At 42.0% G+C, this 72,089-nt stretch overlaps 1 protein-coding gene across 1 annotated transcript; it reads left to right on the forward strand.

The window, feature by feature from the left end:
- Positions 1-3,477: 3,477 nt before the first annotated feature.
- GC (GC vitamin D binding protein) lies at positions 3,478-38,025 on the forward strand. Its single transcript, XM_060779407.2, has 13 exons — positions 3,478-3,644; positions 17,067-17,136; positions 19,152-19,284; positions 21,164-21,375; positions 22,059-22,191; positions 22,510-22,604; positions 24,127-24,256; positions 27,262-27,464; positions 28,395-28,527; positions 31,294-31,391; positions 35,103-35,235; positions 36,821-36,918; positions 37,921-38,025. The coding sequence occupies exons 1-12, from the start codon at positions 3,581-3,583 to the stop codon at positions 36,872-36,874; spliced, it is 1,458 nt and encodes a 485-aa protein (XP_060635390.2). The 5' UTR covers positions 3,478-3,580; the 3' UTR covers positions 36,875-36,918; positions 37,921-38,025.
- The last annotated feature ends 34,064 nt before the right edge of the window (positions 38,026-72,089 follow it).

Raw genomic sequence — 72,089 nt, forward strand, 5'->3', positions numbered from 1 at the left:
TCATGCCCCATTTACACTGTTTGAAAGTCATTGGTATAGAGTCACATAATGCAGTTCACTGCCACTAACTTGGATTATATGAGTCCACACTGAGTCCAAACTGCATCATATGGAAGTGTGGATGGGGCCTCACTTCTTCTTTAGAACATCCCTGTCTCAACCAACCATCAAACCCACTATTCTTCATGAATGGAAGAATAATTGGGGTGTAAACAAGGGGCTCTCCTAAAGTGAATTTCATGTATTCCCATCCAATGAGGTAGGCTAAGGGTGTATCTACACCAGTGGTTCCCAGCCTGTGGGCTGCGGCCCACTGGTGGAATGCAAGACCTAAAATATGGTCCACAGCTCTAGATTATTAAATACTAGCTGTACCCACCACACGTTGCTGTGGCCAACCTTCCCTCCCTCTGTGATGGCACAAGTGGTGCCACCTATATGTAGAACTGTAAGTTGCAAGATTTGAACTGTTGTATCATGCCTGATTTTGCCTTTTTAGCCTGTAAATGTATAGTTGGATTGATTGGTTATTTATAGCTGTCAATCAATGTTGTTTGCACCAGTTATATTGCTTCCTCAGCTCAATTGTTTGGCTCCACCTCTTCCTAGAGAGCAGGGCAGTGTTTCCTTTTCCATTCCACCATTGAACTTTCTATTAGATGGACATGAGAAAGAGACTTGGCTCTGAAGCCCTTGATTAAGTTACCGCTCAGCACAAATTCTGAGGTTCTTACCCTTGAGACTTATGCTTCATGTTTAGACCAACCCGGACAACGCTGAGAAGTCTCAAGCGCCTTCAAACCAGTTCTTTGGCACCAGAGGAAGGCTTTGTGCCTTCAAAATATAGGCCATTGGCATTGGGGTTGTGATTATTCCAATATTCACAACCATTGAGAAAGAGGGAACTTAGAAAAGTTTCTCAGCTGCAAAATTCCTTGGACCCAAGACAACCAGAGACTGTAATGTATATTTCCTTTACCCCTTTGAAACTTCCAGCTTATTGCCTTAAAGGGATAACTCTTTGTGAACAATAAAACCTATTTTGAGTTATCTACAGTGTTTTGGTCCTTGGGAGTTCCAGTTTTCCTAAAGGAGGGCAAGAAGTAATCCCTTGGGGGAAAGATGTCACATCCATGCCTCTTTCACTAAGAGTTATAGCCCCCAGGCGCGATGGCACACCGTTTTTCTCTTCTTTCTCTCCCTCCTTCCCTCCCTCTTTCCTTCCTTCCTTCTCTTTTTTGCTTTCTTTCTCTCCTTCCTGCCTTCTCTTCTTCTTCCCTTCCTCCCACCTTTTCTTTCCCTTTTGCTTTCTCTCCTTTCTTCCTTCTCTACCTATTCTTGGAGTACAACTCCCAGCAGTCCTCCTGATCAATCTATCCATCTACCTACCTTTGTATCTCTATCTAATCTATCTATCTGGAGGATTGCTGGGAGTTGCAGTCTAGGAATAGAAAATTAGAAATATGCAAGGATTGGGATGCTCTCAAAGAAATCCAAGGAGAAGAAAACTTGCAGGTTGGAAGCAGTGCATTTGGATCATCCTCCTCTCCTAAAGGGCCTGGTCTAGGGGATGCTGGGAGCTGTAGTACAAAAGAGAGTGTGAATATGCGATTGTGTGTTTTGTGTGCTGGGGAGTAATTTTTGCGCATGCAGTGTAGTGTCTTTTTGCTTTTTTGACTTTTTAAGTCCCTTCAGCTTTGTTTTTCAGTGTTTTTGTGAGTGACGGTCACTCGTTGGCCTGATAGGTGCATTGTGTCCATATTTCGTGTTAATTCGTCCAGTGGTTTTTGAGTTATGTTAATCCCACAAATGAACATTACATTTTTATTTGTATACATGGTTTTCTATGGGCGAGCAGATGGTGACTACTGGATAGCATATGTTCTGTATTAGAAACTAGACCTGATGTGGTCTATCCAGTGCAATTTTATGAATCGGCACTCCAAATAACCAAACCGAATCTGACCAAAAACGGATTCGTAACCCTTTTGGTACTATGTTGGAGGGTGATCCCTGGTCAAGTGGTCCCTGGTCAAGTGGTCTCTGTTCAAACTGGTCTCTGGTCAAAAAAAGGTTGGGAACTACTGATCTACACTGTAGAATTAATGATATTTAACACACCTTTAACTTCCATGGCTCAATCCTATGTGATCTGGGAGTTGCCATTTTGCAAGGTCTCTCTAGCCTTCTCTGGCAAAGAGTGCTGTTGCCTCACCAAACTACAACCTCTAGGATTCCATAGCATTGAGCCATGGCAGTTAAAGGGGTGTCAAACTGCATTAAGTGGTTGAACCACTAGCATATGCTTCCTCATTATGGAATGTTGCCATAGAATCATAGAATCAAAGAGTTGAAGAGACCTTGTGGGCCATCCAGTCCAACCCCCTGCCAAGAAGCAGGAATATTGCATTCAAATCACCCCTAACAGATGGCCATCCAGCCTCTGTTTAAAAGCTTCCAAAGAAGAAGCCTCCACCACACTCCGGGGCAGAGAGTTCCACTGCTGAACGGCTCTCGCAGTCAGGAAGTTCTTCCTCATGTTCAGATGGAATCTCCTCTCTTGTAGTTTGAAGCCATTGTTCCGTGTCCTAATCTCCATGGAAGCAGTAAACGAGCTTGCTCCCTCCTCCCTGTGGCTTCATCTCACATATTTATACATGGCTATCATATCTCCTCTCAGCCTTCTCTTCTTCAGGCTAAACATGCCATCTTGCCCATGCTCTGAATTTGCTTGTTTTCCACCTTTGAAATGTTGGAAGGTAGGGAACCCCAAAACTAAAATTTGGACTAAAAGATTTACAGCCTCCCTGGCTTTGAATTTCCCAGGTGTTATTGCTGACATCAGGCATGTAGCCAGGGGGGGGGGCTCGGGGGGCTTCAGCCCCCCCCGAAATTCTCATGGTGGTTCACGAAAAGGCCTTACTGGTGCATTATTTAAACTGTTATGTTTATTAATATCATGATTTGATCACCATTCTCAATATATCCCATATGTATGGGAGTATTGGGGTAATGATACAAAAGGTTTGCTAGGCTAGACCCTCTTTCACTCAGACTCAGCCCCCCCGAAACTCAGCCCCCCCCCCCCGAAACCCCCCCTGAAAATTTTTTAGCCCCCCCCGAAACGAAATCCTGGCTACGGGCCTGGCTGACATGAACACCTCTGCTCTTTGCTGATAGGCTATGTTGTACACACAAATTGGAAATATAGAGCGCTGACAGGGTAACATCATACTGGGACCAAAGAGGGGATCTTATGGCATTTTCTATGCTTTGAGGGCTGAGGATATGATTTCCCTGAGCATTCTGAGTTAATATTTAAAACTCAACATGGTTTGGAGTCCATCAACACAAACAGTTGTCTGTTTGCCTGTCACAAGTGTTTCATTTTTATCTCCACCAGGCCAAGGATACCTGCCCCTGGCCCCAGTGCCACAATTAATCAATTATTAATCAGGAAATGTTGTCATATAAGTATTAGGAAGAACCCTTCTGATGCTTTCATGAAGTGGACTGCTACAAGAAAGTCGGGGTTAATTTGATCTTCCCTTCATGCCATTGTGATTCTTGGAGAAGGAAAATGAAGTTTGGGATCATCAGCATTTTTCTGCTGGTGCTAACATGCAGCCATGCGCTAGAGAGAGGTAAGGATTTGAAACCCTTCAAACACACATATGTTGTTGTTGTGAGAAATCAAGAGCCCCCATTGGCACAGTGGGTTAAACTGCTGTAGCGGCAGGACTGAAGACTGACAGGTCACAGATGAGCTCCCTCTACCAGCTCCAGCTTCTCATGCGGATGAGTTTTCCTGCCATGTTCCAGAAGTATTCTCTCCTGACATTTCTCATGCATCTATGACAGGCATTCTCAGAGGTTGGGAGGTCTGTTGGAAACTAGGACAAGTGGGGTTTATATATCTGTGGAATGTCCAGGGTGTGAGAAAGAACTCTTGTCTGTTTGAGGCAGGTGTGAATGTTGCAATTGACCACCTTGATTAGCATTTAATAGCCTTGCAGCATCAAGGTATGGCTTCTTACTGCCTGAGGGAATCCTCTGTTGGGAGGTGGGAGATTGGGAATGTCTCCCACCCTGGACATTTCACTGATATATTATTTATTTATTTACTATATTTATATCATGCCTTTCTCTACCCTGGAGGGGACTCAAAGTGGCTTACAATAATTAATCTATTGCACTGTTTCTTCTCTGAAGGCTGGATCCCAGAGCCATGTTTTCATTCTTTTTCTGAGTGGGGGCATCGCTGGGTAGGGAGTTCCACAGCCAAGGGGCCACTACTGAGAAGGCCCTGTCTCTCATTCCCACCAGCCTTGCCTACGAAGGAGGTGGGACGGAGAGCAGGGCCTCCCCAGACTATCTTAATCTCCAAGATGGTTCATAGGGGGAAATCCATTCCAATGGAACGATTAAGGCTTTATAGGCTAAAGCCAGCACTTTTAGTTGTACTTGGTAACAAACTAGCAGCCAGTAGAGCTGATGCAACAGGGGGATTGTGTGCTGCCTGTATGTCGCTCTGGTGACAACTGGATGCCGCCCGTTGGACTATTTTGAGCTTCCTTCAAAGGCAGCCCCACATAGAGCAAATTTCAGTAATATAAATCCCACTTCTCCTAGTTTCCAACATACCTGACAACCTCTGAGGATGCCTGCCATAGATGCAGGCAAAACATCAGGAGAAAATGCTTCTGGAACATAGTCACACAGCCTGGAAAACTCAAAGCAACCCAGTGATTCCTGCTTTGAAAGCATTCAACAATACATCAAATGAAAAATGTTTCAGATGGCGTTTATTTCCTTTGATCAGACCTAATCTAAATCTTCATAGTCTAAAGACAAACTTTATACAATTATCTCAGTCCTATCTATTAATTCTGATGATATCTTCCTGCAGTCTTTGACCCCTGGGGAAGAGAACATTTTTCCAGCTTTTTCCCCCAACAAAATAATAGGAAATGCTTTGGAAAATTGGGGAGGAATGCTATATAAGTACCATTAGAGATCAAAAGTCATTTTGTTACTTTAGGAATGTCCCAATGCTCCTAGCTTGTTTGCAAGAATAGCATGAGGGCCCTTGTCAAAGGTTTAACTGAATTCAGGGTATGGCCCATCCACAGCATTCACTTCATGTACACCCAGCTTGTTTTTGAGAAATCCATGTTGACTTTTAGTGATCACAGAATTAAACCAACAGCTACTTTACAGACAGCTGGTTTAATGATTTGCTCTGGAATATTTCCTGGCATTGATGTCAAGGTGATCGGGGTTAAATTGTTTGGGTTCTCTTTTTTTCCTCCTATTTGAAGATGGGGGCACTTGCCTTCTTCACGGCTGTTAGGACTGTTTCTGTTCTCGAGAACTTTTCAAGTATTATTGTTAGTAGTTCTCAGTTTACTCCTGCTAGTTCTTTTAACGTCCTTGGATGCAATTGACTTAGATCTGGAGACTTGAATTTGTTTAGAGTGCCCAGGCATTCCTGTGCTACCTCTTTACCTATTCTGTGCTGTATTTCCCCTACTGCATCACTGGCTCCATTTTGCCCAGGTTGAACACTGCTTCTCTTTTGAAAGAAGACCAAAGCAAGGAAGGCATTAAAGTCACCTGAGGCATTGAATGCTTGCCTTTTGGGGTGTTTTAGCTGCCCTGAGTCCCTTCGGAAAGAGAGGGTGGTCTAGAAGCAAAGAGTAATTATTATTATTATTATTATTATTATTATTATTATTATTATTAGAAACATAACAAGATTAGTACAGAGCAAACAAGATCACTATGCTGGCTGTTGTGTTGAATCATGCATTGGATACTTCCCAAGTGTCTAGGACTGTGTGATGTATCAGCGAATAATGCGTGCAGATCCCAGTAAGGTGGCCTTTTGCAGCTGGCAGATGGTAATTTTGTCAATGCCCATTGTGCTTAAGTGCAGACCAAGGTCTTTAGGCACTGCACCCAGTGTGCTGATCACAACTGGGAGCACCTTTACTGGCTTGTGCCAGTATTTTTACAGTTCAACCTTTGAATCCTCTTATCATGTCAGCTTTCCCAGTTGTTTCTCTTCAATCCTATTGTCGCCTGGGATTGCAACATCGACGATCCATTTTTTAGCGTCATTGTGAGGTCAGGAGGATTGTGCTCCAAAACTCATGTCAGTCTGAATTTGGAAGTCCCAGAGTAGTTTGGCATGTTCATTTTCTGTAACTTTTTCAGGCTTGTGATCCCACCAGTTCTTTGTCGTGGCACAAGTTCCAATGAATCTTCTGAGCAACAGTGTTATGCCTCTGCTTGTAGTCTGTCTGCGCAATCTTCTTGCAGCAGCTCAGGATGTGATCTATAGTTTCATCTGCTTCCTTGCAGAGTCTATTATTATTATTATTATTATTATTATTATTATTATTATTATTATTAGACACAACAAGATTAGTACACAGCAAACAAGATCACTATGCTGGCTATTGTATTGGATCACACACTGGACCCTTCCTAAGTGTCTAGGACTCTGTGACGTATCGGCAAATAATGCATGCAGATCTGAGTAGGGTGGCCTTTTGCAGCTGACAGATGGTAATTTTGTCAGCACCAACTGTGTTTAAGTGCAGACCAAGGTCTTTAGGCATTGCACCCAGTGTGGCAATCACCACTGGGACCACCTTTACTGGCTTCTTGTTGTTGTTGTTGTTGCTACTGATTTTATCTGTATCCTGTTGGATGTGGGTAGCTCCATCTTCGCCATGCAGTGGTACTACCACTTCCTCATTTTTCCTTTTGCTATGAACATAACAAAAGAAACCCTCTCTCTAGCAAGTTTGAGCACATTCTGCACTTTAACTTTTTTGACTTTCTTCCTTCACACGCTGGCTATTATTCCACCAAGTGTCCCTGTGAAGGTGACACATGAGAAGAGAGCCTCTCCTGTTCATTGTAGGCTCATTTGGATGCAAGCGATATTGGACTTTATAGGTCATAACTAGTACTTTGAATTGTGCCAGGAAATAAACCAGCAGCCAATGGAGCTGCAAGAACTAAGGATTTGTTTTGGACTACAGCTTCCACCATTCCACCATTGGTCCTATTGGCCTAAGGCTGATGGGAACTATAATGAAAATGTCTGAAGGATACTGTGTTGGCCTAATACTGCATCCATCTCATTTCCACAAGAGTCTGTCTCGTCTAATGGGAATACAACCAGGTAATTTGCCACCTGCCATTCTAGCTGATACAAAAGTGCCAAAAACGTTTCTCAGTTAAGATGAAGATTAAATTTACTTCACTTCAGAGACCTCCATTGTAAGTGCAAAAGGACCTCTCAAGTCACCCGATAAACCCTTTTTTCTGGGTTTGGATAGCTGAAAATGTGCTTTCTCTCACCCACTCACTCACTCGCTTGTGCTCTCATTAAGCCCTAGAGTGTTTCACTGAGCCTAAATGCTACAAATCACATGGAAATTAATGCTTCATTTACTCTGGAGAGAAAGCTGAAGCGATGTTGTGTTTTATTAAACCTCTAATAGGATTTTCTTGATGTTATAAATTGAACGGCTCCCTGGTAAACGTGCAAAAATGTTTCTGCACATGGAGGGGTGTTCCAGATGTTTCTTGGGATGGAGAGTCTGGACAGAGTGTGCAGCAGGCTTAAAGTAGTCCAAAGGACACGTTCCAGCTCCCCCGCCCATTGATAAACACCAGGAAAAAAAACAATTGATTGGTTTTTCTGGCGAATTGGAAGTACAAACCTTGAATAAAATATAGTATGTCTCCTGTACCCACGGAACCTTTACCCATGGTTTCAGTTACCCACATCCAACAGAATATATCCTCTCCAGCTATTCTCTAGGTCAGTGGTTCTCCACCTTCCTAATGCCATGACCCCTTAATACAGTTCCTCATGTTGTGGTGACCCCGCAACCATTAAATTATTTTTGTTGCTACTTCATAATTGTAATTTTGCTACTGTTATGAATTGTAATGTAAATATCTGATATGCAGGATGTATTTTCATTCACTGGGCCAAATTTGGCACAAATAACTGCTACGCCCAAATTTTAATACTGGTGAGATTGGGGGTGGGATTGATTTTGTCATTTGGGAGTTGTAGTTACTGGATTGATACTTAACCTACAATCATAGAGCATTCTGAACCCCACCAAGAACTCCCATGACCAACAGAAAATACTGGAATGGTTTGGTGGGCATTGATCTTGAGTTTTGGAGTTGTAATTCATCTACATCAGTGTTTCTCGACCTTCCTAAGGCCATGACCCCTTAATACAGTTCCTCATGTTGTGGTGGCCCACAACCATAAAATTATTTTTGTTGCTACTTCGTAACTGTAATGTTGCTACTGTTATGAATTACAATGTAAATATCTGATATGCAGGATGTATTTTCATTCTCTGGACCAAATTTGGCACAAATACCTGATACGCCCACATTAGAATACTGGTGGGTTTAGGGGGGGATTGATTGATTTTGTCATTTGAGAGTTGTAGTCACTGGGATTTATAGTTCACCTACACTCAAAGAGCATTCTGAACTCCACCATCGATGGAATTAAACTTGGCACACAGAACTCCCATGACCAACAGAAAATACTGGAAAGATTTGGTGGGTATTAACCTTGAGTTTGGGAGTTGTAGTTCACCTACATCCAGAGAGCACAAACAATGATGGATCTGGACCAAATTTGGCACAGATGCTCAATATGCCCAAATGTGGAGTTTGGGAGAAGTAGACCTTGACATCAGTGGTTCTCAGTGGGTTAAAGCACTGAGCTGCTGAGCTTGTTGATCGAAAGGTCGCAGGTTCGATTCTGGGGAGCGGCGTGAGCTTCCGCTGTCAGCCCTAGCTTCTGCCAACCTAGCAGTTCGAAAGCATGCAAATGTGAGTAGATCAATAGGTACTGCTCCGGCGGGAAGGTAACGGCGCTCCATGCAGTCATGCCGGCCACATGACCTTGGAGGTGTCTACGGACAACGCTGGCTCTTCGGCTTAGAAATGGAGATGAGCACCACACCCCAGAGTCAGACATGACTGGACTTAATGTCAGGGGACTACCTTTACCTTTTTTTTTTTTACCTAGACCTTGACATTTGGGAGTTGTAATTCACTTAAATCAAAGAGCATTCTGAACATCACCAATGATAGAATTGGGACAAACCTCCCACACAGAACCCCCATGACTAACAGAAAATACTATGTTTTCTCATGATCTTTGGTGACCCCTCTGATAACCCCTCACGACCCCTCTGGGGCTCCCGACCCCTAGGTTGAGAACCACTGATCTACATCCAGAGAGCACTGTGGACTCAAACAATGATGGATCTGGATCAAACTTGGCACAAATACTCAATATGCTCAAATGTGAACACTGGTGGAGTTTGGAGAAAATAGACTTGACATTTGGGAGTTGTAGTTGCTGGAATTTATAGTTCATCTACAATCAAAGAGCATTCTGAACAACAACAATAGAATTGACCAAACTTCCCACACAGAATCCCCATGACCAAAAGAAAATACTGTTTTCTGATGGTCTTTGATAACCCCTTTGACACCCCCTTCACAACCCCCCTAGGGGTCCCGACCCTCAGGTTGAGAAACACTGCTTTAGGTTTCCCCAGGCAATTCTATGGTATGCTTTTACTGGATGCCATCAAGTTTCATTAGAGGACCTAGCAAATTTTAGCTGGTCTTGGCCTCTTCAAATGGTGGTCATTATGTTCTCTTATAAAAAAGAAGACGTTAAGGAAGAGTCTGTATTGTAGAATTAATATAGTTTGACACCGCTTTAACTATGAGGCCTCATTGCTAAGGAATAATGGGAGTTTAAGTAAGCTAACACCAAGATTACATTTAAGGAAGCTCACACCAAGATTACATAAATGAGTCCGAGTTTTGGATTCTTTCACAACTGATGACAGCAGAACTGTATTAAGGGTTGTGCTTATTCACCTACAGCATTCTTAAAGGAAAGATGGGGTGAATATAGGAATGTTCAGTAAATACATTTCAGAGAAGACTTCCAGGCAAATTAGATCCCTAGATGGCAGGAGCTGGACTGGATGTCTTCTGTGTACTCTCCCAATTTTAGGATTCTAGTTTTGGTGTTGATACAGCGCAGAAATTTCCATCATGCTTTTATAACACCTCTCACACCAACAATATATATCTCTGTGTAATAACATGCACTCTACACTTGAATAGATCTTGAAATTCAGGGGATTAAGAGGGTTAAGCAAGTCAAGAGATAGCGCTCATCTTGGATTTCCGGACGTTGCTGAACTATTTATTTATCTATTTATTTAAAGTATTTATATTCTTCCCTTCTTATCCCGAAGGGGACTCAGGGCTGCTCACATAACATATACACGGGAAACATTAAATGTCATTAAACAGATAGGACAGACAACAGATAGAAGTATACGTCAGCATTTTTCCAATTTCGGCATCCTAGAGGTTGTGCTTGATTCCAGCCACAGGGAGTGCTGTTGTGCCATCCTCTATGACGAAGAGCCCTTGATCACAGACTTCCTCCTTCCTTTAATCCCTGGCATTTTCTGATATTTCCTTTTTATGGTGCTATAAAATACCTCCCTGCTTAAGTGGTGCCTACCCACAGCTCACAGCCATTTTCAAACTGCTTAGGTGGACAGTGAGCTGGGCTGAAGGTCGGGGGCTCACCCCAACCTGGGCTTTGAACTGCCAATGTTGCAGTTGGTGTGATCTGTTGCTGCTGGTGATTAACCAGCTGTGCAAAAGCCTGGCCCCATCAGACTTACAGTTCTCATCAGACCCTTGGCCAAGAGATATTGACAAGCTGGAATGTGTCCAGAGGAGAGCGACTAAAATGATCAAGGGTCTGGAGAACAAGCCCTATGAGGAGCGGCTTAAGGAGCTGGGCATGTTTAGCCTGAAGAAGAGAAGGCTGAGAGGAGATATGATAGCCATGTATAAATATGTGAGAGGAAGCCACAGGGAGGAGGGAGCAAGCTTGTTTTCTGCTTCCCTGGAGATTAGGACGCGGAACAATGGCTTCAAACTACAAGAGAGGAGATTCCATCTGAACATGAGGAAGAACTTCCTGACTGTGAGAGCCGTTCAGCAGTGGAACTCTCTGCCCCGGAGTGTGGTGGAGGCTCCTTCTTTGGAAGCTTTTAAACAGGGGCTGGATGGCCATCTGTCAGGGGTGATTTGAATGCAATATTCCTGCTTCTTGGCAGGGGGTTGGACTGGATGACCCATGGGGTCTCTTCCAACTCTTTGATTCTATGATTCTATGATTCTATGATGGCTCGATATGATGGGAGATGTAGTCTTAGGTACATGGTCCAAACCAAACTATGTGTCCCTACATGTCCTCATTGTCTACACAGTATTTTAGGCCTGACTTGAAGATGCCAGGGATTGAACTGGGTGTTTCACAGGCAAAACATGAGCCTTGCCCTTAGATATGAGGATCTACACCTGAGAGAGCTACCATAGTCTCTCTCTTAAAATCTTGATTTTCTCTTTGTCCTTTCCTATGGACATTCATTGAAGAAATCCATACTGTTGAAAACATCAGGCTCAAAAGCAGAATACTTTCCTTCCTCCACCCCTCAGCATTGAAGTGCAGAACAGGACACTCCTGAGTACGCTAATATAATCTGCCAATTTAATCTTGATTTTGATTAACACTTCTCACAAGGGATACATTGCATGAAAGCTAATGTAAAGGTCCCCACCCTCCTTCCAGCTTCCCCTTTGCTCCTACTTTGACGACAGAGGTTTCGGAAGTCAAGCCAAGACACTTCTGCCGCTTAATCGATACCACTTTGTCGGATTAGATTATTCATTAACAAGTCCTTTGGTACACATTGTGGCTGCCTAAATCACGACATCTTCTCATGTGGTTTCACAACAGGGGCATATTGTATTATTTTGTAGGAACTGCTCTTCCTAATTTCTGGAATCCAATACTTTCCATTGCAACAGTGTGCAGCACAATACTGCCCTCTGCAGGTACTTCCAGGTACAGCAAGCTTTTATTTGCTGGGGGGAAATTCTAGTCTCTGGTTAACCATACAATTAATCCAAACTGCATGTTGTGGTGATATTTTTAATCAACTGACTAATAAGACTTATGCTTATGCTACTAATAATAATAATAATAATTGCTCACAGCTCGAGGCAAGGCACAACACATCAAAACACATAAAATGCATTCAACAATAAAATACAATTCTATATATTACACTTATTGAAATACAGGAAACAGAGAATAAAATACAATAGCCACAGAACATAAATTTAAAATCCATGGTTTAATATTGATTGTGTCGGCTTCAAAATGACTCACTTGACATTTTGAAGGCCACTGGGCTCTTTGTAGGCAAAGACAAGTGTAAAAAAATAATTTGAGGAAAGAAAAGTGACAATATTGGTTTGCAGCCTGGGGTATAAAATTGGGATATAATCCTCCCCTAGAAAGGATTATTCTCCTCCTTTACACCCTGAGTTTTCAGCATTGCAGAGAGTGACGTGCTGAAAAGTAGTCACATTTAGAACTCTTCTATTTGTGTTGTCAAAGGCTTTCATGGCCAGAATCACTAGGTTGCTGTTAGTTTTCTGGGCTGTATGGCCATGTTCCAGAAGCATTCTCTTCTGACGTTTCACCCACATCTATAGCAGGCATCCTCAGAGATTGTGAGGTCTGGAAACTAGACAAGTGAGGTTTATATATCTGTGGGATGTCCAGAGTGGGAAAAGGACTCTTGTCTGCTTGAGGCAAATGTGAATGTTGCATTTGTCCACCTTGATTAGCATCTAACATGGGGCTCGGGGGCACTGCTTTGCAGTGGCTCCGATCCTTCCTTGAGGGACGGACCCAGAAGGTGTTACTGGGTGACACCTGTTCGACCCCACAACCGTTGTTGTGTGGAGTCCCACAGGGTTCAATTCTGTCCCCGATGTTATTTAACATCTACATGAAGCCGTTGGGAGAGATCATTCGGAGTTTCGGAATGAGATGTTATCTCTACGCAGATGATGTCCAAATCTGTCACTCCTTTCCACCTGTCACCAAGGAGGCTGTCCAGACCTTGAACCGGTGTTTAGCTGCTGTATCGGACTGGATGAGAGCTAACAAATTGAAATTGAATCCAGACAAGACAGAGGTCCTACTGGTCAGTCGTAAGGCCGAACAGGGTATAGGGTTACAGCCTGTGTTAGACGGGGTTACACTCCCCCTGAAGACGCAGGTTCGCAGCTTGGGAGTGATCCTGGACTCATCGCTGAGCCTGGAACCCCAGGTCTCAGCGGTGGCCGGGAGAGCTTTCGCACAATTAAAACTTGTGCGCCAGCTGCGCCCGTACCTTGGGAAGTCAGATCTGGCCACGGTGGTCCACGCTCTTGTCACATCCCGGTTGGATTACTGCAACGCACTCTACGTGGGGTTGCCTTTGAAGACTGCTCGGAAACTACAATTAGTCCAGCGAGAAGCAGCCAGATTGCTCACCGGGGCGTCATACAGGGAGCATACCACCCCCCTGTTATGCCAGCTCCACTGGCTGCCGATCCAATTCCGAGCACAATTCAAAGTGCTGGTTTTAACCTACAAAACCCTATACGATTCCGGCCCAGTGTATTTGTCCGAACAGATCTCCCTCTACATCCCACCTCGGAGTTTAAGATCATCTGGGGAGGCCCTGCTCTCGACCCCGCCTCTATCTCAAGCGAGGCTGACGGGGACGAGGAGCAGGGCCTTCTCGGTGGTGGCCCCTCACCTATGGAACTCACTCCCCGGGGAGATCAGATCAGCGACCTCCCTTCTGTCGTTCAGAAAAAAACTGAAGACCTGGATCTGGGACCAAGCTTTTGGACATTCTGGCAGCTAAAATAAGGACCCATTGATGAGCAGGAATTGTTGGAATGAATGGACATTTCGGAACTCTGAATTTCACTGTGCATGAAATTGTTTTTATTATATTATGTAGTGATGTGTTTTAATGCTGCTAAATGTTTATACTGTTTTATATATACTGTTTTATATATGACAGGCATCGAATTTGTGCCTTTGTTTGTAAGCCGCCCTGAGTCCCCCCTCGGGGGTGAGAAGGGCGGGGTATAAGTAACTGCAATAAATAAATAAATAAATAAATAAATAAATAAATAAATCTAATGGCCTTGTAGCTTTAAAGCCTGGCCAATTGCTGCCTGGGGGATCCTTTGTTAGGAGGTGTTAGCTGGCCCTCATTGATTCTTGTCTCGCATTCCGCTGTCTCCGAGTATTCCTTGCATAAGAAAACTATATGGAATTCATGAAGTCCCCATGAGTCAACAGGTGACTTGAAAACACAAACATATTGAGAAATTATGTGCTCAAGGGACTTCAGGATCTCAAACTGGATTGATCATGTGTTATATTTCACCCCAAATAGCCCTCAAGTTTGCAAGAAACATGAAAAGCAATAGAATCCAATAAATTTAATTCTCCTTGAAAAATGCAAAGAACCCTTTTAAAATTTCAGCTCTGTTTATACCCAGCTCCCTTTGCTGACAAAGATTAGAACAGTAGTTCTCAACCTGTGGGTCCCCAGGTGTTTTGACCTACAACTCCCAGAAATCCCAGCCAGTTTACCAACTGTAAGGATTTCTGGGAGTTGAAGGCCAAAACATCTGGGGACCCACAAGTTGAGAGCTACTGGATTAGAGCATGCCTTAGCCAAGATCTTACACCAAGGTTGTGTAATATCTGTATGAGAAGTTACACAGTAACCATGCTACAAAATCTTTGTGTTGAATAACAATGTTGCACAACTGAATAAAGATGCAAAATGTGGAACTGATTGCATAACCAGTATCTGAGTATTCCTTGCCTAAGAAAACCCTACAAAATTTAGGGGGTCACTGTAAATCAGCAGGGGACCTGAAGGCACATTCACAAACCTCCAAGCTAGGAGGAATGAATTTTCTCTCAACCTGGACACAGCATATTATTTGAGAACACAGAAATGCTGGACCACTCTCACAACCACCATGTCAGACTACACAGAGAAGCCATTGAAATCCACAAGCATGTGGACAATTTCAACAGAAAGGAAGAAACCATGAAAATGAACAAAATCTAGCTACCAGTATTAAAAAAACTCTAAAATTACAACAGCAAAACAACAGAAAACATATGCCACTCAGTAGTCACCATCTTTAATAATCTAGAGCCACAGACCTTATTTTAGGTCTCACAGCCCTGAGAACCACTGTTTTATAGGATCAATGTAGACTTCTGTTGATATCACACTGTGATGAATCTAGCCTTTTGCCAGGAAGCCGAAGCCTGGAAAGTCAGTAGCTGACATGTTGAGAGATAGGCAGGAAGGCCAAGAGGCAGGAGGGAGGAGTCAGCCGACTCCTGATTGGCTAGAGCAGTCAGGGGAGGAGTTAGCTTTTAGAGGGAAAAAGGCTGTGTCTTTTTGACAAGCTAGGGAGAAGAGCTTTAAACATCGAAGAGTGTAGAAGGATAGTTAGGAAGAGGGAGCTGCAGGCATGTAGCCGGGGTGGGGGGGGGGCTCAGGGGGCTCCAGCCCCCCCCCCCCCCGAAATTTTCATGGTGGTTCACAAAAAGGCCTTATTGGTGCATTATTTAAACTGTTATGTTTATTCATATCATGATCTGATCACCATACTCAATATATCCCATATGCATGGGGGTATTGGGGTTATGATACAAAAGGTTTGCTAGGCTAGACCCTCTTTCACTCAGACTCAGCCACACACACACACACACACACACCCCCGAAACTCAGCCCCCCCCGACCCCCCCCCCCCCCCGGAGAGAGAACTTTTGAAGTGAGCCTTGAGGGTTAGAGCATATTAAAGGCAAAGGTTCCTGGTTCACTGTACATAGAAGGGTCAGTGAAGGAAAGCCTATTTTGCTCTGTGAGGCAGTCAGTGGGCTGTTCTCAGGGACACACTGTGTCACTGTAGTGAACAGTGTGAAGCAAGGAACTCACAGGAACAAAAGTTATAGTCTTAAGAAGAGACTGCCTGTCTAACCAGCTAAACCTCAGTAACCGCATTACGCTTTTGTACCACTCTTATTAAGAGTTGATCTGTTCATCAAGTTTAAATAAACCTGTTTCTAATTTCATCTTTAAACTGGTGTCTGCCTCGGTCTATCACACTCTATAGATCTCAGCTAGCCTGAAGACAACTTAATTTCAGTCCAGTCAGCAAGAGAAGCAGTCATTAAAGAGGAACCAAAGGCTTGAACAAACTTTACCTATTTCACATTCACACATGTTTTCCTCAGACATTTAATTGAGGTGGTGGTGGCGAATCTACCTATTACATTGGTCATTAACAATGTTAATATAGTTGGTCACTCAACAATATTGCTGAGGTGGGATAAGAGAGTCTTTCCCCCTTGTCATGGTCATTTAGCGTTGTTAAAAGTAGTGTCCAGCTGAACGTTAACCCTTTAAACTGGTGGGCTGTGTTGGGATTGCTTGTCCCCCTGCCCAGGCTGTCGTTGATCTCCGTTATAAGGTTTCTCTTTTTGGAATGAGAATGTGTCAAGGTGATGGGCTCTGTTCGTTTGGACTATCTCTTTTCAAGGAAAGGCAATATTTTTAACATGCAACCTTAGGTGTCCATGTTATGAATGCTTCTTGGCAGGGGGTTGGACTGGATGGCCCATGAGGTCTCTTCCAACTCTTTGATTCTATGATTGTATGATACTCATACTTTTAAGAAAAGGTCAGGATCCACTCATTTAATGCAAGTTTTGACAAAATAAAATTGGGAACATGACTTAAGGTGGACTTTGAAGCATCTGCTCTCTAGAACCTTTCAATATGAAAGTTTATCTTCTGCTGTAATAAATCAGCCAACTGAAATGAAAACGAAAAAATCCAATAGCTTCAGGACATCAAAAGCCACCTGGTTCCTTTGAAACTCTTCTTCCTCTCTTTTTTTGCATTAAAACATTCAAAAACTTATTACTTTTGCCTCTCTCTCTCTCTCTTTCGGCAATATAGCTTGCATTTTAATTAATTGGCATCTTACTGATTGTGTTTTTTCAGGACGAGATTACTTCAAGGAAAAAATCTGCCAAGAGTTCAACAGCTTGGGAAGAGATAAGTTCCGTAGCATGTAGGTATATTGAACCCATGTCTTGTGAATTCATTGTCCCATGTTTAGCCTTACTGGACACCATTTTGGACACCAAATGTGGACACTTCCGTGATAAATATGATGTCTAGGCCTGAAGCATGTTCTTTCTGGAGAAATAATTCCTATTTTATACAAGTTAATTCTGCCTCAGGGACCAAATTGTATGTTAAAAGAATTAATGTCCAGGATCACATCTACATTGCTAACTGAGGTATACCTGTACCTAGGTCTTAACCACCTACTCAAGATCAAGGATGCATCTACACTGTAAAATTAATGCAGTTTGACACACTTTAACTGATATGGCTCAATGCTATGAGATCCCAAGATTTGTAGTTTGGTGACTACTGGAATGACCTGGATTGTGATTGCAGATTGCATGGTTTTATACTGATAGCAATGTTTTATAATATTTTAATGTATTTAATTTTGATTTTAATTTTAATGTACTTTATCTGTATATTGTTGTGAAAGCATTGAATTATTGCCTATCTGTCAGCCACCTTGAGTCACCTTAGGGTAGAGAAAGGTAGGATAAAAAATATAGTAAATAAAGAATAAATAAGGTGAAAGACCTTGTAAAACTACAACTCCCGTGATCCCATAACACTGAGAAATGTTAGTTAAAGTGGTGTCAAAATGCATAAACTTTACTGTGTAGAAACTAGATGCACCCCAATACATCAGCAAAATATTTTTGGATTGCAACAGGAACAGCTCACAATAATGTATTACTCCTGAGAATGTCTGATTTCCCCAACAATTATCAACCTTGAAGTTAAAGTTGAACTTTGGAGAAGCAAAAGACATCACTATGTTTTGTGTTTTGAATTCTATAGCCCTGGTTCTTTTACATGGCTGTTTTCAGCACTAACTTTTTACCTAATCCTTTAGCATGATGCAAACTCAGACCTTGGGAACATCACTTTCTCAGCTACTAGTAACTGGATCTTGGGTGTTATGATCCAACAATGAACTTTCTAAGTTCTAGATCAGTATATAGTGCACAACACTAGCGGAGTTCTTGGTGAGATTGACTTTATGGGCTGCAACTTACAGAATCCCCGATGAAGCATGGAAACTGGCCATGCTGGCTGGGTTTTTCTGAAATCTGTAATGTAAAAGGATAATATTTCCATATTCTGTTCAAATCTATGCTCAAAAGTAGTGCAGAGTTTTCAAAAACATATCTAGCTGCTTCATCACACTAGAGAATGAATCCACTTTAAATCCAGTTTCTGCCTCCTGCAGAGTTCTGGGGTTTGTAGTTTAGTGAGGCTGTTAAAGGCTCCTCCCTATGAGGACTGTTGTTGTTTATTTGTTCAATCACTTCCGACTCTTTGTTCAATCACTTCCGACTCTTTTGTTTGAGTTTAATGGGTGAGAAAGCTGGCAACCTTTTAATGAGAGGAACTGCAAAAAATGTCAGTTGATCTTCAAGGACGTTTTTAACTATGAACATCTGCATCTTCTCTTGGGACTGAAACCAGAGTCTTGAGGGCCTCATCATGGGCATGTATCAGCCCATGCCAGAGCTCCCTGTTGGCCGTCACCACCTCCAGCTCCTTCAAGGTCAAGCCAGTCACTTCAAGGCCTCCCCAGTAGCATTTTGACCACCTTCCGACCTGGGATTCCCATCTTCCGATGCCATACCAACATATCTCTGGTTGTACTGATCCATTTAGTTTTCATGGCAAGAATACTGGGATGGGTTGCCATTACCTTCCCCAGGGATCGGGTGTGGTCTGATCTCTCTGCCATGACTTTCCTGTCATGTGTGTCCCTTCACGGTTTCGCTCGTGGCATCATTGTGGTGCTTAAGCTCCAGCACCACAACATGGTAGGAGGACTATGAATTCAAAATCTATTAAATCTGAAATCTATTAGATTTTATTCCAAAGCCCTTAGCCAAGCCAACTGAAGAATTCCTTGGCACAAAATAGGAAGGCAAGTTTATCAGGTCAGTATAATCTGTCTTTCTGGTTTTTCCACAGAACTATTGTCTTGAACAGCAGAAAGTATTGCAGTGCCACATTTGAGGAAATCTCCAGTATTGTGAATGAGATTGTTGCCCTTGCAGAGAAATGCTGTGTGGAAGGGGCTGATCCTGAGTGCTACACCACTGAGGTATATTCCCCAAGCTCCTTTTACTACCATTGATTCAACAACATTGGTAAATCCAATCCTGGTTTTGGTGTTTACTGTAAATAATATCCAACAGAGACAAATGGAAAATTCTATACTCAATCCACAAAAACTAAATGCAGAGATATAAGATGAAGACTTGGTCTAACAGCTGTACATATGAAAAGGCCCGGAAGGAATATTATTTTGTACTTTGCTATATGTAACAGTTTAATATATGTATATGACGCATACTACTAGCAGAAAGTAGCAAAGACTTGGAACAAGTAATGTAAAAAGTCAAGAAGAAAGTGCAAATTTAAGGTTACAATTGAACATTAAGAAAACACAAACAATGATCACAGATAATTTACATAGTTTTACAGTAGATGATGAAGACATTGAAATAATTCAAGGTTTTCATTCCTTGGCTCAGTCATAAATCAGAGACTACTACAGTCATTAACTGAGACTGCAGCCAAAAAATCAGAAGAAGACTAGTACTTGGAAGGACAGCTATGAAAGACCTAGACAAGATCCTTATGTGTAAAAATATATAGCTGAATACTAAAGTTAGGATCCTCCATGCCACTGTATTTTCCATTTTTATATATTTGTATGTATTGTGAAAGTTGGATAGCAAAGAAAGCTGATAGACAAAAATCAACTCATTTGAAATATGGTGCTGGAGAAAAGTTCCAAAGAATGCTCAAAAAGACAAACCAATGGGTCCCAGAGCACATCAAGCCAGAACTCTCCCTAGAACAGCATTTCTCAACCTGGGGGTCGGTACCCCCAGGGGGGTCACAAGGGGGTTTCAGAGGGAGCATCAAAGCCCATCAGAAAACACATATTTCTGATGGTCTTAGGAACCCCTTTGGCAGAGACGTCTGAAGATCTCTCCGCTTGTCCTTCTCTTCCTTTTGGGAGACAGACTGCGAATCCTCCCACAAAATTCCTCCTCCACTGTGATTGGCTGGCCTCTCAACCAAGGGGAGGGCTGTTTCGGAGACTCAAAGTGAGGGAGGGGAGAGCAGGCGTGTTCCACACATGGCAGCATGGTACGCATGTGCAGGCAAGGGAGAGTGTGCGAGGCTGGAGGGAGAGTCATACCAGCGAGTCCCTTCAAGGCATGGGGATTCTGTGTGGGAAGTTTGGCCCAATTCTATTATTGGTGGAGTTCAGAATGCTCTTTGATTGTAGGTGAACTTTAAATCCCAGCAACTACAACTCCCAAATGACAAAATCTATCCCGCCCCCAACCCCATCAGTATTCAAATTTGGGCATATTGTATATTTGTACCAAATTTAGTCCAGTGAATGAAAATACATCCTGCATATCAGATATTTACATTACAATTCAAAATGTAGCAAAATTACAGTTATGAAGTAGCAACAAAAATAATTTTATGGCTGGGGGTCACCATAACACGAGGAACTGTATTAAGGGGTTGCGGCATTAGGAAATTTGAGAAATGCTACCCTAGAAGATAAGATGCCTGTAGTGGTACTGTTGTTCTTTGGCCATATCATGAGAAAAGATAACTCAATAAAAAAGACGATAATGCTTGGTCGGCAGCAGAAAAGAGAAAGACTATATTCCAGAAAGATAGACTCAAAGAAGAAAGCCACAACCCTGAGCCTGGAAGACCTGAGCAGGGCTATTGAAGATTGAGGAACTCCAGGGTCTCTCCGTCATGGGATCACCAGAGGTCAAAATAGCTTTAACAACATTTAATAGCCACAAATATGCAGCAAAATATCTTGAGCCATCCCTGCAGGGACAATGGAATCTCATCAAAATGTAACTGCTCTCTATCTCATTTTATTCTTCTGAATGTATCTCATTCCTTTTCTGTTGTACACATACCATTGTCTTCAGTCTACAGCTCTCTCAGCCAAATCCTGTGATCCAAATTCACCTTTCCCCAAGCATCCTGGGACAGCTGCATGTTGTACTGAGGAAGGCTTGTCTCGAAAACTTTGTCTGGCAGCCTTGAAACATCCACCCAAGGAGTTCTTCACCTATATGGAACCATCTTCTGATGAACTTTGTGAGGCCTTCAAAAAAGATCCCCATGACATTGCAGACAGGTAGGCTGCAAAGATACATCCTAGTGAACTGGACAGTCCATATGGAAATCTCTGGACTTTTATGTCCCTTTCAAATAGTTCAGTGTTTTCAGGAACCTATTTGTATCAGATTCTGTAAGAAAAAAGATTATGAGAGCCTGATAGATCACACTTTGTGCGCTTGAGTATGGGACCCAAAGCAGTCTATGGTTGTTTACAGTTATGTAAGTAGTGTACTTCACATATAACACTTTCACATGAAGAACACAGAAAGACATTCATTTTGATTCCCAACATGAGAATTTCCAGAGGCATGTTATAGGTTACTAGCTTGGTCAGGAGCCCCTGGTAGCACAGTGGGTTAAACCCTTGTGCTGGCAGGACTGAAGACCGACAGGTTGCAGGTTCAAATCCGGGAAGAGCATGGATGAGCTCCCTCTGTCAGCTCCAGCTCCCCATGTGAGGACATGAGAGAAGCCTCCTGCAGGATAGTAAAACATCTAGGTGTCCCCTGGGCAACATCCTTGCAGATGGCCAATTCTCTCACACCAGAAGCAACTTGTAGTTTCTCAAGTCGCTCCTGAGACACACAAAAAAGCTTGGTTAGACTGATTGTGGCAGAATTCAGCAATGTAAATATCACAATGACTAAACCAGACCCACTTGTTTCCTTCTTATGTGTGCTTTTGTGGCCCAATTCTTAGGTTTCTCTATGAGTATTCCAGTGACAACAGCCATACCCCATTGCCATTGCTGTTGGCCTCTACAACAACCTACTTATCCATTGTTGGAAAGTGTTGTGCCGATGCGCATCCCATGGCCTGCTTCTCAAAAGAGGTAATTGTGTTTTCTTTTCAGGACAAAGATTGGTGGTCGTTCTCCTTGAGATTTTTTCAAAAAGCTCATATTGTTGTCCACCACAGCAACAGCCTTATTCCAACATCGATCTTCCCTGTTGCATCTAGAATTTCAAAAGCCTCCACTGATGCAAATAAACTTTCACTGCAGTGCAGATAGGGGGTTGAAAAATCCCTTAGTTCTCATCAGATGTAAGGCTGAGAGCAAATTTGATGAGCCTTTGTAAAGCATTTTAAGCCTGCTGGGTGGGGTTTTCCCATACCAGTTTGAATCTCTGAGAACGTTTCTGTTTTGCAGCGGCTGGAAAGGACATCTCTCCGGACACTCACGCATCTATCCAACAAAGCGTGTTCTCGCTACGCCGTGTTTGGCAAAGATAAAACAAAGCTCAGGTACAAAGCAAATATGGAAATGTCAAGCATTTGTGGCAGATCAGACTTTTCAATTGGGACTTTGCAGTTTAAAAAGAGCAATATAGTTAAAAGATTAAAAAATAACTTCTTTGGGCTAATTCTGAGTTTACCGCCATTTCCAAGGGGATACTTTAAATGACTTCTTCTGAATTCATGGCAGTGCAGAGAGGTCCTAGTATAAGGAGACATTCAATAATGAAAATGTGGTTTGACTAGAATTTTAAAAATTGACTTGAATTCTATTTGTGAGTTGTTGTAGGTTTTTTGGGCTGTATGGCCATGTTCTAGAAGCATTCTCTCCTGACATTTTACCTGCATCTATAGCAGACATAGAATCATAGAATCATAGAATCAAAGAGTTGGAAGAGACCTCATGGGCCATCCAGTCCAACCCCCTGCCAAGAAGCAGGAATATTGCATTCAAATCACCCCTGACAGATGGCCATCCAGCCTCTGTTTAAAAGCTTCCAAAGAAGGAGCCTCCACCACACTCCGGGGCAGAGAGTTTCACTGCTGAATGGCTCTCACAGTCAGGAAGTTCTTCCTCGTGTTCAGATGGAATCTCCTTTCTTGTAGTTTGAAGCCATTCTTTCGCGTCCTAGTCTCCAGGGAAGCAGAAAACAAGCTTGCTCCCTCCTCCCTGTGGCTTCCCTTCACATATTTATACATGGCTATCATATCTCCTCTCAGCCTTCTCTTCTTCAGGCTAAACATGCCCAGCTCCTTAAGCCACTCCTCATAGGGCTTGTTCTCCAGACCCTTGATCATTTTAGTCGCCCTCCTCTGGACACATTTCAGCTTGTCAATATCTCTCTTGAATTGTGGTGCCCAGAATTGGACACAATATTCCAGGTGTGGTCTGACCAAAGCGGAATAGAGGGGTAGCATTACTTCCCTAGATCTAGACACTATGCTCCTATTGATGCATCCTCAGAAGTTGTGAGGTCTGCTATAGATGCAGGCAAAACATCAGGAAAGAATGCTTCTAGAACACAGCCACAACCCAGTGATTACAGCCATGAAAGCCTTCAACAATACAATTCTATTTGTGCTACTTTGGGTTCACACACAATGTAGAATTAATGGATATTGGCACCACTTTAGCTGTCGTGGGTCAATGCTATGGAATCAAGAGACTTGTAGTTTTACAAGTCTTTGGAGACTTCTCGGAGTGCTGAGTGCCTTTCCAAACTGCAATTCCCAGGATTCCATTAATTCCACAGTATAAAGGAAATCTTTATTGTATAACTATCACTGTACAGGTTAAGTATTACTTTGCAGTGTAATTACACTAGCTATGTTGCTAAGGCCCAACTCTCTAGCCTACTGCAGCCCAGCAACATTTATTTTGTTTCATATGCCGCCCTCTGTAGTCCAGCAACATCCAAAGGGTCACCTGTTGCCAACATCTGTACTAGAAAATGCTTTAAAAGATTAGGCAGGTTGCTTTGGTGCAGCAAAGGCCATCTAAACCCTTTTATATTCTATGTGCCCCATCTAGCTATTTCATCACATTTACCCAGAGAAGTCCCACTGCTTCCTTTGACGATGTCTTATCTCTTGCTGAAGATTCTGCCGAAGTGCTTTCCAAGTGCTGTGATTCAATGGAAGAGCAGTGTATCCAAAAAGAGGTGAGTGTTCAAGAACAAGACACATTCTTCAACTGGCACCTGGGAAATGTTTTAAACAGCAAGCCTTGGCATTGTTCCATGTGTGTCTAGAACCATAGCCTTATACTAAGCTTGCATGATCTTGGAAAAGAATAGTCAAGATAAAGACTGCTTCAACATAGAGTTTGCATCTACTGTCAGAATTATATTTTCTTGTTGTTGTTGTTGTGCACCTTCAAGACCTGAGAAGTCTGACTTGGCCATGGTGGTCCATGCTCTTTGTTACATCCCGAATAGACTACTGCAATGCACTCTACATGGGGCTGTCTTTGAAGACTGCCCAGAAGCTTCAACTAGTCCAACGATTGGCAGCCAGGTTGCTCACCAGAGCGATGTACAAGGAACATACAACTCCTTTGTTACGCCAGCTCCACTGGCTACTGATCAGCTTCAAAGCACAATTCAAAGTGCTGGTTTTAACCTTTAAAGCCCTAAATGGTCCTGGCCCAGAATACCTGTCCAAACGTATCTCCTGCCACAAACCATAACGAAGTTTAAGATCTTCAGGAGAGGCCATGCTCTCAATCCCACCACTATCACAAACACGGTTGATGGGGATGAGAGACAGGGCCTTCTCAGCAGTGGTCCCCCACCTATGGAACGCCTTCCCTAGAGATATCAGATTGGCCACCTTCCTCTTGTCTTGTAGAAGAAAAATCAAGACCTGGTTATGGAACCAAGCAGCAAGTGGAAGAAGATCACACAACTTATGGCAATGAATTGACCTGAACTGGTTTTTGGATTTCGATTTTAATAGATGTGTCATTATTATTGTTTTAATTGTTGTTTTAATTTTAATATTTTGATTGTACTGTGGTTGTTTTTATGATTCTAGCATTGTATGATGCTTTTGTTAGGCCACCCTGAGTCCCTTTCGGGGGGAGAAGGGCGGGGTATAAATATAGGAAATAAATAATAATAAATTTCCAACCTTTGGTGACCCTAAAGGATCCCTATTACACGATTTCTTGGCAAGGATTGTTCAGAAGAGATTTGTCATTGCCTTCCTCTGTTGTTGAGAGATTGTGGCCGACCCAAGGTCACCCAATTTCATGACTGAGAGGGGATTCAAACCTTGGTTTATGAAGTCTTAGTCGAACTCTCGAACTACTGCAGCACTCATATCCTGAATATCAACAAAGCCCAATATATGTGGATAAATGTTCAATTCCCATTCATATGTTCTTCTGTGAACTTTATGTGGAGATGTTTTCCATGCAGAACTCCATTTACGCAGTCATTGAATATGGTACGCAAACCTCCCTTATAGCAGCCAAAATAAAATATGTTACCATAAACTGGTTATGGCCTTTTGGTCAACCTCGCCCAAAGTTTTCAGCACTGATTAGGTCTTCAAACAGGAGTTTTTCTTTAGTATGTGTAAAGCAAATATACTATCACTCTATGATGGTACCAGTACTTTCTATATTCTGGGTGCTATGAATAACCCTAGCCAAAAGCATAAAAAGGCTTCTACTTTTATGCTCATCATGCTTACTGACAGGTGCTTCTCCAATAGCAGCACCTGCTATTGTCTTTCCCCATAAGCAAGGTACAATGGGGAAATAAGAATAAACATATATGCAGGAGCCAGTGTGAAGTACTGGTTTGAGTGATGGACTAGGACTCTCAGCTATGGAAACCCACAGAGTCATTCTTTCTTAGCCTCAGACAAAGACAATGGCAAACAACAACAAAAATCATTCCTAAAATTTGGTTTCATCTTCAGTGGAATTCTTAAAAGTTAGTGTACAATATTTATGATAACAGTAACCAGTTGAAACAACTCTGATGAATGGAATACTATGCTGGGAACCAAAAAAGTTACTTTTTTGCTATCTTTATTACTGCATCATAGACCTTCAGATTAATATTAGCCCACATCGGGATAGACTCACTCTGCCAGTTTTCTGCCACGTTTGCTCTGATGTCTAGATCTATTACATTTCATTGCATTGCTGTAAGTTGTCTTGTCAAGGAAAAAGAAAGATAGGTTCACTACAGGCCCGTAGCCAGGATTTTGATTCGGGGGGGGGGGGGGCTCAGGATCTACCCTAGCAAACCTTTTGTATCATTATCCCAATACCCCCATGCATATGGGATATATTGAGCATGGTGATCAGATCATGATATGAATAAACATAACAGTTTAAATAATGTACCAGTAAGGCCTTCTCGCAGACCACCATGAGAATTTGGGGAGGGGGGGCTCAAGCCCAGCCCCCCCTGGACTACGGGCCTGGTTCACTATAGGCTTGCTGTCAGAAACAACTTGAAGGGTTCAGGACTACAAGCCTTTCATTATGAATCAGTTTGTCTCCATTGTTCCCACATTCATAGAATCATAGAATCCTAGAGTTGGAAGAGACCTCCTGGGCCATTCAGTCCAACCCCATTCTGCCAAGAAGCAGGAATATTGCATTCAAATCACCCCTGACAGATGGCCATCCAGCCTCTGTTTAAAAGCTTCCAAAGAAGGAGCCTCCACCACACTCCGGGGCAGAGAGTTCCACTGCTGAATGGCTCTCACAGTCAGGAAGTTCTTCCTCATGTTCAGATGGAATCTCCTTTCTTGTAGTTTGAAGCCATTGTTCCGTGTCCTAGTCTCCAGGGAAGCAGAAAACAAGCTTGCTCCCTCCTACCTGTGGCTTCCTCTCACATATTTATACATGGCTATCATATCTCCTCTCAGCCTTCTCTTCTTCAGGCTAAACATGCCCAGCTCCTTAAGCCGCTCCTCATAGGGCTTGTTCTCCAGACTTTTTCCAAAGTTCTTTCCAGTCCAAATGTAAAGAAATTGGGTGAATTCTAAATAGGACTAAAGAGCAAAATAGACCCTATTGAGAACTTAACAGACATAATTCTCATTTTGTAACAGTTAAAATGGTGTCGAACTGCTATAACTTTGCAATGTGGGCGGTCTGTTGGTTTTGAAAATCCTTTCCTTGCTTTTTCTTTCGATCTAGGTGTTGGCACACACAGCCAAAATCTGTGAAAAACTTCCAGGCAGTGATGACAGGATTAAAGAGTGCTGTGCCTCAGCGACTGACTTGAGAAAATATTTATGCATCTATTCCCTTCCTTGGGCCAAACCTGTTGATCTTCCCGATTTTGTGCAATCAACTGAAGAAGTGCTCTGTGGCGAAGGGCAAGAGAGAGCATTCTATGAGTAAGTGGACTCTGCCCCATTTCCTGCCCTGGATGACACTCACTGAAGTTTGTGCCGAGTAATCATTACCAAGCAGTATCAGTAGGTGCAATTGTAAAAGAATTTTAATTCATAGAATCATAGAATTGGAAGAGACCTCAAGGCCCATCCAGTTCACCCCCTTCCTATGCAGGAAAAGTAGAATCCAACCACCCCTGACAGATGGCCATCCAGCCTCTGATCAAAAACCTTTAGAGAAAGAGACTCCATCACGCTCTGAGTCAGCTTATTCCTCTGCCGAATAGATCTCACCATCAGGAATTCTCCCTAATGTTTTGGTGGAATCTTTTTTCCTGCAATTTGAATCCACTGCTCCATGTTCTGGTCTTCAGAACAGCAGAAATTTGCTCCCACTTCTATGTGGCATCCAGTCAAATATTTAAACATGGCGATCATGTCCCCTCACAGCCTTCTTTTCTCCAAGCTAAACACACCCAGCTCCCTCAGCTCTTCCCCAAAGGGCTTGATTTCCAGACCTTTGATCATTTTGGTTGCCCTTCGGTGTCCACAGCTTGACACAGTATTCTTCCAGATGAGGTCTAACCTTTTTTACTCCTCTGTTTTTCTTTGTTACAACAATCCTTAGAACAGTTGACTAAAAACCAAAATCCTCCATTACCATGACCTTGGTGGAGATTTTGAGATTTGTAATCCAGAAAAAAGGCTTCCAAGATCTATATAGGGAGGTATCTAAGATCTTGAATAACTGTGGCCAGAATTCAGTAAGGTGGTTTTTGAAGGCATTTATGGGTTATTCGTATTCCCAATCGCTATGTTTTTACTAATTTCGGGAATAAGTAGGGATCATTCAAACCATCGCATACTGTATCCATTGACCTTGGGCAGATGAAAAAAGGCAAAGGGTTTTGTAACACTTTCTGTCTATTATAGGTATATACATTACACAGCTCGGAAATTTCCACGTGCTCCAGAAGCTATTCATACTGCCTTGTATGATGCTGGCCAAAAATTTGTGAATGCTTGCTGCAGTGATCCCGACTTCAATGCTTGCTTTAATCGGAAGGTAAAATACAACAATGTTCTGAGCATTCTCCCCTCACTACTACTACTACTACTAATAATAATAATAATAATAATAACAATAACAACAATAATACACTTTCTTCTCCCCTAAGGGACTCAGAGCGGATTACAGCATTTACATACATCGGCAAACATTCAATGCCTTTACAATCATATACAAAGAGACACACAACAACAAACAAAGGCAAGGGCTTCTCCTTTTATTTCTGGCTTCTGGTGGCAGTGCTCATCACTGGCTCTGGGGAGGTGTTTTTCTCCATTTTCAGTCCAAGGAGCCCATGTTGTCACCTCCTGGTAGAATCATAAAGGTGGAAAAACAGTTAGTCAAACTCCCCATCAATGTAGGAACCCACAGGTGAAACATCTCTGCACACACATTGGCTAAGATCCAACGCTAGTGTTGCCTAACATAAAACAACTGCTTGTTCAGTCATCCATTAATCATGTCATGCAACCCTTGAACTGAATGACGGGTTGCACAGCTGAATCAAGATGCTCAAAGTGTGTCTATATGCACAACTGAATTTCTTTGCACATTAATGGGCAATGTATGATATCCCATACTCATTACCAGCTAGAAAAGATCCATTGAATAAGTTAGATTGATAAATGTGTTGGCTTAGTGTTCAGCAATTAAATAGGTCTACTCTAACTAGACTAATCCACAGGATTCAGAGCAATTTATTTCATAAGGGATCGTAAGTGACTAATCACCCATTTCCTCAATATACACTCTAAAGTAGTAGTTCTTCAACTTTGGGTCCCAACTTCAAATGGCCGTTATCTCAATATTGGGGTCCCAAAAAACTTGGCAACAGTAAAAGTTTTTGGAACATCATCAAATACTTATTTTAGAGATTTACATGAACCTGTTGTGTAGTGTTTACAGAGGACTTTGCAGAAGATGTTTCAGCTGTACTTCGTAAAAAAGAAAATTAGCCTGTTTAGCAAGCCTTTGAAATGCTGATTTGTTATCAGTACATTTTTTTATTTTTATACTTATTTTATATGCCTATATACCCAGGGTCATGTAAAAAATTATCATGCCTAAAGGGATACTAAGTGGAAAAGTTTAAGAAATTCTATATAAGCTACATGTCCATCTAGTGAAAACTGAATTGGCCATCCCCACAAAGGAGATCAGACCAGGTTTGTGGGTGACATTCTACCCTGAACTTCTAGGCTAACCTGTGGGTACTTGAGTGTGGTGAAGGATGTAATCTAAACCGTGATGAAAGAATATTCATCTGCAAGACCGTTTGACTCTCTGAATTGAATTGTGCAGGATGTCACCATCTCTACCCTCTCAATCAATAAAACATCTTAAGCTTTGTTGTTCATTCGTTCAGTCGTCTCCGACTCTTCGTGACCTCGTGGACCAGCCCACGCCAGAGCTCCCTGTCGGCCGTCACCACCCCCAGCTCCTTCAAGGTCAGTCCAGTCACTTCAAGGATGCCATCCATCCATCTTGCCCTTGGTCGGCCCCTCTTCCTTTTACCTTCCACTTTCCCCAGCATAATTGTCTTCTTAAGCTTAAGCTAGTTATGTAATTTATGCATCCATGATTTAGAAGACATTTGAAACTCCTGACCAGCCATTCCAAAGGAGATTCAAATGAAAGCAAAAGGAAGAAAGAATGAGTGCATGGACCCATACACACACCGCTACATTACTCCTTGAAAGAAAATTGTTGCACTCCAGGTCAGGAAGAAGCTCTCTGACTTTAAAACACACCACACAAAGAGTGAAGAAATAAATCTTCTTTTATTGAAGCTTAGTAAATAGCCAGAAGAAATAAATGCTTGTCAAAAAAAAGAAGGTTCCAAAAAGTAATGTTCATAAAAAGCAGCAACACAAAGCAATGTCCACACAAGTAATAAAAGCAATCCAAGACAGTATTAATCCAGAGAGAAATCAAACAGGATGCAAAGACAATCCAAAAGGCTAAAAAACTCCAGGGGAACAAGACCCCATGAACAGGTTTTCCATGGCACATGAACTTGGTTTCCAAATGATGCCTGATCTAACAGGTTTCCCCTTGAGGCAAACTTTATATCCTGAAACTCAGAAATTAGTTTCGCTTCCCCCCACATTTCCCCCTTATCAGACGAAGCCTTTCGGAGGGACGTAAACACTGAGTTTGCTGTTGATCCTGGCTAATCTCCAGCCGCCTATTCTTCAGCTCCCTATCTGGCTGCTCATTAAAATTCCCAGGTGTCAGATTGTTTTCTAAACCCAAATCTTGAGAGCTCATAGAGAGAGGGAGTGAACTATCATTGATAGTCCCAGCAGGAATATTCTCATGAGAAACTGCCCTTTGCACTGGGGCCTCTCTGTCATTATCTGCCTGAAAATCATTGACCAAACTATCTCCATCTTGTACCTCAGCCTCAGCACCATCATTTCCCTCATCATTTCCCACATCAGGATCCTGAAACACAAACATAGTCTGATTCCCAACAAAAATACAGAGAAAGAGATAGATTTCTAATTTGAAGAGTCCCTTCAAAACAAGAGGGGAAGACTCAACAGGAGATAGAACTCTTCCTATTGAGGGCAATGAAAGTTGAGATGGGGTGGAGGTTGCTTCTTCCCCTTCTTGTGGTGCCCAGAAAATAACACAGTATTGCAGGTATCTGGGGTGTGTCTCATCATACAAAGAACTCTCAGTTTTATTTTCTCTTGCAGTTTATATAGAAAAGGTCTTTCATTCCTATAACATTAAAGTTTTCTTTCTCCTCTTCAGAGACTTGAGTCATCAGAGGAGACATTAGAAATACTTTCTAAAGGCAATCAACTCTGTGATGATTATACAGATCACGTTTTCCTGGAATTCAAGAAAAGGTGAGATTCTCATTTTCTCAGTTCCATTGTGTTTCTCCAAATCCACCTACATTTTGATCTCATTGTTGTTTTGTATTCAGTTGGGATTTTCCCACAAGTTTTATAATGTGTACCTATTTTGCATACCTTTTTCCAGTTAAAAAAGCATGTTTGGCTGATTTTTTCCCAAAAATAAGCATGCATTCATACATATGCATCTGTTTATATTTCAATCAAACTAGAAAACTAATTTTATTCCTATGGTTTCCTCCTTATGGAAACTGAAAAAAAATATACTGAGTTTTTGTCATAGCCTAGTGGAGTATATATTGCATATGTTCGTTTAAAATTTGGCAAATGAAAAAAATTCTACCTCTAGAAATGAATATTATGTTGTAGAAGAACAAGTCATACTTTCACCATTTGGAGCCATGGAGAAGAAGAACTCAACAGGTTCCTGGACCATCTTAACAGCATCCACCCAAACATCCAGTTCACCATGGAAAAAGAAAATGAAGGAAGACTGCCTTTTCTAGATGTCCTAGTCATCCGCAAACCAGATCAACAATTGGGTCACACCGTTTACAGAAAACCCACACACACAGATAGATATCTACATAAAAACTCCAACCATCACCCAAGTCAAAAAAGAAGCACCATCAAAGCCTTGGCAGACCGTGCAAAAAGAATCTGTGAACCCCACCTCCTCCAAGATGAACTGAACCACCTCAACTGGGCTCTCCAGGCCAATGGATACTCCACCTCAGACATCAGAAGAGCTGCAAGACCAAGAACAACCCACGAGAGTCAAGATGAAGATCCACCCAGAGGAAAAGTGTTCCTGCCATACATCAAGGGAACCACTGATCGCATAGGGAAGCTGATGAGGAAACACAACATACAAACAATCTACAAACCCACCAAGAAAATCCAACAAATGCTACGTTCAGCAAAGGACAAGAGGGATCCTCTCACCTCTGCAGGAGTCTACCGTATACCATGCAGCTGTGGACAAGTCTACATAGGGACCACCAAACGCAGCGCCCAAACAAGAATCCAGGAACATGAAAGGCACTGCAGACTACTCCAACCAGAGAAATCAGCCATAGCAGAGCACCTGATGAACCAACCTGGACACAGCATTTTATTTGAGAACACAAAAATGCTGGACCACTCTCACAACCACCATGTCAGACTACACAGAGAAGCCATTGAAATCCACAAACCATGTGGACAATTTCAACAGAAAGGAAGAAACCATGAAAATGAACAAAATCTGGCTACCAGTATTAAAAAATTCTAAAATTGCAACAGCAAAAACAGCAGGGAGAAAAACAGGCAGGGACATCTAATCACCCTTCAAGAAGAGTTTGCTCCAGGCACAGTCAGCCCATTGTATGCTAATCAAGGTGGTCAGTTGAAAGATTCACACCTAGCCCAACTTACAAAAGCCTTTTGTCTCACCCTGGTCATTCCACAGATATATAAACCCCTTTTTTCCCAGCTCCAGCAGACCTCACCTCTGAGGAAGCTTGCCATAGATGCAGGCGAAATGTCAGGAGAAATGCCTCTAGAACATGGCCATATAGCCCGAAAAAACAAGAACTGAGTGATTCCAGTCATGAAACCCTTCGACAATACATTCATACTTTTAAAGTTTGTTTTCCTTCAGGTAACACAGAAGTGGGCAAAGTCTAGCTTAAGATCTGCCTGTAGTTTGTCTGGGGTTGTTTCTGAGGCCCTTTGTGGTCTCCAGGGCTCAAAATGTTGCTCCAAAACAGACAAAAATTATCTCTAGGGGATGTAGAAAACATTTCCCATATTTTGAGCCCTTCTGGGACTTCCTATAAATCAAAATAAATTTTAAAGAAGTGTTGTTTTTTTTAAAAAAAAATCCTTGGCTCACAATGTTTGTTTTTTTATGAAACATTGTTCCTCTGAGGATGCCTGCCATAGATGCAGGCGAAATGTCAGGAGAAAATGCTTCTAGAACATGGCCATATAGCCCGAAAAACCTACAACAGCCCAGTGGTTTCGGCCATAAAAGCCTTTGACAATACGTTGTCCCATTTTCCTATCTTTAAAATGGAGATGTATCTCCTTCCTAAATATCTGTGTATTTCTGCATAGGTAGACATGTTCTCTTACTTCACTCTTGTATTTATTTTCCTCCTAATGAAATGACACTAAGTTTTTCTCCCCCTACATTTTTCTCATTTTGCAAATCAGTTTTTTATTTGTTAAGGAAAAAAATAACTCAAATAAACAATTTTAAAAGGGGGGAAAGAAGGGACTTTGACTTCATTGACTATTCTAAAGCCTTTGACTGTGTGGATCATAATACATTGTGGCAAGTTCTTGGTGGGATGGGCATCCCAAGCCACCTTGTCTCTCTCCTGAGGAATCTGTACAAGGACCAAGTAGCAACAGTCAGAACTGACCACGGAACAACAGACTGGTTCAAGATTGGGAAAGGCGTACGGCAAGGCTGCATCCTCTCACCCAACCTTTTTAACTTGTATGCAGAACACATCATGCGATGTGCAGGGCTTGAGGAATGCAAGGCTGGGGTGAAAATTGCTGGAAGAAACATTAACAACCTCAGATATGCAGATGACACCACTCTGATGGCCGAAAGCGAGGAGGAGCTGAGGAGCCTTCTAATCAAGGTGAAAGAAGAAAGCGCAAAAGCCGGTTGCAGCTAAACACCAAAAAAACCAAGATTATGGCAGCAAGAATGATTGACAACTGGGAAATAGAGGGAGAAACCGTGGAGGCCGTGACAGACTTTGTATTTCTAGGTGCAAAGATGACTGCAGATGCAGACTGTGGCCAGGAAATCAGAAGACGCTTCCTTCTTGGGAGGAGAGCAATGTCCAGTCTCGATAAAATAGTAAAGAGTAGAGACATCAGACTGGCAACAAAGATCCGCCTAGTCAAAGCCATGGTATTCCCTGTAGTCACCTACGGATGTGAGAGCTGGACCTTAGGGAAGGCTGAGCGAAGGAAGATCGATGCTTTTGAGCTGTGGTGTTGGAGGAAAGTGCTGAGAGTGCCTTGGACTGCAAGAAGATCCAACCAGTCCATCCTCCAGGAAATCAAGCCCAATTGCTCACTGGAGGGAAAGATACTAGAGACAAAGTTGAAGTACTTTGGCCACATCATGAGGAGACAGGAAAGCCTAGAGAAGACAATTATGCTGGGGAAAGTGGAAGGCAAAAGGAAGAGGGGCCGACCAAGGGCAAGATGGATGGATGGCATCCTTGAAGTGTCTGGACTGACCTTGAGGGAGCTGGGGGTGGTAACGGCCGACAGGGAGCTCTGGCGTAGGCTGGTCCATGAGGTCACGAAGAGTCGGAGACGACTGAACGAATGAACAACAACAACAAAAGAAGGGAAAGATGAGAAACATTATAGGATATAGTATGTAAGTTACGGAGCCATGTTAGTTAAATAGTTCTACACATGAGTCTATTGTATCATCAAAGACATAAGGGGGGAGGGAACATTGTTATACGTATTCTTTATATTAGTTTGTTATTGCTTTGTTTTTGTCCTCTTTTATTGTATTTTGCATGTTTGCACCTTGAGTGTTTGTGAGCCACCCTGAGTCCCTCCTTGAGATGGTGGCAGGGTATAAATAAAGCTTTGTAACTACAGCACCACAAAGTTACTCAAAATTTTGGCATATTTTTGCACAAAATGCCTGTAACACTATTGCCTTTACTGCAGGCTAAGAAACACATATGTCAAGAAGTTTCCCAACGCTACTGAAGCTGTCCTTTCTGCACTAGTTCAGCAGCGGGCCAAGTTTGCCTCCACCTGTTGCCTTTTGAATGCTCCTCCAACATATTGTGGAATGAAGGTAAAGAGCTATTGCTGTAAGACTGGCTTTTAGGATAAGAGCTTTTAGGTTTCCCAGTTTCTGAATCCCTGCCTAGTTAAGAGTCCAAAATAAATGGATTGTCTTTGCACTCAGACATTGATGCATGCATGCTTTCCTTGAGAAATCATAGTTGGAAGAGACCATAAGAGTCACCTGCCCAACCCACTTCCATGCAGTAATATACAGGCAAAGCATTCCCAATTGATGGCCTCTGTTTAAAAACTTCCAGAGAAAGGGACTCCACCAGACTTCTACTGCCAACCATTATGAAGTTCTTCCTAATGTTTAGGTGGAACCTCTTCTTGTGCAGTTAGAATCAATGCTCCATGTCTTAGGACCTCAACAGATGCAGCAAGAGGAGCATTTTCTCACTGCTTCTCTCTGCTGCCAGAACAGAGTCCCACAAAGTCTATCACATGGTGCAGGACTACTTCTGATGGGACTCCATGGGGCTCCAAGGTGGCAACATTGCAGAGCAAAAAGGGCTGAAGAGGAAGTGGGGACAGATGGAGAAACTTCGTGGAAAGAAAGGTCAAGGGCCCTGATGGGCGAGAACAGAGCCTGATGTTGCCCCATGATTTCTCCCATTTAACCCTGCCCATCTGATGAGGTCCTTAGTCTATAGAGTAGTAGAAAACAAGCATTTCCCCTCCTCAATGGGGCATCCTTTCAAATATTTGAATGTGTCTACATGTCACCTCTTAACCTTCTCTTCTCTAGGCATGTCCTTCTCTATGTGTCCTTGGCTCATGCCCATGGCATTGCTCCATAGCCCTATCCCTAGCATAATGCCCCATCATTTAACTATGAAACTATGCTGCCAAACACATAAAGCAATGCATGTGAGTGTGGGGGTTTTGTTTAAAAATGACTGCTTTATGTTGCTTTAATCTCCACTTACAGTAGAAGTATGAGAGCCAGCATGATGTCTTGGTTGGAGTGTCAGATTAGGACTCTGGGAGATCAGACTTCAAATCTCTGTTCAGCTGTGGAGGCCTATTGAGTGACCTTGGGGAAATCATGCTTTTACAGCCCCAGAGGAAGGCAATGGGAATCTCTCTCCGAACAAATTGTACCAGAAACACCCCATGATAGGACCATCTTTGGTTCATTTTAAGTTGGGAAATCCTTAAAGGCAACAATTACAATGGGCCCTGGGTATCTGCTATGGATACCAAACTCTGTGGGTGCTCAAATCCCATTATGAACAATGGCAAAGTAAAAAAAAATGGATATGGAAGGTTGAGCTATATGAATTTGGCAAGATTTGGATTTAAACCACTGGCGTAAATGATGTTGTTAGCCCTGATCATTGTATCAGCTTGATTTATCGACATCTGGACTCACCATTCAACAATAATGACATAATTCTACTCTACCTAGGACTAACTAACAGCATTCCAGTCCCTGATTTTACCCTCAGTGGGTGGATATTAATGCATCCATTTATTTTATTTTATATATCACTTTTCTCCCAACGTGAGTCTTGCAACTACGCATAGCATAGAAGAAAGCAACGCACCACTATGAAAATGGCATTCGGTTTTTGATCTTCTATTTTCAGGTGAAAACAGCAGTTGTAGAGACATGTACTCCAGACATTTGTGTGAAGAACTAATGGTGGGAACATGACAGAGAAAATGTTGTTAGAAGCTCAGGAAGGTGAGAAATAACAAACTGTGGTTCTCTATGTCAACACAGAACATGGTTTCATTTATACAGGGATAACAATCCGTATTCAGTATGGATCTCAGCACTGATATACTCATGTAATAAGTTGACCTCATATATAAGTCCACAGCAGGTTTGGAGGCCAAAATTTTTGATTTTGATATGGCCCGTGGATAAGTTGAGGGTCATTTAATGGGGAAGGGAAGGCACCAAAGCCATCCCAGGGAGTCAGCCGCCCTGTTCACCACCACCATTTACTCACCAGGCATTCAAAAAGTGATGAGTTGGGGAGGTCCATGCTTCCTTTATATTCTCCCAGGGAATTATGTATGTATGTATATGTATATATATATGTATATGTGTGTGTGTGTGTGTGTGTGTGTGTGTGTGTGTGTGGCCCTGTAGTAGCCATGGATTCTCTGTCCATGGATTCAGCAGCTATTTGGCAGTAACCATAAGGTTGATGTGGCGCTCAATGAAAATGGGTTTGACACCCCTGAGCTATAAGGACTTAGCCAGATGTTTCTCTGATCAATGTATTGTCGAAGGCTTTCATGGCCGGAATCACTGGGTTGTTGTAGGTTTTTTCGGGCTATATGGCTATGGTCTAGAGGCATTCTAGACCATGCCTCTAGACCATGGCCATATAGCCCGAAAAAACCTACAACAACCCAGTTTCTCTGATCTTACTTAATTTTTCAGACAATGCTACGCTCAGAAACACACAAGGCACAGAATGCAGAGTGAATAAGCCCTTTTCTGAAAACACTACAATTCTGTCCCGGCAGAGTTAGATTAATCAAACCAATAGGATTTACCTACATGTTGACTTACCATAGAGAAATTAGTACAAATGATTCTCTTCCTGATGGAAGTAACCAATAAAATTGAGGCTTTTGATTTTGTTGTGCAAACATCCTCTGCATTCATTTTTGCTTAGTGATGTATATGTAGTCATTTTAAGAAATGTCCTTTATTGTTGTTTTTTTCTAGATGCAACAGGAAGAGCTTTAAAGGACTGAATGCCTGAGCTATCACTGCTGACTTGCAACATGCCCATTGCCTTTTGAAATCGCAATAAAGGTTCTGTTCTTATCACTATGGCTGCAGTGATTTCAGTGCAGAATTCCATATCTTGCTCTGCATGAATACCTTGTTATTAGAATGAAAATATCTCATTCAATATGTTAACTGAAAGCTACTTTTTACACTCCATTCTACAGTATGCTTATTTTGACAAGAGGAAAAACTTTGCAATTATTACCGAGTTCCATCACAATCCCTTCACCCATACTAAAGACCAAAGCTACTTTTTTCACTCCATTCTACAATTTGTTCATTATAACATGAGGAAAAACTTGGCAATTATTACCAAGCTCCATCACAATCCTTTCAGCCATACTAAAGACCAAAGCTACTTTTTTCACTCCGTTCTACAGTTTGTTCATTTTAACAAGAGGAAAAACTTGGCAATTGTTACCAAGCTCCATCACAATCTCTCTACCCATAGTATAGACCAGGGGTTCTCAACCTGTGCACCGTGGAGCCTTTGTTTTTCTTGCATGGCAGATGGGGGTTGGATTGGATGGCCTCTGGGGTTTCTGTTGTTCTTGTTCTTGTTACTACAAAGGCTGGGTGGCCATCTGTTGGGGTGCTTTGATTGTACCTTTCCTGCATGGCAGAATAAAGGGGGTTGGACTGGATAGCCCTAGGGGTCTTCCACTGAAGTTTGTTTTGCACTGTGAATTAGTTCACACAAACACTCGCCATCCATCTGACATTGGCCCAACCCATACCTGATATATATACAGTATAATATAATATAATATAAAAAACATTTCGTAGGGCTCCACTGGAAACGTTTGCTTCAAAATGGACTTCGCAACTGAAAAGTTTGAGAACTTCCCTGATATAGACAATGACATCAGGTGGAAATCTTCACCTCTTACCATATTTCTTCTATTTTAAGACACCATCAATTGTAAGACAACATTGATTTCAGCATCAACAGAAAAAAGCTATAGCACCTGTGGTTCTTGGAGGTACTCCATTTTTGATCTATATATTTTTTTATTTACTTATTTACTTTGCTTATATACCGCTGTTCTCAGCCCGAAGGCAACTCACAGCGGTTCACAACCAATAAAAACAGCAATAATTCAATGCAATAATGTAACAACAATTAACAACTTAACACATTACCCAATCAATAAACAATTACTACAATAACCAATCACTATCGTCTCATCGTCCAAAACATAATCCAGATTCGTCATCCATTGTCCATTCCTATGTTCATTGCCAATCATTGCACTAGTTATTCGAACGCCTGCACAAACAGCCAGGTTTTCACTTTTTTGCGGAATACCATTAGAGATGGTGCTAGCCTAATGACCGTGGGAAGGGCATTCCACAGCCGAGGAGCCACCACCGAGAAGGCCCTATCTCTCGTCCCCGCCAGCCATGCTTGAGAAGCAGGCGGGATCGAGAGCAGGGCCTCCCCGGAAGATCTCAAAGTCCTGGTAGGTTCATAGGCAGAGATGCGGTTAGATCTATCTATCTATCTATCTATCTATCTATCTATCTATCTATTGGGGAGAAGTGTGCCTTTCAAATGTTTTCTTTCCCCCACAGTCCCCTGGGAGAATGATTTTGTGGAGCAGTCTTCCCATAATCACATCACCCAATGTGTAGAAATGCCTTGGGAAAAAAGACTAATTACAATTCCATCTGGAGTTCAAGACACCACTGGATTCTTCATCCTTTCTGGGTCGCCATGCTTACCATTTTAACCTGCAGGTGGCAATCTTGCACCATCTAGGAAATGCAATCACTAAAAAATACCCTTATTTTTCACCTTTCTCTCCCTTTCTCTATAGCAAAATGAAAACACAGTTTTTGTGATAGCCATCCCTGGCAGCTATACAGCTGCTCCTCCAGATCTAGTATGTTTCCGTTTTGGAATTCCTTCTCCCTCCCCCAAATATGGCCAAAAATGTGAATAGTCACACCTAATGTTACTAAGTGCTGTGAACATGTGCATATCCATATCTGCACATTCACATGCATGTCGTCACCATTTGAGAAATGAGCTGTGATGATATGCATCAATTGAAATCATCACCTGAAGAGAGCCTTAGAATAATAGAATAATAGAGTTGGAAGAGACCACATGGGCCATCTTGTCCAACCCCTGCAATGCAGGAAAAGCACAAAGTACCCCTGACAGGTGGCCATCCGGCCTCTGTTTAAAAGCTTCCAAGGAAGGAGCTTCTGTACACTCAGAGGCAGAGAGTTCCACTTTTGAAAAGCTTGTACGGTCAAAGAGAAGCCCAATGAGGAGCCCAAAGAGAAGGAGCCTGCAGATTGGGAAGATCTACTGTAGTCTCATAGCCAGATGCACATAGATGATGTATCTATTGGGACTTCCAGAGACTTGGAAGATTTTGGTGTAAGGTGTCCTTGGTCTGCAACTTACCATGGATACAGAGCCAGACATTTCTCTGAATACCTTCCTCAGCCACAGAGTGACCACAGGAAGGCTGTCATTGCTCTTAGATTTAATGGTAGGGAAGCTGACATTCCACATCTGGAAGCCTTATGCTAAGCACAACCATGAAAGATCGCAGCTTTGGGATGTTCAAGGAGTAGGTATATCTCTTCTTGTCTCAGGTGATGGAAGAGTATTTGTTGCCTTCATATGCAGCTGCATTCTGGGTAGGCTTTCTTTAGGAACAAACACTTTTTAAAAAAGAAATCAACTTCTAATTGTATTAACAGATAGAAGTTGTTGACTTGTCCCAACGTTGTTATTGTGTGACTTATGGTGACTCTAACAAAAACCTATCACAGGGTTTTTGAAGGTTGAGAGTATGTCCAGTATCCTCCAATGAGTGTTCATGATAGAGTGGAATTTGAATCCTAGTCACCAGAGTTATATCCCAGCACTCAAATCACTACAAATTCAATATAGTGTTGAATGGAGAGTCAAAACATAAGGAAAGATATTGAATTCAATAGTTCTACTCTTGTGGATAGGATTTCTTCAATGATTCTAGACCCCAGTGAGGCTGAATCTATACTGCCATATAATCCAGTTTCTGAATCCAGATGACCTGCTTTGAACTAGATTATATGAGTCTACATTGCCATATAATCCAGTTCAAAGTAAATCAACTGAATTCAGAAACTGGATTGTATGGCAGTGCAGATGGGGCCTGAGAGTCCACAAGGTAATAATTAAATAAAGTCACAGTTGATATTTAATAACACTTGTGACCTCCTATCTTTTGGACACTTTTCAAATTCTCATCAGTATTTCTCAACTGACTAAGCAGAGATACCTAAATGGGGGTATTTGTTACTCTACCTATTTCTTGTCAGCAAAACAAATTGGCTTGATAACACTAGTCTGAGGTCAAAATCTTCTTTCAATGTCCACATTGGCAGAATATCTCTGGACTGCTCAGGAGGCAGAGATGAGATTGAACTTGATTCCCAACACAGTACTGGAGAAAAATGCTATTTGTCGTTTCAGAATAAACAGCTCTTTCCCTCATTTATTAAAGTAATGAGAGTCCCCTGGCAGTTTCCTATCTCAAAAGGGCAGTTCAAAGTGTGAGAACAGCTTATCAACACATCAAACATTAACTTAGCAGACCTATTAAAAGCGGTTGCATTTCAGTTTAAGACTGGCACTTTTTTTAAAAGGAGCAATTCCACAAATGGTGGGAGCTTAGGAAAATTGCTTCTTTGGACTACAACACTCAGACACTGGAAGTTTCCAAGAATTGTATAACCATCAATATTTTACAGATGCAAACCTGGGGAGAATTAATGCAGTTCGACACCACTTTAACTGCCATGGCTCAATACTATAGAATTATGGGAGTTGTAGTTCTTTAGTCTTCTCTGCCAAGCTACAACTCCAATGCTTACATAGCATTGCTCCAGGGCAGTTAAAAGTGATGTTGAGCTACACTAATTCTACGGCCTAGATGCACCCAATAACAGAGGGAGGTGTGTTTTCATTCAACCTTCCCTAAAAGCAAAGACACAATCTTGTAATATTTTGGTTTGGCACTTCTAGCATGCTGTTTGATAGCAAATGGCCCGTCGATCTCTCGGGATCCTCGTAACTTGTAGTGCTCCCCCTTTCAGTATTTAGGCCATCTGAAGGCTGGGAGGAACTATTTATTCAGTTGAGGTAATGTTATGCTTTATTAATAGCAAGTGATCAAGTTATACATCACCTTATATGGAGCTTATTAGGTGTCTCAAGAGATTGTGATATAAGACTGTAGGTCATAGGATATAAATACTCCAAAGAGAGAGAGCTGGTTGGGAACACCGAGGTGCCATACAAACACTGGCATCAAAACACTAGTAGAATCTCAATTTCCTTGCCCATTCATCCAGATTCATATCAAAATGCTGATCATCACAACAGGTGGCATGTGTATCTGGCATAGAGTAGTGGCAACGAGAGACTATATAACTTGCAAGGAATCATAGAATCAAAGAGTTGGAAGAGACCTCATGGGCCATCCAATCCAACCCGCTGCCAAGAAGCAGGAATATTGCATTCAAAGCACTCCTGACAGATGGCCATCCAGCCTCTGTTTAAAAGCCTCCAAAGAAGGGGCCTCCACCCAGAGGTGGCCCTAGGTAATTTTCAACAATAAGCAAACAGTATTTTGCCCCCCCCCCAACCAATCATTGATATATATTTTTCTGTTCGTCATGGGAGTTCTGTGTGCCATATTTGGTTCAATTCCATCATTGGTGGAGTTCAGAATACTCTTTGATTTTAGGTGAACTATACATCCCAGTAACTACAACTCGCATATGTCAAGGTCTGTTTTCCCCCAAGAGCGCCTCAAGAGGGCCCCTGGGCAAAATCAACTATACTGCAAATGCTTACTTTGCATAATGGGTTGAGCCGCCCCTGCCTCCACCACAGTCCGAGGCAGAGAGTTCCACTGCTGAACAGCTCTCACAGTCAGGAAGTTCTTCCTCATTTTCAGATGGAATCTCCTTTCTTGTACTTTGAAGCCATTGTTCTATGCCCTAGTCTCCAGGGAAGCAGAAAACAAGCTTGCTCCCTCCTCCCTGTGACTTCCTCTCACATATTTATTCATGGCTATCATGTCTCTTCTCAGCCTTCTCTTCTTCAAGCTAAACATGCCCAGCTCTTTAATCTTCCTTTTCATTTTGAACGCACTCACTTTCAGTTGATTTTCCTCCCATCCACACTGCAGAGTTATAGCAGTTTGACATCACTTTAATTGCCATAGCGCCATCCTATATAATAATAGGATTTGCCATTTGCACCCAAGAAGGGTAAATATCTCAGGAAATTACAAACCCCCAAATTCCACAGCACAGAGCCATTTCAGAATGTGATGCCAAACTGCATTAATTCTGCAGTGTAGATGTACCCGAAAAGAATAGAGGTCCAAGAAGAATCCATTCTTTCCTTCAGCTTTTTCTTCATAAACTACCCCTCCTCCTCCTTTTCTCCAAAGTGGGAACCATCTTAACTAGAAGATGAACTTGCCGCATATTTCGAACTCTTTCTGTCAATAAGAAACACAATAAAAAAGAATGAGGACACATCTGGAAAGTCAGGTATTTCACTGCCTTCAACCATTTTTTATTGTCCAATAAGAATGAAATGTCAGCTATGTTGTCTATGAAAGATGCGACTTTGAAGTAGCTCTTAGGTTCATGAAGAAGAAACAAAGAAAATGTGAAATATTTGGTTCTTTAGTCAGCTATGTGATTCATTAGTGAGTGCACAATCCCTTTAAGGATATGGATTCAATATTTCTTCAACTTAAGGTGAAATAGAGTATAACCTAATATCTGTGAGAGATATATTCCTGAACTTACAGTGGAAATGGGAAACCTTTACTTATATAGCACAGTGGTTCCCAACCTGTGATCCATGGACCACCAGTGATTTCCAAGATCTCACCGTTACTACACCATTGCAACAAGAGTGACTGGTCTCGCAAAACCCTCTTATAGTGCCGATGTTGAGAGGAGAGAGGCTGACTGCCCATGAAAGGCATGACAACAAGCCTTTTGCAAACTGATTTCCAAATTGTCATGACTTCCTCCCACCCTAGTATCTCACAATATTTGGAGGTCTGTAGTTTTCCAAAGAGATTGCGACATTCCTATCTTCCTAACACATGAATCAGAACATGCAAAGTATATGTCAGGCAATCCAATTCTTACCACTTCTAATTGTAAGAAGCTGCCACAACCTGTCATTCTTTTTATTTTGAAATAACATGATCAAATTTATAACATTTGCATAATTACTATTTGACAACCATAGGGTTTTAAAAAAAAGATGAATCAACATGTAGGTGTCTCATGAATATCGTGAGAAGAAATCCGATGTGCTCTTGGAAAGGATTCAGGTTTATCCTAATGAATTTCTTTTGCTCTCACCAAGTTTTGGAAAATCAGTGTCTATACCTCATTAACTGGTGTGTTTCATGTTTTTTATTTCATGACAACTTTTTTGTATGAGCCATTTCTTATGAATTTTGCATTGATCATTTAAACATTTAGGCCTAATATATTGTCGAAGGCTTTCATGGCTGGAATCACTGGGTTGTTCTAGGTTTTCGGGCTATATGGCCATGTTCTAGAGGCATTCTCCCCTGATGTTTCAGCTGCATCTATGGCAAGCATCCTCAGAGGTAGTGAGGTCTTGAAGCTCTTCTGGTGTCTGAGGTGGAGTATCCATTGGCCTGGAGAGCCCAGTTTAGGTGGTTCAGTTCATCTTGGAGGAGTTGGGGTTTGCAGATTCTTTTTGCATGGTCTGCCAAGGCACGGTCTGCCAAGGCACCATTAAAGCTCTCCAGGCCAATGGATACTCCACCTCAGACATCAGAAGAGCTGCATGACCAAGAACAAGCCACGAGAGTAAAGACAAAGATGTTCTTGCCATACATCAAGGGAACCACTGACCGCATTGGGAAGCTGATGAGGAAACACAACATACAAACTATCTACAGACCCACCAAGAAAATCCAACGAATGCTACATTCAGCAAAGGACAAGAGGGATCCTCTCACTTCTGCAGGAGTCTACCGTATACCATGCAGCTGTGGACAAGTCTACATAGGGACCACCAAACGCAGCATTGCCCAGACACGAATCAAGAAACATGAAAGGCACTGCAGACTACTTCAACCAGAGAAGTCAGCCATAGCAGAGCACCTGATGAACCAACCTGGACCCAGCATATTATTTGAGAACACAGAAATGCTGGACCACTCCAACAACTACCATGTCAGACTACACAGAGAAGCCATTGAAATCCACAAGCATGTGGACAATTTCAACAGAAAGGAGGAAACCATGAAAATGAACAAAATCTGGCTACCAGTATTAAAAAAAAACTCTAAAATTACAATAGCATAACAACAGAGAGGAAACAAACAAGGACATCTCATCACCTCTCAACTAAAGTTTGCTCTAGGCACTGTCAGGCCATTATATGCTAATCAAGGTGATCAGTTGAAACATTCACACCTAGCTTCACAGACAAGATTCCTTTGTCCCACCCTGGTCATTCCACAGATATATAAACCCTTTTTCCAAGTTCCAACAGACCTCACTGCCTCTGAGGATGCTTGCCATGGATGCAGGCGAAACGTCAGGAGAAAATGCCTCTAGGCCATGGCCATATAGCCCGAAAAAACCTACAACAACCCATTTAGGCCTCAATTTAAACAAACAGGATATCAGGCATCATTTGTGAGAAGTTACTTCCAGGCCCTGGCATTGGGAATATTTTGAGTTGATAGATACATCTTTGTCTTTTCAATGCAGTGTATTAGTTCCCAGAGAGAAAATCCTTTCCCATCGTGTATCAAAAAATACTGACTTTGACTGTTCACTCATTAACTTGAAACTAAATTAAGAGATTCCAAAAATGATGCATTGATACCACTCTGTAATTCTTGCTCTTCTATTCCCACGTCCTTAATGAATAAATGGAAATATTTGATGTAAGATGATCTGTGGTGGGAAACAAGACCAACAGAAGTGCATTGCTGATCTATAAATTACAATGAAATAACAGGTGTTATTCCACGAGTGAGGGGAAGTGGGATAAAACATTTGGAAGAGAAGAGACTCCTCTTACTTTAGCAAGGCCATCTTGGTGATAGCCAGCCATCCCACATCCTTTCCCCTTATTCTTTCTGCTTCCCCTTGCTTCCCCCACTTTCTTCAATCTGAAAAATGAGCCTTCTCTCTATTTTCACATGTTGGAAAGACGGATTCCCACAGTTGACTATTGAAAGTAACCATGCATCGTGGGACTCCATGTTGCCAGCATGTGAAAATTGTGAGAAAATGGAGAAACCTACATGGGATCAGGTCCATAGTATGCAGTACATTCAGAAGGTCCAAGTTTCAGTCAATCAAATGGAAGGATCTTTGGTAGGAAGCAGGGAAATGCTTCAGCTTTGGGGGTCCGAACTTTAGGGGTCCCTCTTATTCCAAAGTTTATCATTTTAGTATTTCCCACAGTGCCTTTGAGCATTATGGGAAATGAGAAAGGAAAAATGACATAAATCTAGTGACATAAATCTATGCAGAATATTACCAGAAATAATCAGCTGGGTAGGTTTGGTACTCTAAAGCTCACCAGAATTGTTAACTCAGGGCCCTTCCACACAGCCATATAACCCAGAATATCAAAGCAGAGGATCCCACAATATCTGCTTTGAACTGGGTTCTCTGAGATCCCTTCCACACAGCTAAATAAAATCCCACACTTTCTGCTTTGAACTGGAATATATGTCAGTGTGGACTCAGATGAACCAGTTCAAAGCAGATATTGTGGGATTTTCTACCTTGATATTCTGGGTTATATGGCTATGTGGAAGGGCCCAGAGTCCACACTTCCATGCATCCCAGTTCAAAGCACATATGAGATTTTATTCAGCTGCGTGGAAGGGCCCTGACAAGTAAATGAAGTATGTTCTTTGAAAATACAGTATGACCCCCATATCCACAAGGGATGTGTTCCTGAATTGCATTGGAGAACTAAAAAGTGAAGATTCATAATTGTGATTAATATGTTTTCTCTAGGAAACTCAGAGTCCTCTAGAGCAGAGTTTCTCAAACTGAGATCCTCCAGATGTTTTGGACTAACAGCTGGTAAACTGATTTGAGATTTCTGGAAGAAGGAGTCCAAAACACCTGGAGGAGCACAGTTTGAGAAACACTGCTCTATAGTGATGCTATGATCAACTTCCACTAAAGTTGACCATTGAGTTGAGCTGGAAGTCTCCTACAAAAGTTAACCATAGAGTTGAGTGTGGTGATTGTTAGCTGCCTTGAGCCCCCTTGGGGAGAAAGATGGGGTATACATAAATAAATAACAGAGTTCCCTACCAAAGTTAACCATACAGTTGAGATGCAGGGATTAGAGTTTCCTACCAAAGTTAACCCAAGAACTGAACTGGGAGGATTAGAGTTCGTCAGACCTCACAACCTCTGAGGATGCTTGCCATAGATGCAGGTGTAATGTCAGGAGAGAATGCCTCTAGAACATGGCCATATAGCCCGAAAAAACCTACAACAACCCAGGATTCGAGTTTATTTACAATGTCTCCACTTTTGTAGTAATCATTCAACCCTGGGTCCTGCCACAATAGAAAGTCTACTATAGCTAAAATTGTCTGCTACAAAGATCCAGTGCTGTAGTTCAAAGATCCTTGTAGCACAGTGGTTCTCAACCTGCGGTCCCTAGATGTTTTTGGCCTCCAACTCCCAGAAATCCTAACAGCTGGTAAACTGGCTAGGATTTCTGGGAGTTGTAGGCCAAAAACATCTGGGGACCCCAGGTTGAGAACCACTGTTCTAGCAGATCATTCTACATACTGCATCAAAATAACATCCTGGGATCCATAGGATAGAACCATGAAGTCAGAGCGACATCAATCTGCAGAGTGCAGGTATATTCTGAGACTTTGGAGGACAATAGAGAGCTCTCGTTCAGTTGATCAATGGTAGAGCTCATAAAGGAAACCTCTGGGGCAGTGTTTCTCAACCTGGGGGTCGGGACCCCTGATGGGGTCATGAAGGGGTGTCAGAGGAGTTGCCAAAGACCATTTGAAAACACAGTATTGTTTGTTGGGGTTCTGTGTGGAATGTTTGGCCCAATTCTATCATTGGTGGGGTTCAGAATGCTTTTTGATTGTAAGTGAACTATAAATCCCAGCAACTACAACTCCCAAATGTCAAGATCTATTTTCCCTAACTTCCACAGTGTTCACATTTGGGCATATTGGGTATTTGTGCCAAGTTTGGTCCAGATCCATCATTGTGCTCTCTGGATGTAGGTGAACTACAACTCCAAAAGTCAAGGTCAATGCCCACCAAACCCTTCCAGTATGTTCTGTTGGTCATGGTAGTTCTGTGTTCCGACTTTGGTTCAATTCTGTCATTGATGGAGTTCAGGGTGCTCTTTGATTGCAAGTTAACTGTAAATGACAGCAACTACAACTCCCAAATAACAAAACCAATCCCCCTCTCAACACCATCAATGTTTAAATTTGAGCGTATTGGGTATTTGTGCCAAATTCGGTCCAGTGAAAGAAAATACATCCTGCATATCAGATATTTACATTACGATTCATAACAGTAGCAAAATTGCAGTTATGAAGTAGCAATGTAAATAATGTTATGGTTGGGGGTCACCACAACATGAGGAACTGTATTAAGGGGTCTTGATATTAAGAAGGTTGAGAACCACTGCTCCTGGGGGTTTCATTTTCACAGAGGGCCATATCAGCCTTATGGTTACCTTCAAAGGGACAGTTGTAATTTCTAAGACTAAATGTAACCATGTTCCCCTGTACTGAAAGCTCTGCAGTCTACATTAAATGACGTGGCAGGCCAGACTCAGCCCATGAGCCTTTTGTTTGACATGTGTACTCCACATATACAATGCATTTTGCTGTGTGAATCATATGGTTTACTGATTTTTGAGCATCAAATGCCGGTGTTGCTTTCCAGCTAAATTTATGAGCTGACTGCCATTTGAGAGCAAGTGAACTTTCCCAGTGAAAGGCCAACAACCTTTCCATGGTATTTCTAAATAAGAGCAAATCTTCTAAATGCCAGAAATACACCTAATTGTTCAGAGTCCCAGAGACACAGAAAGTTCAAGGCGCTTTGGTAATCTCCAAGACAAAATTCCCACCAGTGTAAACGCTGATTGCCGTCACGCTAGCTGTACCATCCAAAAATGACCTTCTATCGACCTGGGATTTTATGACCTCTATCTCATGTTCTCATTAGAGAAAGATTTTGCTAATACTTCTGGGTACAATGGCGAGAAGATCCAACAGAGATCATATTGAGGCTCTCCAAGGAGGGGAAAGCTTTGAACTGTCATCATAGTATGACTAATCTCAGCCCTTCGAATTGCTAGCTGATTACAACTCCCATAATCCTCCAGATGGCATGCTCACTGTAATAATTAAAAAAACTGATCTGTGGTCCATCCAGCTGCAGAAAAGGTGACAGGATTGCCCTCTAGCCAAGAAGGGAACATTTCTAAAATGTTCAGGTCAGTAAGCAGCTTGATCCTAATATTCTTCTATGATTTTGCCTCTCAATCTTGTCATTACAAAGAACCTACATCAAGATTTCTGTTGGTGGCATACACTTGTGTGACCTCCCATGACATCAGCATACACAGTTAGATATTTGTTGTACAAGGAAGTCTTGCTAATGGCATCCCTCTCCAATACAACCAATTTTCCCATTACTCTGATGCAACCCCCATGTCCAAAAACTGACTCCACAATTGGGATAAGAGCTGAGATTCTGCATTCTGCTTGTATAGGATGTCGTGATGAAAATTAATATAATTGGAGGAAGAACCACGGATGCGTAAACTCACACCTGTGTCTTTGCAGCAGACTTTATACAAATATATACATAGGTTAAAGGTAAAGGTTTTCTCCTGACATTAAGTCCAGTCGTGTCCAACTCTGGAAGTTGGTGCTCATCTCCATTTCTAAGCCAAAGAGCTGGCATTCTCCATAGACATCTCCAAGATAATGTGGCCAGCATGACTGCATGGAGCATCATTATCTTCCCGCTGGAGTGGAACTTTTTTAAACAAAAAATGTATTGTAATTTTCAAATGGACAAATTTACATTAAATGGGAATAATACCATTTAAGGCAAGTTGTGGGAAGAGGGGGAAATGAGCAGAATTGAGGAATAGTAGGGAGGGAGGGGAAGTCTGGAGAGTTAGGATATGGTAAAGAAGGGGTAAGGAATAAAGTGGAGGGTAATGGGGTTCGGGAGGGAATTTGTACTTCCATTCCTCTCTATAGTGGTATTATAAAATTCATTACTGTCCTTTGTTTTGATTCTACTTCTGCTTTCCATGCAATTGTATCTTCTGCCTTCTACTTTCTTCTTTTCAGATTAATATTTTTATTTTATTTTCCTTCAGCCATTCTGTGAAAAGAGTCCAGTCTGTTGTTTTGAAATGTCTGCCTTGTGATTTGGAAATTAGTGAAGTTACCTATTGATCTATTCACATTTGTGTGTTTTCGAACTGCTAGGTTGGCAGAAGCTGGAGCTAATAGCAGGAGCTCACACCACTCCCTGGATTTCAACCTGTGACCTTTCAGTCAGCAAGCTCAGCAGCCCAGCAGTTTAACCCACTGCACCACCAGGGGCTCAAAATATATACATACAGAGTCCATTTACAGTAGCTGAAGACTGGAATACTTCTCCAACCTTCAGTAAAAGTATGATAGCTGGTACCGAGTTCTGGTAGTGCTACGCTGATTCTGCAACTGTGGTTGTGAATGAGGAACACGTGTGTGAACAAATGGTCACGAAAGCAGGCAGAGTGAGAGACGCAGGTGGGACACAGTCGGCAAGATAGTTCATAGGAATGGAAGACAAGCCAAATACGGGTCAGAAAGGGGGGGACAGAAAGGTGGGGAACAATAAACAGGGAAGGATTACTTCACTGTTATCTGTGTTCCACCTCCGTTAACTTAGTTCAGTGGTATCCTGCCGCCGGGTTGCACTATGAGTTCAGTGGTATCCTGCTGTCAAAGTAGCGTTCTGGAATCAGCATAGCGCTACCAGCACTCGGTACCAGCTATCATACTTTTACCCAGCCTTCTTTTCCTCCAGATAACTGGAGACTTCTAATTTGCAGCAGGCTGGTTTTGCAGTCCAATTCTTCTTGATACTCCAACCTACAGTCTCCTCAAGACACAAGCCTCTCAAAACTCCAACCTTCAGTAAACTCCAACCTTCCAACTCCTCTATTACCCTGCAGTTATTTCACCCTGGCTGTAATTACACAATGCTAGCCAGGTGGTTTGACTTTTATTGCTTGCTACCCTGATCTTTACACTACTTGTTACTTAAGAAATGATAAAAACTCTAACAGAGGATACGTGTACATTCATGCAGTTAAGGTGTAGTTGCATTATACCACCCTTATGCTAAATACCAATATCATATAACCAATTGTTCATCTGTGAATGTGTTTGCTATTTCTGCAAACCCACTGATGAAGTGGTGCATTGAAGACTGCGAACTGCATCATGATTTGTTGTTGTTGTTTGCTTTCAAGTCATTTCCAACTTATGGCTATTATGCATATTCCTTTCCGATATATGGTTGAATGTAGTTTCCAACTAACAGCTAAATATAAATTAACAAGATAATTTCAAATGTGAAAATGGAGGTAAGTAGACATAAACAGTCATGTTCTTATTCAAACTTCTTGTTGTTTTTGTCATTATGTGCCTTAAAGTTGCTTCTGACTTAGGCAACCCTAAAGTTGTAGCCATGGCTCAATGCTATGGAATCAAGAGACTTGTAGTTTTCAAAGGTCTTTATCCTATTCTAGCAAAGAGTGGTGGTGCCTCATCAAACGATAAAAAACCAGGATTTCAAAACATGGCTGTTAAAGAGGTGTCATACTCATTGATTCTACAGTGCAGATGCACCCTTAGGCTTATGCTGAGGAATATGTGGCTCTTCAAAAAGTCCCATCAGTCCCAGAGAACATAGCAAATGATGCAGGAGGGACCTAACACTTCCTCTGCTAAGAGTAATGCAATCTATGGATCTCTGCCTGTTATTGTAACATACTGGTAACAAAGTAGGTATAGAAAAATAAATTACTCTTCCCTTAACCCAAGAGACACATGGTGCTTTGTACTGATAAGTGAGAAAAGATAATCTTTATTTTCAGGCACCTTTTTCTTGGATCTTCTATTCAAAGTTTTTACCTTAGCAGCTTTCTCATCAAAATATCAGTGAACAAGAGTGTGAGAAGAAACTGGATGGGACCTCAGATCAAAGCATGCGGTAATGTGACATAATTGCAAAATGCCAGTCAAAACACTGAGAGACTTATCTGCAGCCACCAAGGTCAACCCATCATTGCCAATGGGAAAAATGGTATTCGCTCATTTCCATGAGTAAATACACAGCACCTGCTTAGGCAAGGGGACAAGGCTAACCTGCCATCATCAATTCTGCTAGGAGTCTACACATATATCCCCGGAAAGCTGGCATGCAGAACTATTAGAGAAGACTTGTCACATGTGGGAAGCAGGCCTTGAGATGAACTTGAAAGTGTTGGCAGAGATCCTTCATTGTGTCTTTGTGGTATGAACAGAGTACTATGTTGGTTGAGCTACACAACCTCCCTGTTAAATAATGAACTGGCTCTAAACTTTTCTCAGATGCAAAGGACTGTATTCAGTTAAAAGTTGTAGGAGTAAAATTGCATACAGTATATGGTGTCCTTACAAAGATGGTGCCATTGTGCATTGTACTTCTTGATGCCTACTGTATATAGTACATTGCTCCTGCAACTGTGAGCTGCAATGCATATGTAAAGGTGTGCTGCACATTGCAACCATGCATTTCACATTGTTACAAATCGCTAACAATGTACAATCACCATGTAACTCTGCAAGCATAATATTATGCTCTAATTCCTTGATGTTGACCATGGCACAAATGATGATTCATCTACCAGTCTTTCGGTTTATTGGCCTCAATCCGCTATCCCTTTATTACAAACACATAACTGGATGTCGCAACTCTGGGTAGTTTTCACCTTGCTCAAGACACCACCACACACCAAGACTGTAGTTTTGTAGTTTATTGAGAAAATGCAAAATCAAAACAGAAAAATAAAGATGCAAAAGTTCAACAGGCAAAACAGAGTCTTAAATGCAAAGGCAAGATTTCCAAGATCCACAGGCAAATAATATGAAGTATAATCCCTTAGCAATGGTCAAACAAGAGTCCATGGTAAACAGGTAAAATCAGGATCAGAATCCAAGTCTCAAAGTGTTCCGCAAAAGCCAAGGAAATGCCTGCCGGCTACATTATTAAATAAGTTTCCCTGACATGAAAGCATTGCGTTGACCTTTGGGTTCCTGCTTGCTGGCCAGGCGTTTGCTTCTGCAAACCCTTAATTGCCAACGATCCTGTCTGCTCATTAATTCACCATTATCTTCAAGGCTATACAATTCCTTATCTTGGCCCAGCTGGGCCGGATCACTCTGGGAACCAAAAGGAGTCTCCACCTGCACTTGTGGGATTTCACTAACTCTATCTAAAGGCGCATTCTTTTCCATGGGGAACAGGCTTGCTGTTTCTTCTTCAGAAGCCACACTATCAGCCCTGTCTGAAACATGTATAGGAATTCGTAACCCATCAGCCTCCTCGTCATCCTGCAGAAAGTCAGGTTCAAAAGGTCCAGCATGCCCCAAAGGCCCAAACACTTCAGTTTCAGGGATTTCAGACTCAGACTGAGCCACACCACTGGAGATATATTACATGAATACTACATGAGTACTTTGTAGAATAGAAACATTACAGAACACATGACAATGACCAAGTGCCACTATTCAATCTATATAAATAAAAATGTAATGTTTGTTTGTGGGATTAACATAACTCAAAAACCACTGGGTGGATTAACACCAAATTTGGACACAATACACCTATCAGGCCAACAAGTGACCATCACTCATAAAAACACTGGAAAACACAGCAGAAAAGACTTTAAAAGCCAAAAAATAAAAAAAACATTGCAACGCATGAGTAAAACCACATATATACACATATACACAGTCTAGGCCACAGCAAAGTGTGGCAGGGGATGGCTAGTTCATAATAAATGATGCACAACTGCAATGCAAAATCTAGGATGCACAAAGCACAACCACAATATAAGGTATAGGGTGCACAACCTTAAAGCGAAACATAAGATGTACAACCCTAACATATAATGCACAATGCACAACTTATAGGCACAATGCTATCTGCTTAACTCCACTTCAGCTGCTATCAGAAGATGGCATCCATTGTGCAATTGTGACCTTACGCATGCATATGTCCCAAACAGCATTCCAGCCATTGTCTTATTGTATACTGTGGAATACACACTGACCATTCCTACAATCCCAATAAAGACAATAGTGCCTCTATTTTTGTTGAGACTAATCATTTTATTTAATCCTATAAGGGAACAAAAGAGGTAACAGAAACCGCATGAAATTGTAAATCAAGTAGACATTTCCTTACACAACCATGAATTGAATATATCTGTGGCACACACACACACCAAAGTACAGCTGTGTATGTAAGGGAGCCTATGTGGGTCATACATGCATACTGGTTGTTGTTGTGTGCCTCCACTTGTTTTCTTGCGACGATTTCTTCAGATGAAGCCTTTGCCTTCCTTTGAGGCTGAGAGAGTATCATTTGCCCAAGAGGAACAGCTCCAAGCAGAGATAATATTGTATTGTCGAGATAATATTGATTGTGGATAAAGGTAGAGGAAATACAAATGTTCACAGCCCATGTGTCTCTATCAAGGTAACAAAGATGACAGGGAGAGGAATGCCTGAATAGGACTTTTGCCCAACTTTGTCTGTATGTGCTGTTGAAGCAGGATTGCAGCCCTGAATAAGTAATATCAGATAACACCAACTGAATCAGTGATTCTTAATTGAGGACATTTGCTAGGTGAGTAATATGTTGAAGCAGAAAGCACTGAAATCAGTATGATGATTCAGTAGGGGTGCAGTTGGCGTATTGCACAGTTTCTGACCCTACTCTAAAATATCTCCATTGATTTCCCCCTTTTAAATGCAAATTTAATCACCTCTGACCTCCATGCACCAGATTATGTTGGTGCCAGAGTCAACCATAACGATAGCAAATCGTTTTATTTTTAAGTCATTAAAATCAACTCTAGATAGAAATACTTATATAGATATGCCCTTAAGGACTCCAGCATTAAAAGGCATGACTCATGGTTTGGGAAGGCTTCCAGGCTAGTAATGAAAGCACATTGGCCACACCTGTGGCTGTGATTATATAAAGTGGGAGGTGGTTTGATAAAAAGACTTTGGAGTTAAGTTGTGAGGTTCAGCAGTATCAGGAGGCTTTTAAAAACCAACAGCCCATTGTCTTCAATGAAAAAATAAGAATGCTATTGTTTGTTTCAATATGGTATAGTTAGTTTCAGTAGGAGCTGTCCCATTTAAAAAGATGGGATTTATCTACATGTTGACACACCATTTGAGTATGGATCCCATGAGTCTACTTTAGTCAGGATTCAGACTAAAGGAGAAGAGCAAACTACAGACCACCTGCTGCAATGCAACCTGAGCCCACATGCACAATGGAGGACCTCCTTATAGTAACACCAGAGGCACTCCAAGTAGCCAGCTACTGGCCAAAGGACATTTAATCAACTACCAAGCTTGCAAGCTTTGTGTTTTGTATGTATGTTTGTTTGTTAAAAAATGCAATACAACTGTTTGGTTTGCTCCTGACATGATAAATAAATAAGGATTCAGACCATAAAGAGTCAACTCTATGCCCATAGTGGGAATACTGGTTAAGTCAAGCATGGGCAAACTTTGACCCTCCAGGTGTTTTGGACTTCAACTCCCACAATTCCTGGGAGTTGAAGTCCAGGGACCAGACCAGTGCACATCTAGTTTCAGTGGTATCCTTGTTAGGAGGAGGAAACCGGTTGTTCCCACAAACTGCTTTCAGGCAACGTCATATAATATAGGTGGGGTGGGGAGAGAAGATTAAGAGAAAGTACCCAATGTGCTTCAAATTATGCAGTTGTGCTTCTGCCTGAGTGCGGTGGGAAAGAAACAATAGCAACAGCACATTAAGGAACCCAAACAAATCTTGCTAAAGCTGGGAAAAGGGATCAACTACCAATCCCAAGAGCCAGTTCTGAAGTCAGGCCTTTAATCCACTTAGGTCCCTTGTCACAAAAGCCACACACACTGGAGGGGATTTTCTAAATACCTTTGGGAAATTAAAATATTTGCTTAGGCACACATTGAACCATGAGAAGGTGAGACATGCCTCTTTTCCCACCCTGGTCAAAGAGAAGGACAGGGAGGCAGAGCAGGACAATAGTCAATTGATCTTGTTGGGCTCTAGTCCATCTGCGGCCATGCACAAACTCCAGGTGGGAATCAAAAGACATTTCCATCACCACCCCAAAGTGCTAGATCAGAGGTCCACAAACTTTTTCAACAGAGGGCCAGGTCACAGTCCCTCAAACTGTTGGAGGGTTGAAACAAAAAATGAATGAATTCCTATACAAACTGCACATATCTTATTTGTAGTGCAAAAAACACACTTAAAAACAATACAATAATTAAAATGAAGAACAATTTAAACAAATATAAACTTATTAGTATTTCAATGGCTGATGAGATAAAATTGTTGTTGTTGTTGTTGTTGTTGTTGTTGTTGTTGTTGTTGCGTGCTTTCAAGGAGTTTCAGACTTAGGTTGACCCTGAGCGGGGGCCGGATAAATGCCCTTGGAGAACCGTATCAGGCCCCTGGGCCTTAGTTTGGGAACCCCTGTGCTAGATGGTAATCCCAATGCATTATAGACATTGGATTCTGGTGGAATATAACCATAGTATCGTACTGGACAATCTAGAAATCCCTAGAGATATTAATGCTAATGTTCAACTCACAAATGTGGTGAGCTGTCTGCACTGGGGTTTGCATTTACAGTCGTTGCACCAGCAGAAAATCCTCCTCAAAAACTTGCCTTTGAAGCCAGTCAGAAACCAAATGGGATTTTTTAGGTGCTGGAGAACAATGTGCTGGAGAACAATGATTGACAATGTTTCCTGGTAACAGCGCATGAGGCAACAGGCAGCAGCAGGGATGCCTCTAGGGCAGTGGTTCTCAACCTGGGGTCCCCAGATGTTTTTGGCCTTCAACTCCCAGAAATCCTAACAGCTGGTAAACTGGCTGGGATTTCTGGGAGTTGTAGGCCAAAAACATCTGGGGATCCCAGGTTGAGAAACACTGCTCTAGGGTCATGTCACATACAATTGTTGCATTATGTTCTCAGTGCCACAATTTTCTGTGCAAAACAGAAAAGTGTCATAGAATTCAGTTCAATGCAGTTAATCTCCATTCTGAAACTGCATTTTATGGCGGTCAGGGTTATTCCTAATCAGACCCTGGAAAATGTACTTTTCAGAACTAGAATTTCTTAAAGGAGTGTAATCCAAACTTAACTTCTTTTCTAAGCTCTGCATCTAATTAGATATGCACAACACTCTTGGTTTCTTTCCTTCTCTAATCCCTTCCCAAATGTGGCCTTGAATAAAAAGCCCCCTTCCTATGAATATTTGCCAAGTATCCTTATTTTTAAATATATATTTTGAAAGGTGTCATTTCAAGTTCTTGTGAGAATTAAGTGCTTTTGCAAACCATAAAACATGTTTTTTCTGATGTAACTCCTTTCAGTAAAAACCCGCTAGAGGGTGCTCCAGCAACAGCCTAAAACTTCGCTTTTCCTTCTGTCCAGTGACTTTCTTGGGTGGTAGGAGAGAGCCGTTGCAGTTTATACGAAAGCTAACCCAGAAAACGGGCAGACCTGTCCAGACTTCCCAGCCCTTTGTTCATCCACAAAGAGTAAATATGAGCCAAGTCAATGGGGGAAAAAAATCCTCTTAGGTAACAGAGTCAAATAAGCAGCTTCACAAAAATATCCAGCTTTGCAGAAATAAAACTCACACCGAGTCCTATGCATTAAATTCATGCATCTTCTTCTTCCTCCTCAATGGTGCAAGGAGACAAGTCTTGAAGCAAGTGGTTCAGTAAGCCCCAAAATCCATTAGTAACACTCCTCATGTTTTACTCCATTCCGGGAATGGTTCAAGCTTGATTGCTACAATTATCCAGGTGTCTTTCCTCAACACACACACACAGGAGATGATGCTTACAAAAACTTAGTCATATACATGCAGCAAGCTAGACGGCTGGTCCCCTATCTGTACAGGGACGACCTAGCTATGGTACTCCAGGCCACAGTCATCTCAAGACTGGACTACTGTAATGCCCTCTACATTGGCCTTCCTTTGCTGGTGATCCGGAGGCTCAAATTGGTGCAAAATGCAGCTGCTCGGCTTCTCCCGAGAGCCCCAATGAGATGCCACATAACCCCAATCTTACTGCAGCTGCATTGGTTACCGATTGAGCACACTTTCAAAGTGATGGTACTCACCTTTAAGGCCTTGCATGGTCTGGGGCCAATGTACCTGAGGGACCGCCTCACCCCCTACCAACCCCAGAGATCTCTCTGCTCCGAGGACCAAGATTTATTGGAAATTCCCAGTTTTAAAACCTTGCATCTAACAGCAACTAAATGCAGAGCCTTTACAGCAGTGGCACCATCGTTCTGGAATGCTCTGCCACCAGAAGTCCATGCCTTGCGGGATTTATCAGCTTTCCGCAGGGCCTGTAAGACATATTTGTTTCGACAGGCTTTCAATCTTTGATATGTTGTTTTAAATTGTGTTAGATTCGAGTTTGTTTCTTGTAAGCCACTCCGAGCCCTAGGGGAGTGGTGGCATACAAGTTTGAACAATAAATAAATAAATACATAAATAATAAATATATTGGGTTGTTGTAGGTTTTTTCGGGCTATATGGCCATGGTCTAGAGGCATTCTCTCCTGACGTTTCACCTGCATCTATGGCAAGCATCCTCAGAGGTAGGGAGGTCTGTTGGAACTACAATAAATATATTGTAACAAGAGCCATGTCTCTTTGCTCCACCTTCTTCATTCTGTCTTGGTAGAGAGAGAGAATACAAGGCATGACCCAATCAGTGGTGTAAGAAAACACCAGGACAACACATGTTGTGTTTCACCAACTAATATTAAGGTAAAGACGTGAATCAAACCATGGACCTATACTGAGCATCTCAATTTCTTTAAGATCTCCTAAAAACTGAATTCAACTGTCCTCAGAAAATGGAAGTGAATTTCTAGGCAATTCTAGTTTGGGGTTTTGGAGCATTTTTGTCAGACTACACAATGAATTAACAAGCATGTAGAGAATTAACGAGGAAGCAGAGTTCTGCATGATGCTATGTGGCCCCTGGTTTATTTTCTTTTTTCTTATTTACAGCCAGCCCTCTATATGCAGTTAAGGGCAACGGATCTCAGCAAAAGTGGAAAAACCATAAACATGTTTTTGAGAGAACACATCTAGGAAACTAGGGGCCTTTCCACACAACCATATAATCCAGAATATTAAGGCAGAAAATCCCACTATGTCTGCTTTGAACTGGGTTATCTGAGTTACAGGGGCGGCTCAACCCATTACGCAAAGTAAGCATTTGCAGTATAGTTGATTTTGCATAGGGGCGCTCTTGGGGGAAAATAGACCTTGACATATGCAAGTTGTAGTTACTGGGATGTATAGTTCACCTACAATCAAAGAGCATTCTGAACTCCACCAATGATGGAATTGAACCAAATATGGCACACAGAACTCCCATGACGAACAGAAAATATATATCAGTGATTGGTTGGGGAGGGGGGCAAAATACTGTTTGCTTACCATTGAAAATTACCTAGGGCCGCCTCTGTGAGTCCATACTGCCATATATTCCAGTTCAAAGCAGATAATGTGGTATTTAATTCAGCTGTTGGAAGGGGCCTAGGTCTTCCAACATGACTCTGTGGCTAACCTCCTGTGGACGTCAACAACTGAATTGTACTGGAGGATCTATAGATTATTAGAGAGTTCCTCTCTTTAGAGATCTCTAGGTCCTCAAGCATGACTCTATGGGTCCCTCCACACAGCCATATAACCCAGAATATCAGGACAGATAACCCACAGTATCTCCTTTGAACTGAGTTACCTGAGTCCACACTGGCATATAATCCAGTTCAATGTGGATTTTATACAGCTGTGTGGAAGGGGCCTAAGGCTAACTTACTGTGGACATTGACTGCAAATCTTGTAGGAACTCTCACAAGAAGCCCCAACTCACAAGACTTGAGGTGGACATCATACATAACCTGAAGCTGCCTTGATTTGGCAGGGACAATCACAATCAAGCCTCCGCCCTTCCATTTTTTAAACTTCTTTTAAAATGTCCCAGTTTTTTCCTTCCATTTCTCAGCTAACTCAGCCATTAACTTCAACATCCAAAAGTAGTCTCAATTCAAGTGAGCAAGGAGAGAGGACTGGAAGAATCTTTTCATTCCTAGCAGGCTTAGGCAAATGCAAACTCCCATGGCCTCTCCGAGCTTGTATGTTCTTCTCCATTTATAACTGTTGCCAATTTGACCACACACCAATTTTGTCTGGCCACAAACTTCTTGGTTTTTTTTCATCTGTAACCCTTTAGAAGTTGTGCCTCTTGTAGGCCTTTCAGGTGCATCCCAATCAGTCCTGAGCTGGGTGACAAAAAGGTTACAAGAGTTCAGAGTTAACTTTTCTCTGCATTGGCCAGCCACCAGTTTGCTAAGGACCAGGTGAGATCCATAGATGAAGGGGGAAAGTTGCACAATCACATCTGATATCCTACTTGGCAACTTGGCTGGCAAATTGGATCTAAATGGTAACACCGAGGCCAGAGAAGGGCTATATGGCCATGTTCTAGAGGCATTCTCTCCTGACGTTTCGCCTGCATCTATGGCAAGCATCCTCAGAGGTTGTGAGGTCTGAGGATGCTTGCCATAGATGCAGGCGAAACATCAGGAGAGAATGCCTCTAGAACATGGCCATATAGCCCGAAGAAACCTACAACAACCCACATTATAGTAATCTAACTTGGAAGTAAGGGAGGCATGAAACAATATGGCCAGATCTGCTAATCTATGTATTGGGGTTAGGGCAGGATGTTGTGGGGACAGGGTGATGGATGGAAGGAAAGAAGGAAGGAAGGAAGGAAGGAAGGAAGGAAGGAAGGAAGGAAGGAAGGAAGGAGGGAGGGAGGGAGGGAGGGAGGGTAGGAAGGAAGGAAGGAGGGAAGGAGGGAAGGAGGGAAGGAGGGAAGGAGAGAAGGAGAGAAGGAGAGAAGGGGAGAAGGGGAGAGAGAGCTGTCTGCCCATCCACCCATCCATCTCCTAGTCTAAAATCGAAAATATTTACTTTATCTGTAAGTACTCACTTCCTCCATATGGTTTCAAATCACTGCAGGAAAAGTATGTTTTGCTATTTTTATCCTTTCACAAACACAATTGCATAAGCTAATGAAGGGGGCATTGGATCTTAGGGCACTTACTACCTTGTCATTCACTGACCAGGTTGCTAATATTTAATAAAATACTCTTTCAACTCTCCGCTACTCTTCATGGTCTTATTTATTTTTCTTCGGTAAAATGCAGGAGAGATAACATTCCTCTTTTTTCCCCCTGAAGGGAAAGAATAACTTCCATCTCCTCAAGTGGAAAATATTTTCTTTTATGGTGACTACAAATGTCCGTGCGTGTTTGCTTTGCAAGAACAGAGGATTTCATGATGGCCTCTGAACGCGTGAGGCCAAAAGCAGGAGGCAGCTTCATTCTTTTGTATCTTTTTTTAGGAACATAGACCTTCTAGTGCAAACCAGACTGTAAATGAAGCTCTATGACGGAAATAATTTATATGGGTTGTGACTCTTCATTCTCATGTGTTCACATCTGCCCTCCTGTAGCAGAAAGGAAATGCAGACAAGAAAGATGTTTGCAGACAAGAAAGATGTTTGCCCCAGGACGCTATATTCAAAGAATTGGTTTCCATATATTGATCTGCTTGTTTGAACAGCCATTGATCACCTATGGATACCTCCATCTGGAGGTTCACACCAAACACTCCTAGCTTTGCAGTACAATGGCTTCTTCACCAGATCATGAAAATTGACAGCACTTGTTTCCTGCTTGCTCCAGAGACAAGAATGGATGTAGGCTACAGAAAAAGGGAAAACACGACTGCCTTGGACTGTGATGGAATCTCCTTCTCTGGAGGTTTGTAAACAGTTTGGATGACCATCTATCACAGTGGTTCTCAACCTTGCTAATGCCTTGACCCCTTAATGCAGTTCCCTATGTTGTGGTGACCCTCAACCATAATATTGTTTTTGTTGCTACTTGATACTTGTCATTTTACTATGGTCATAAATCATAATGTAAATATCCGATATGCAGGATGGATTTTCATTCACTGGACTAAATTGAGCACAAATACCCAATATGCCCAAATGTGAATGTTAGTGGGGTTGGGGGGAGGATTGATTTTGTAATTTGGGAGTTATAGTTGCTGGGATTTATAGTTCACCTATAATCAAAGAGCATTCTGAATTCCACCAGCAATGGATTTAAACTGAACTTGGCACATATAACTCTCATGTCCAACAGAAAACACTGGAAGGGTTTCGTGGGCATTGGCCTTGAGTTTGGGAGTTGTAGTTCACCTATATCCAGAGGAGTGCTGTGGATTCATGCAATGATGGATCTGGACCAAACTTGGCACGAATATTCAATATGCCCAAATGTGAACATCGATGGAGTCTGGGGAAAATAGACCTTGACATTTGGGAGTTGTAGTTGTTGGGATTTATAGTTCACCTACAATCAAAGAGCATTCTGTACTCGACCAACAATAGAGCTGGGTTAAACTTCCCACACAGAATCCCAATGACCAACAGAAAATACTATGTTTTCTGATTGTCTTTGGCGACCCCTTTGACACCCCCTCACGACCCCCTCAGGGGTCCTGATCCCCAGGTTCTATCAGGAGTGTTTTGATTGTATATTCCTACATGGCAGAAGGGGATTGGACTGGCTGGCTCTTGTGGTCTCTTCTAACTGTATGTTTATATAATTTGATAGAAAACACCAAGGTCAAGATTCCCAGGTGTGAGAAAGGAACCTGTTTGTACTCTTATATGCATATAGCATCCATTCTCACTTACAAGAGAACAACTCCCATATTATGTGCATGATTCCATTTTGCGTTACGAGAATCAGGGAATTCTGGTGATCCAGCAGCCAGCCTCCCAGCAACGGGACGGGCATGGGCAGCTGAAGGCACAGCAGTAATAGACCACATGGTGGCCAATCTTCAACTGCATCCAGATGCCACATGATAAGAGCAGCCACATCGGTTGGGGGGGGGGGGGGAATCCCGTTAGCCTTACCAGAACCAATCAGAAAAAGAAAGCAAATCATGTGCCTTTTTTGCAGAGATGGTCTATATATACCAGGGGGAGCTCCACCATTTTTCCGTGGCATCCTGGCATTTGAGAGAGAGAGATCTTGTGCTACCTAGCTCTGTGTTCCATCTCAGTACCATCGCTGCTTCTAATGCTTAGCCTTAGGGGATCACTTTTTTAGAATTTCAATCTTTTTCTTCTGCATTCAATTTCCTTAGTTAATATATTATTTTAATAGTCCTTTTATTTTACTAATTTCACTAGGGAGGAGTGAGTAAGTGTGAGTTTTAAAAGGGCTTTTTGTGTTTTTGCTTTAACTTGACTGAGTGTGGGATAAGTTTAGGGAATAACCCGACTCCTTTGACTCCTCATGGGGATAATAATATTATTTCAATGTATTGTAGAAGGCTTTCATGGCTGGAATCACTGGAGTATTATGTGGTTTCTGGGCTGTATGGCTGCGTTCTAGCAGTCCTGCTAGAACACAGCCATACGGCCTGGAAACCACACAGCTCTCCAATATTATTTCAATTTCAATCCCTCCCCAGACCTACCTTCTGGTTTATGTCCTTCCTTCCCGCCAAAAAATGTGTTAAAATTACAAAAAAGCAATTTCTTCTAATTCATCTGTATTTCCTCCTCAACCCTACCTTCTGGCTTGTGTGTACTCCCGGACCAGTCCAGTAGCCTTCCTCCTTTATTTATAGAAACTTTAAAAATTTCCTTAAAAATCAGTGGATGACCCAAACATTCTGAAACTTAAGGGGTTTGCAGTCATAAATGTGTCCTCCAATTGTGTCCATGTCCATCCCAATATCCATAAAAATTATGTAAAGAAGAGCTTCACAATTTCCCTTATTGCTGCCAATGGACCTGATCTTCCCAAAATGTAAATAAAACATCTGGCTGATGGATCATGGCATGGTATTTTTACCTCTCCCAATTTTGGGAATTTCCCGGTAAATGGAATGGGAGGATAGAAAGAAACGGGACTGAAAACAGGACAAGTTTTGCACGAATCACACACTCCTATCCCATACTTGTGGGCTGGTACCCAGATCCAACAAAATATGTTATTTCTAGGAATTTTGTAGGTCCACCAGGTGACTGCATGGTAACTTCTGGCAAAAGTCATTCATTTCGATAGGGTTCACTATTATCCATGGTTGCCTGTTTCCACTGTAGTTCAGGAATGTATCTTTGTGGATACAGTGATCATACTTTATCTTTGAGCATCCTTTTCAAGTGTTTTTACATAGTGAAAAATTGCACATCACATACCTACTAAATATCTAGGCAGCCAAATATCATGGCTTCCGACTGATTCTTGACTACTCATGAGTTCTTAACATGCTTCAGAATTCTGTGGTTTATATTTATCTTCAGGGCCAAAGATGTAATCCCAAAATCCAGCAGTGTCACTTGTTTTTTTTGTTTTTTTTGAGTACTTAGAAGATTCATCTTCTAAGTACTCAATTGTGGCCCAGTTTCAATGACACCTCAGTGATGTTGCAAACACTGAACAAAAAACAAGTAACCAAAAGACTTAGAACCAACTGTGTCTCTACTCAGTGGTGGATTTTGTGGTCACTAAGCCACATGGCTGAAGGTTTAATAAATATCAACTTAGGAATGTAGTCACAGGGCCAGGTCTTCACAAAGTAAATTTGCAAGTCTTCTGAAGCATGTTGGGCTCTATGATGTAGATTCATGTTCCCTACAGATGTCCTGATGCCTATCAATCTTATTCAATTATACATGAGTCTCAATGTGCACTGGGTCCCATGGTGTATCAGTCTCATGGTATATTGGTCCAGTCATACATCAGTCCCAATATGCAATGATAGCTTTGCTGACTGCCCTATATAGTAACCCAGCAGCAGCCCCTTGCTAAATAGGAACATTGTGTTTCCTGCAGATATGCCCACTTATGAAGACACAAAACCCCAGCAATAAGCATTTGTAGTACTGATTAGAAGGAACAAGACCTTGAAATAGATGATAGATAAAGCTGCTGTTCCTGCTGATCAAAAATAATCCTTGCACTTTGACCCTGTGAGCCCTGGCTCCACTATACCCCACACTTTGACACACAAACGTGTGATAAATTAACTTTCTCAAAATGGGAAGATTCAATTGTGCAGTTTAACTCTGCAGCACGCCATCAGCGGAACAACTCAATTAATTTGCCCTGACAAACAAAGCAATCAACAGCCGTCCTGTCCTGGCAGGGGATGACATTTTTTCTCTCCAAAGGTCATGTGAGTGACGTTTGACATTCATACATTTGGTCTTCGTGAAGACATAAAAGAATTGTTGGCCAGCCAAGTTAATTTCCTAGCAATAAAACAGCGCCTCTTGCATCCAGCTGGTTCCTTGCAAACAAGAAAGAACACCTTTTTTGTTCCTCTTAGCATGGATAATTCAGTGCTAAGGTCAACTGGAAATCCAGGCTCCTCAGAATGGAAACTAGCTGCAGGTAACGATGCCTTCATTATGAGCCACCTGCAAGTTTTGACAATCAAAACCTATGGCCTGGCAATGCAATTAATTCTTCTTAGTTGCTCATTAAAGGTGAATAAATACTAAGCATTATAAATCAACGTTTAATAGCATATAGAGCATTAATTGGGAGGGAGCGAAGGAAGGAAGGAAGGAAGGAAGGAAGGAAGGAAGGAAGGAAGGAAGGAAGGAAGGAAGGAGTGCAAGGCTCCTATGAAAGTGAAAACAATACAAATAAAGAAATGTCATTTTTAACTTAAGGAAATATGCATGCAAGCAAACCAAACAATGCTCTCTTCCAATTGTGTTACATTTCAGATGTTGACATATTCCTGTTGTTTTAATAAGATCATCTCATAAATAAAATCATCTTATGCTATATACTTTAATGACTTCTGAGTAAGCAGTAGATAAGACATGCAAGTCTTGGATGTATACATGCAGAATAGCACAGCTGTCATCTCCAGCGAGCGTCTGCAGGCCACCACTGGGGCTTCATTTGGTTGGGCCAGGATCCAGAAACATCAGCAAAGGAAAGGCCAAGAGTTTGGTTCAAGACCCTGCTGTGATGGTATCATGTTTTCTAGCAGAGCTTGGTCTAAGATTTCCAAAGATAACTAATACAATCTTCCGTTGTAATAATTCCACTGTACTCAGCACTAGGAAGGTCATAGCTGGAATACTCCAATCAGTTCTGGGCCTTCTAAATCGGGAGATTTTGACAGCTGGAGGAACAAACAGACTCAAGGGGCCAACAAGGATGGTAAGGACGATAAAGCCACAGACATAATGCTGAAGGATTCCATTAGCCGATAGGAAAAATGATCGAAAAGTTGTGTTGCCCATTATTATGTGTTCATTTGCTTAATTCAAACCAGGATTTGTAATGTGAAGGTAATGTGGGGCTTACATTTGTTATTGTGTGCCTTCAAATTGTTTCTGACTTATGACAACCCTATCACAGGGTTTTCTGAGGCTAAAAACGTGCAACTTGCTGAAGGTGGATCCCAATGGGCTTTCATAGAAGAGCAGGAATTCAAACCCTGCTCTCCAAAGGCATAGTGCAACATCTGAACTACGTACACCATGTTGGCTCCATAGGTTTACATACTTCCAATTGGCTGAACACACAAAATGGCTCCATGGGTTAATATTGCACACGTTGAGAAGTCCCCAAGTTAGCAGTTCTCAACCTGTGGGTACCCAGATGTTTTGGCCTTCAACTCCTGGAAATTCTGACAGCTGATAAACTGGCTTGGATTTCTGGGAGTTGTAAGCCAAAATACCTGGGGATCCACAGGTTGAGAACCACTGCTAAGTGCTTGTAGCAGCTCTGATTCTAAAAACCAAAACAAGCCCATTGGAAGCTTCCATTCAACTTCCCCACAAGCTTTCCCTCCAATATGTCTGACTTCTTTATGGTTTACTACATTTCTAAGACTGGGTTGTTGTAGGTTTTTTCGGGCTATATGGCCATGTTCTAAAGGCATTTTCTCCTGACGTTTTGCCTGCATCTATGGCAAGCATCCTCAGAGGTAGTGAGGTCTGTTGGAACTAGGAAAAAGTGTTTATATATCTGTGGAAAGACCAAGGTGGGACAAAGGACTCTTTTCTGCTGGAGCTAGGTGTGAATGTTTCAACTGATCACCTTGATTAGCAACAGAAAGGAGGAAACAATGAAAATGAACAAAATCTGGCTACCAGTATTTAAAAAACTCTAAAATTAGAACAGCACAACAACAGAGAGGAACCAAACAAGGACATCTAATCACCTCTCAACAAAAGATTGCTCTAGGCACTGCCAGGCAATTGAATGCTAATTAAGGTGATTAGTTGAAACATTCACACCTAGCTCCACACCTAGCTCCACCCTGGTCTTTCCTCAGATATATAAACCCTTTTTCCTAATTCCAACAGATCTCACTACCTCTGAGGATGCTTGCCATAGATGCAGGCGAAACGTCAGGAGAAAATGCCTTTAGACCATGGCCATATAGCCCGAAAAAACCTACAATAACCCAGTGATTCCGGCCATGAAAGCCTTCGACAATACATTTCTAAGATTGTGGAGAAAAAAGCTCAGCAATGCCAGTTTAGCATTCATGAGGCACAATAACCTCTCTTAAATAGAAAATGAAATATTTGATTCTTATGATGGACTGTGGACCTCATAGTTACTCTTTGAGGTTTAGTGTTCCTAATCTCTGGATTGCTGATATATAATACATGTTTACAAGAATTCACATATTTTTAAAAACTTTACTGCTTTAAGCAGTCAGAATGCTGCAAGTCGCTTCTGGTTGCTTCTGGTGGTGATTTGCAGCATTCTGACTGCTTAAAGCATTAAAGTTTTGGGGATCACAGCCAGACATAGCGAAGACATCTGCCCTTGCACTTTGTTACTCTGCTGTTGCATAAGCATGCCCAGTGTGGAATACATCTCACTATACTAAAGCAATGGATGTGGCTCTTAATGAAACATACCACATTATCACAGGCTGTCTGCGACCTACACCACTGGAGAAATTACACTGTTTAGCTGGTATCACACCACCTGACATCCTCGAGGAAGTAGCAGCCAATCATGAAAGCACCAAGGCAGTGACATCTTCGGCCCATCCTCTGTTCAGATATCAGCCAACACACCAATGCCTTAAATCAATAAATAGTTTTCTAAGATCTACAGAGATACTCGCAGGAACATCTCAGCAAGCGAGAGTCCAAAAGTGGCAGGCTAAAACCCAGAAGCTCAAGCCATGGCTGATACCAAATGAGAGGTTCCCCCCTGGGCACACAGAAGACTGGGTGACTTGGAAGGCACTGAACAGACTGTGCTCTGGCACCACGCGATGCAGAGTCAACCTTAAGAAATGGGGATATGAAGTGGAGTCCACAACATGCGAGTATGGAGAAGAGCAAACCACAGACCACCAATTACAATGCAGTCTGAACCCTGCCACATGCACAATGGAAGACCTCAATTGCTATAAATCAACACCAGAGGCACTCCAAGTGGCCAGCTACTGGTCAAAGGACATCTACTCCAGCCCTGTTTACCTCTCCGAACATATTCTCCCCTATGAACCATCAAGATTATGAAGATCGTCTGGAGAGGCCCTGCTCTCGGTCCCACCGGCCTCGCAAGCACGTCTGGTGGGGACGAGGGACAGGGCCTTCTCGGTGGTGGCCCCTCGACTCTGGAACTCTCTCCCACAGGAGATCAGAACCGCCCCTTCTATCCTGACATTTAGGAAACAGGCATTCGATGAGTGAACCAACACCCTGAGATATGGATGGAGGATGATGAGCAACTATTTTAATGTGACGACTGACCATTATAGTTATTGATTGTAATTGCTGTTTTAATGTTTTACTGTAATATGTATTATGATGTTTTATTGATTGTATGTGATATTATGGTCTGAGTCCCTCAAGAGAGGTGAGAAGGTCGGTATACAAAACTTTTAAATAAATAAATACTATAATGCCAAGTTTTTAAACTTTGTGTTTTTTAAACACATTACAACTGTACCCTTGGTTTGCTTCTGATACAATAATTAAATAGCAGTCAGAATGCAAAAAGAAAACAGCCCGCACAAATAAATGCATAAAGTTACTTTATTTTCAGTATACATTTAATTTGAAAAATATAAATGCTAAAATATCTCATCTTCTTCATTTCTTGATTCCATAAAAGTCACAATAGAAAGCCTCATAAAACTGTAAAATCCTATAATGTTATAATAAGGAATTTCATGGTTTTACTTTTCTTCTTACTGGGGGAAAATCATTCAGTAATTTGAAATGTTTTCTTCTCTGTTTTTGTATTTTGAAGAAGAAGAAGAAGAAACAATCCGGTTTGTTGTGTTGATCGTCTTCATTTCAAGATAAAGTGGCTGTGTTTTTCTTAACGCACAATTCATCCAAAGCAAATACAGACTTTTAAAACAGTTCAAAATGAACAAATAACATAGCAATAACAATAACAATAAAATGTATCTGAAAGTGCATCTTGATTCCGAGAAACAATGCATACACATACCATATAAGGAGGTTATGAAAAGAAAAGGAGACAAAAAGAGAGACAGAGAGACAGAGACAGGCAGGCAGTGCGTTCACATTGTGGGTCTGGGACAAAATAATCTCTGGCTGTTTAGAACTTCACAAACATTAGCCCTGAGGAGAAGCCACTTTGCAAAGCATGTCCATGAGCTTGGTATAAGCAACATGCCGTCTGATGACATGGGACTGGAGTCTATGAACATTTATGCCAAATAAAAAGAACTTGTCTTCACTGGACACCAGTATGTTTAGGCTTTCCTAAGAACAGCTTGGGATAGTGATTTCCTTTTTTGGACCGCAATGCCCCAAGTCCACCAACCGGCTGGGCAGTGGGCTGATTTTACTTGGTTCACAAAAGTATATTTCCCAAGTTCTGTTGGCCACTTATCTTGGGGGAAAAAACCACTCGGTTCTGGTAACCAAGCCCTACGAGGAACAGCTTAGGCAACTAGGTGTGATGAACTTGCAGAAGAGAAGACTGAGATGGGACACAATAGCCATCGAAGTTTCAAATGTGTCCTGAGACTAGGACATGGACCAATGGATTAAAATTTCAAGAAATGACTCACTGAACAATAGGAAGAACCTCCTGATGCTGCTGTTGAACAGTGGAATAGACTCCTTGGAGGGGTGGTTTTCTCACATCCATAGGGAGACCAAGGTGCTTGTTTATAAAGCTATTGTCCTCCCAACCCTGCTATATGCCTGCAAAACATGGACTGTCTACAGACGTCACATGCAACTCCTGGAACGATTCCATAAGCGCTGCCTCCGGAAAATCCTGCAAATCTCTTGGGAAGACAGGCGGACAAACGTCAGCGTGCTGGAAGAAGCAAAGACCACCAGCACTGAAGCGATGGTCCTCCGCCATCAACTCCCCTGGACCAGCCACGTTGTCCAGATGCCCAACCACTGTCTCCCAAAGCAATTGCTCTATTCGAACTCAAGAATGGAAAACAGAATGTTGGTGGACAGGAAAAGAGATTTAAAGATGGGCTCAAAGCCAACCTCACAAACTCTGGCATAGACACTGAGAACTGGGAAGCCCTGGACCTTGAGTGCTCCAGCTGGAGGTCAGCTGTGACCAGCAGTACTGCAGAATTTGAAGAGGCACAAATGGAGGGTGAAAGAGAGAAATGTGCCAAGAGAAAGGCGTGTTAAGCCAACCCCGACTGAGACCGCCTTCCACCTGGAAACCAAATGCCCTCACTGCGGGAGAAGATGCAGATCAAGAATAGGGCTCCACAGTTACCTACGGACCCACTGCCAGGACACCGAACTTTGACCACTAAGTAAGTAAGTAAAGTAAGGTGGTTTTCTCTTTCTTTGGAGGTGTTTAAACAGTTGGATGGCCTTCTTTCAAGAATCTATTAGTTGTGTATTTCTGCATGGCAAGGGATGGCGGTCCCTTACAATTCTATTATTTTTCACTAGTAAGATTTCCATCACGTCTCTTACTGGGCCTCAAAAGTCAACATTCGCTCTTCCTTTTTCCCTTCTGAAAATTTCTCTGCTACTCCCGGTAATTGCTAAGAAGACACACCCAGAGTCATAAAGTCATTTTTGGACAAGATTTTTCCTACATGAACATGGGGCTAGGCTCCATCCATATTTGCAGGAGCAACTAGGCTGACCTAAAGGTTCATTTTAATAGCAGCAATGCCAACCCTTTTTTGAAGCAGAGAATGTCTCAATCTGCCCTCCCTGTTTGTATATAAGACTAAGCCTTGTGTGCCCGTGCTCATCTGTTACCTGGAATTGAGCCCTATCAGCTACCAGGTTCAAAGTGAACCCAGGGAACGGCAGGTCAGAAGGGGTAGAGGACACAATTTAATATTGTTAACAATGCACAACAGAATCCCAAAAGGTTATTACAGTATAAATAATTAATAATTACAATGATATGTGATGTCAAGTTCCTAAAACGTGGATTAGAGTTATCAAATCAACATCTCACTTAGAAGGGTGAAACTACAATGATGATTCTGAACTTCACCCTTGGATTTATATTAGGGCAGAGCAACAGCAAAGCAGGTGGATAGAGGACC

Source organism: Anolis sagrei, chromosome 5 (genome assembly GCF_037176765.1).
Source record: "Anolis sagrei isolate rAnoSag1 chromosome 5, rAnoSag1.mat, whole genome shotgun sequence".
NCBI lineage: Eukaryota > Metazoa > Chordata > Lepidosauria > Squamata > Dactyloidae > Anolis > Anolis sagrei.

Excerpts from the sequence above, each read along its gene's own strand:
- GC (XM_060779407.2), top strand. The coding sequence starts at position 3,581 with ATGAAGTTTGGGATCATCAGCATTTTTCTGCTGGTGCTAACATGCAGC. Across the intron at positions 17,137-19,151 it reads AGAGATAAGTTCCGTAGCAT|AACTATTGTCTTGAACAGCA; the intron begins GTAGGTATATTG and ends GTTTTTCCACAG. Across the intron at positions 22,605-24,126 it reads AAAGATAAAACAAAGCTCAG|CTATTTCATCACATTTACCC; the intron begins GTACAAAGCAAA and ends TGCCCCATCTAG.